Source organism: Anabrus simplex, chromosome X (genome assembly GCF_040414725.1).
Source record: "Anabrus simplex isolate iqAnaSimp1 chromosome X, ASM4041472v1, whole genome shotgun sequence".
Classification (NCBI taxonomy): domain Eukaryota; kingdom Metazoa; phylum Arthropoda; class Insecta; order Orthoptera; family Tettigoniidae; genus Anabrus; species Anabrus simplex.
The window spans coordinates 173,841,809-173,913,897 of NC_090279.1; the positions used below are offsets into that span (position 1 = coordinate 173,841,809).

A 72,089-nucleotide genomic window follows, 5' to 3' on the forward strand; every position below is an offset into this window, starting at 1 on the left:
TTATTCTACATTATTCTACTTGTTATTCTACTTATTCTTTATTCTACATTCTTCTACTTGATTCTTCTACTTGACTCTTCTACTTGATTCTTCGGATTCTTCGTTTGATTCTGCATTCGTATTCTACATTAATTACTTCATTTACCACGACGTGGTACTTAGGAATTTCTGGATGAGGGGTGTATAGCCACTCTCATCAGGAAGTACGTACAGCTCGGCTACGAGACCGGTTTGAACCAGTCTAAGTCAATAGGTAGTATTAATCTAGATAGAAATGAAACTTCAGAGATCATTTTCAGTAAAGTTGGAAGGATTCTTATTTGAGTATCCTCTCCATATAACCCAAGGTGGTTCTTCTAACTATGACTTAGGGCTTATCTCCAATATATGGGATAGAGCATAATAGGGAGTGTTAGTTTTGAAGTCATCTTCCAATTAGTGGGAGGTGCAATTTGCAAGGCAGGAATGGTACTTAGCTGCAGATGAAGAGATCTCAAAGACGACCGATGATGTTCCCGCTACAAGGATGGAAGCTTTCCAAGGACCAGCAGAACAAGACTACATGGTGAGCAAGCGAGTTAAAGATATTGCAAGTTTTCGCGAAGTAGAGTCATTCAATTTTTTGTTAAATTCATTTTCTATTTTAAATTCAGTTCTCGTTAAACCGTCGTCATTTATATTAAATATAATAAATAGTATTTTTCTAGTTCACTTTAATCAATCTGCCTTAATTAACCTTTTGATTTCTAATTCTCCTGCTTAATGATTAGTGCACTATCACCCCACCCCTGTGATAAGAGTCCGTCCAAGCTTGATTATAAATTTTTATCTTTAAGTCCTCAACTTAAAGATTGGCGCCCTTAGCTTGAATGGTTGCATTTCTCGTTCGATGATTGTTCTCCGAGAGGGGAAGTCACAATTGTATAATAGAATAGTACTTTTATTTCTTATATGTATTATCTTTTAATTTACATGGTTAAGTGTAAGATAGGGGCATCGAGCCCCAAATGTTGCCACTGTTAAAATAAATAAATAAATAAAACATAAATAAATAAATAAATAAATAAATGAATGAATGAATGAATAAATAAATAAATAAATAAATAAATAAATAAATAAATAAATAAATAAATAAATAAATAAATGAATGAATGAATGAATGAATGAATGAATGAATGAATGAATGAATGAATGAATAAATAAATAAATAAATAAATAAATAAATAAATAAATAAATAAATAAATAAATAGTAGGTCAACCCTCAGGAAGAGAAGTGAAGCCGTCGAGATATATGTATTGGATCTGAACCCGCAATGTAAAAGGAAATGTGGCATCCTTAGACAAACTTAAAGAATATCCTCCTAATTAAGGCCCTGGAAGGAAGATATAGAGAAGTCGTCGACAGGATCAGATAGGGTAATGCTGATTATGTCCCATGTCCGGCAAGGAACACAAGGATTTGAAACCTGCTCTCAAAGAACGTTGTATGTCAATATTTGGACATGTTGAGATTTTCGTGGAATAAGATTGTATTCGGTGAAATCTAAGGAATACCTTGGCACCAAAAGGCTACTCTATATTCAAACAAATGAGAGAGAAATATCAATGGTGAAGACATTTCTTAGCGGACAAAGTAGGGGTCCCCATACTATGAAAAACAAAATTAAACGATTTCCTCACTTGCGCCAAAAATTCAAGGGCTAAAGAGCGAGGAAAGATTTCAAATTTTGAGCCTTGGATAGCTATATCACTTATGTCCAAAATGCAGTTCCGGAAAACTATCACAAAATCACCTTTTCTTTACTCGTTTTCTTTTTAATAAAATCTTAGTCAAATTAACTTATTTATATAATTCTTTCTGTAATGTGTATACCTCGGATTTGTAGGTGGTAATCGGTTAGAATGAAAAGTAATTTGGTTTGTAGGAAGTGTCATGCAACCCGTTGTACCATAATGTAGGAAGAGTAGCATAAATTCAAGGCGTTCTATAAACTGTACCCCTAATATCTATGCAAATCTCATAGCATAAACGTAGTACAGTGTAGGGTATACATGTTACTAGCTTCAGTAAGTTTGCATTCTAACCTATCAGCACCTAAAAATCCGGACTCTAGTAATGTGTTCCTTGGTTCAATAACCTCAGGCGTTTCTTTATTTTTGACAAATGTCCACACCGAATGTAGTTATAATGGCTTTAGTGAAAAAGTCAAACTGCTAATCTAATCGACCAGATAACGATGATTAAAAAAGGGATTGTGATTTTTAGGAATAAATAAAGAATATATTCTAAAACTTTATTATATTTTATTTACCTAAACTTCATAACTCATAACCCGAGGATGTATATTTTAGTTTGAAAATTGTTTTCCCTGCAAGAACGTTGTACATCAACAAACATGGCAGACGTCAGTAACTTGAGTGTGTCACCTCCATCGATGTTAACACTGAATATGAATAGCAAGAGAAAGATTAATGAATTGAACTGGAAGGACAACATTCCCAAACGATTGAAGGATAAGGGAAAATCAATATCAGGGCGTGTGGTGGAACAAAATCAGCGTCCAACACAGGTAAGGGAAGAACATTTTACATCACGTAACTGGTTGTTTAAGGACTATATTTGCGTTACTTTCTTTTCATAACAGTGTGTTTGATAATACATTTACTATTTAACAAACTAGTTGTTTAGTACTGAAATGTTCGTTTCCTTTTAAGCCTCGGTGTGCAATCCCAAATGTAGTTTTTAAAAGGATTATTATGTATGTATTTTGAGGACATTCGAGTTACAACATATTTCTTTCTTGGTAATGTATTTTCTACAAATCAATGTATATTTCGTGTTGTCATGTATTTAAAACACCAGAGTACTACAGAACTCATGGTGCGATATACTTAGTACAGTCATTAAGTTCGGAGACTTGACCCCTGGAGGATAGGCAACCGCACGACTCTGTTTGTTGCACACGATGCCACATTACACGGCGTACACCTACATAGAACCACATCCACCCGCAAAATAGTCGCCGTTGGCCGTTGTGCATGTTTGCCAACGTTGGGATAGCTGCCGGAAGCACCGCTGAAAGGAAACACTACGTTTCGTCTCGAGTTATTATCTGGTTGAGAAACGTCGGATCATCGTGAGCACTACTGTTGAGGTCAGCACAAATCGTCATGTGATCATCACGTTGGTCTTGCGACAGGATTCGTGGCACACTGTACTAGGCAACACGAGACATGTTGAGGTCATTCGTCAGAATTTTTTGGCAAGTACCATGGCTGAACTCTATTGCTGCTGAGAGATCCTCTACCGATTGGGAGTGGTTAGCATGCACCAACGTTGCAAGTTCTTGGATCTTGCGTTCCGTTCGAACTGTTTGCGGCCGACCAGTACGCACATCTTCTTCCAAACTGCCCCGTCCTTGCACAAAACGTCGGTGACGCCTAAACACAACATTGAGACTCAATGTATCCTCAGTGTAAACCTGCTGCATCATTTCAAAAGTTTCGGCAGCAGTTTTGCCTAATGCTTTGCAGAACTTGATGTTTGCCCGTTGCTCAAACTGTGACATGTCGATGTCCGACCAGCGCATTCAAATCACCGTTCCAACAATGACCGTACGTCTGCTTCCAGTACATGCACTCAACTGTCTCTTGCAGGGACGAGAGACTAACTAACATGGTACCTTACCACGGCGCCATCAATGCGCTATAGTGCACTACAGCGCCAAGATGCGGACAGTCTCAGGAATTAATGACTATACTACGTACAACCTTCTTCAGGGATTTTACAGCTTTCTCACTGTAATCCACCTGTGATACCATTTACAGGTAAATATATTATTTAACTTAGGAGGAGGAAGTGATAGTTTCATTTACAGAAAGAATGAAACTCACACATCCATTACATATATGCCAAATGTGATCCAAAACTCTCTTTGAGGGCAGGCTTCAATTAATGAAATAATGTACAAGATGGCCATGAACTCTACAGGGTGAAGCGAAATTCGCGCACTCGGGCGTCGCAGCGCGACTCCTCACATGCCAGCAATAAAAGAATATCTGTCACAAAATTTCGTCCTGCGAGTATATCCGGCAGATAAAGGACGTTGAAGAGTGGCAATCTGGCAACACTGTAACAACATATACGGCAACTACCTCTGTCAGAATATATTAGTCGTGCTCTACAGTTGGTGCAGTGGATAGAGTTTTGGGTTAGCATGCAGGAGGTCGAGGGGTCCAATCCTGGTATGAGGACTATGTTTTTTTTATTTCAGAAATATAGTCTAGGTGGTATGGTATCTGGCATCTTAACCGTCAACAGCGATTACAGCGCGTCCTCTAGAAACTATTTGCACTTACATACTACGATCCTAGAAATGGATGAAAATTCTTTTTCATTGGTCAGCTTTGAGAGACGCCCTTTCCACATCGCGGGCGTAAATTTATTCGCACCACTTCATCTACTAGACGTGTTCAGCGTTATTAAATTTTGTAAATGTAGGATACATGTGACCTAAGAAACGGTGTCTTACTGTATTACAGTATGTAATGTCCAATGGAAATTAGCAAATTAAAAAGTGCGCCTCAACCCAGGATCGAACCCTCGACCCCATGCATGCTAAACCAAAACTCTATCCATTGCACCAACCGTACAGCACAACTAGTCCGTCCTGACAGAGGTAGTTACCATACACGTGTTTTCAGTGTTGCCAGATTGCCACTCTTCAACGTTCTTCTTCAGCCGGATATACTCGCAGGACGAATTTTTGTGAGAAACATTTTTTTTATGGCTGGCATGTGAGGAGTCGCGCTGCGACGCCCGATTGCGCGAATTTCGCTTCATCCTGTATAGACAAACTTTCAGAAGTTGTTCAGGGAGGTTACCCGAGTGTTTAGATATAAAGAATCCATGATTTTCGGTGACTCGTTACCAAGTGGGTGAGTGGGTGTTGATTTATTACACAAACAATGTGTCTTGCACCGTGACTGATTGAGTGAGACATTATACAACCGGTGACAATAAAGTTCGGTGAATGAAGTCAGAATTGTCAATCCGGCAACACTGACGACACGCAATGCTGCACCTGCGTGGCAGCAGGTTTTAACCACCTGCTCCCAACGATGTTCATTTTATCACAACGTAAGTAAAGGTCAAGAGTGTTAGCACGACCAGGGATAAAAAAAATAAATTAAAGTAAATACTTACAATTATCCCAACAAAGGCCGTCGCTGATTGAGGAAGCACTGGACACAAGAGGCCTAGCGAATCAACTAAAAATTAGCTTAAATAATTGACTGAAATAATAATTCCTTGATTCATTTAAGAAAACTTTAATAATACCAAAACATTTATAATTTACCGACCTCAAAATTAATTTTTTTTAACTGTTTTAAAGATACGATAAATACTGAATTCTATTTAGATCAATTAAAAGAATAACGCAGTAGAAGGTAAAATCCTTATATCAATAATTGCTGAATGAAAACAGAAGACCTCTTTAGAATAATAAATGAACGAGGTTCAATTGAAAATTAAATAATTAAATCCACCATTATAGAATGGATAATGAAAACCTATCTAATAGACTATCTCGGTTTTCGGAGGTTGCGTGAAAACAGTAAGGATCAACCAAACACACTATATCACGAAACGAAGAAATAATTCAGGAACATGCAAAAAATCACAGAAGTAGGATAAAATAATTCAATATTCCCCAGAGACGATAACTAAAATCGAAGGAGTAAGTCAAATACAGCAGAAAAGATCCAATGCACGCAACTATTTCCAATACAGATGAACGTCAATACTACAATAATCCGCAGATTCTCAAATGTCAGTTTCAACACAGCAACGCCCCCCATTGCGTTTGCATTCTATTACACAGGACAACCGCCATGATTAAAATGAGAACACGATGTACCGAGTAAGTCAATAGATCAGCTTTCATTTAAAGCACAAGTTTACTTTTAACAGCCCGAAATGGTTTGAAAAATATTTTAAATAATAAATATTTAATTATGTTTGAAAACAGGAAGGAAATAAAACCAGGCTTTTAAGGTTATACAATAAATTCGTACATCATCTTGTCGGAGCTCCTTGAACATAATCATTCCTTTCGTGCACGAAAGCTAATATAACTGAATGCTGAAGCCCAAAAATTAACATATAATTATCTTCTTAAATTAAATTGAAACCTCAAATATTTTCACATTACAAGTTAACGACAATGACCTGTTTTCGACTCTAAATTTTTTTTTTTTTACCCACAAATAATCCGAACATCACCTTTAGAAATTCTCACATATCGTAGACTTAAGTGCTCAGCATCTTAGCACTATAAAATAACAGGATTAGTTCCTCAGTTAAAACAGTCATAACATCCAATGAAGCTACTTACGAGGTCGGTGTTTTCAAAAATTAAATCGTTTCAAAAAAAACAAACCACATCTTTGGCACTTATGCCAGATGGAGAATCCATCAACCGGGATCAAATATCCGCACCATCTTCCCTTCTTGTAAGATAATTCGTATCTTTAAGACACAACCAGCAGAGATTAGCTCAACGCGTCTTCCAGTTTAAAGGGCAAGAAATAGAACAACTGCACACGCTGATTGTTAGAGCACGGTTCATGGCCAAGCAAGCTTATCTTCTTGGCGCCCAGATAGCAGCACAACTACTCACTTCGAATGGTAAGTACTAAATCCACCACTAGATGGCTCACCATCAGCAATTTAATGAAAAGCTCATACAGTTACGATATTCAACACTCGGAGATGCAGACAAATGATGTGAAGGCATGAATGTAATAGAGACAACATAGTACCATGACGAGTAGTTATTCAAACTCCATTACAGTCTCCCCCCCGAAACCATCAACCTGGGGTGGCGTATCACAAGCAGTCATAGTTGAAAACCATCTGTTGTCTCAAGAATATGTGTAATAAAGGTTCCATCTTCGATAATTTAACATAAACACTTCTCAATATGAACAGAGATATACTAGGGTGATATATAACAGTGATCAGACCACTCACAGTTGTTTAGTGTTCAATTAAGTCCATGTTTTCACGCGCAATATCATCAGCACGCCAATTTTCTTTAACATGTTCAGATAATACTATGATTACTAAGGTAATCGGAGTTTGCTTAATCACAATAAATTTTCAGACACATAACCTACACAAGAAAACAGGTCTTACAAGGTTTAAAACATAGCATAATTCTCATTCGAACATAATTCAGGGCTTCAATTATAGGGAATGACAAGACTTCAAGAGTGATAACCATATTACCACATAAATACCCCAAAAGGAAAACACAAGAAGAAGAAGAAGAATAAGAAAAGGACCAAAATAAATAGGAAAACATAAGCCTCTACAAGAAGTAAGTCAGTGCAACGAACATTAGATAATTCTTCAAGTAACTTATCACACTAATCACTTTATCATCAGTTTCCTCCAATCCGATCAGAATACCACAGCAAGAGCCGAAACCAGAATATCAGATCATTCACGATAATTATCACATCAAGGTTAAGTGTAGCAAATAATCAATATATCAATAAAGCTAAAATTTTAACAGACATATCTGTGAAATCAAAACTCCCCAATCAATAGATGCTAACCCTTTTTTTTAATTTTCAAATCATTTCTTGGCTTAAATTAATATTCCTTTCACACAGCTTCAACTTCCATAGGCCTACTACACATATACTCATTCCAAGCAGAAGGTGAAAACAAGAAACAATAATAAATAGAAAGATACTGAAAAACACGTTTAGAACAGAAAGCTAAGCAAGAGTAGAAGATATGAATGTTTAGAGCAATGGTAAAAGGTTAATTACAGTTGGAGACATATGTACAATTCAGATGTAGGGTACGCGTAAGGTGGGTCATCAACAACCGAACTATCAGCAATTACCAGGCAATCAACACACAATATCAACACTTACACCGGGATAGAAAATGACCAGGAGAAACACCGGAGACTAACTAGCCTGAAATCACATAGTCCTACTACAAGCTCCCATATGCAGGTAGAGGATCGGTGACTGCAATACCGACTGTACAAGGAGAATAATCCCATACTTATTCTTCTACATCACAGAACGATAAGTTACGATACCAATGACACTAATCCAGGAAGGCTCCAATTTTTTTTTTTAAATGCGCTAGACAGGCAGGTTAATCGAAATGAAAATTAAGATCGTAGGATTAACAAGATGACTTCAGAAGAACGGTTTATGGCAGAGAATATAAGAAGTTGAACCAAAAACAAGACGACAGTCACCAAGATACCAATTAGCTAATAATCATTTCCAAAAGAGTTGTAGGTGCATAGATTAGTTCAATTTAAATCCCACTCGACACCAAGAAATCACATCAAAGGTCAAGTCCAACCTTCTCTTGATGTCCATCGAAAACTCCCCCAAACTAGATTACCACAACAACAATCCAACACCACTCTAATGATTACCAGTGCCGATGTGTCAGCCACAATGGTAAAGAACATACAAATCCTCGTCAGCACCCCACAAATCACAGAGTGCCCACCCAATATCATTACAACAACCGCAATAACCACCATCATGACTTCAGAGGAACACAGTTACCTCTCAACGAAACCATAATGCGACCCCAACATAATTCCCAAAATCAAACTCATTATTCCAAACTTCACCGATACACAAGGATCAGAAACCATACCATAAGGTCAAAAGATGTACACTCCTTAGGTCATGAATCCTATATTACCCAAACAAAATCTCACAATAACCCATGAAGCCGACGAATGCCAGTTCTCTAACATGACTCTACAACTCTACACCAAATCAGTATAGCAAAATAGGTTTAAATTTCCCTAAAACCCACAGCAGAAAGAAAACAGATGTACAGGCAAGATACTCGACTGCAATTCAAAATAAGGCCACCCGATTACAACTTGCATAGGCTCAGAAATAACGCTACAAGATATAACGGACCACCTACCTTAGTAGTTCACATGCCTAACCAAATTAAAGAACAGCAACAAGGGGTTCATTAAATAAACGCGATGTATACAGAGAACCAAATTACTTCAAAGAAAAACGTGAAGTTCATTTACCCAAAAAAAAAGAAATCCATTTTTCCCCAGAAACCAAGAATTAAGATACAGTAAGAGCACAAGGCTCATGCACACAGCAACCAGTAACTCTTCTCCAGCTCCGGGCGACAGGATTTCACCCAATTAACTTCACTCGGATAAAGGCAGAGTATCCAATACCCTCAACACCTTTCCTCAAGTTTTCATAACAAAACCTTTAAGACCCATAGCTCAGAGAAACACACTTTTCTTATTATCACCGCAAGTAAGAACCCAGACAAGGAAATATCTCGAGATTACAAGATACATCAGAAATTTTACTGTACTACGTTATGGAACGCAAACACTCAACATAGGTAATTAAAATCATAGAATTTTTCTAATAGACACTATATCAATACCAATATCACCAAAAAGAAATTTTTTTTAACACAGAAGGTTCTCTTATAGACATCCATCCTGCACCCTGCTGAATCATACTACCAAGGCCACATTACCAAAACTGGGAACCACCTCAATTCTCAATTTTCAATCTCCCACCACAACAGGTCCCAATTAAATTCACACCGATCATACTTAACGATGATAATAACATTATTTTAAACTTCCATCTATTGATCACTGAGTATTAACTTCACAGATATTCCCTACTTAAACATGATGAAACATCAAATACAGTCTTTCTTACATTTGTCCACTTCAACAAGATTCATACTTACCAAGGATGAAAATTATCAAGATACACACGCCCCAATACATAACTTCCCAACCTCCATATGGACAGCACAATTTCCGCACTTCCATTACCCATTTTAATCAAACAATAACCCGATCCATAGTTACCAACCACAAAAAGATTTTGAACTCAACCAACCCCCCACAATATATCAAGTCGCTTTCACTTGGGATAAATGAACTCTCCGAATCCTTTTTGCCACAGGATCACTAACAAGCATAGATACAGGGCTCAAAAACTGCAATATCGTACAAGGTCCCTGAAATCTAGGAGCTAATTTTGAAGTAAATTTATTTATAGCCTTGCTGACAGGATAACATTTTACGAAGACTTGGTCTCCAACACTTAGCTTGGTGGGTTTTCTTCCTTTGTCATAGTTCTTTCGTACCTTTTCATACGACACAGCCAACCTCGTTTTGGCCTCATCCCACACCTTTCGCACATCGCGAGGAGTAGAGACTTCAGGAAGCAGTTCCTCAATTCGAAGGAGATTAGATAGAGGAGAAAATGGAACAAAACTCAACATTAATTCCATAGGAGTTTTGCCATGAGACTCATGAACAGCAGTATTAAATGCATATGACAACCAATGAAGACAGGTGTCCCACTTGGTATGATTCGAGTGGTGGTAAGCTATGAGAGCAGATTTTAAATTTCTATTCATTCTCTCGGAATATGAGGGATTGGGATAATATGGAGTAGTGGTCACATGGGAGATGCACAAATCAAACAAGTACTTCCTGAATAAATGACTAGTAAAGCCAGCAGCATTGTCAGATACAAGAAACTTAGGAGTTCCAAAGGAGGCAAAAATAGAATTTAAACAAGAAATAGTGGACTGCGAATTGGTTGATCTAGTCGGGAAGATCCAGCAAAACCTGGTAAACCCATCAATGCACACCAATGCATGAGTATTTCCTCGACTGGAACGTGGAAAGGGTCCAACATGATCGATAAACAATCGCTCCATAGCTCTGGAAGCTTGAGTCGATGACAACAACCCCACACGTTTGTTTAGATTAGGTTTACTAATGGCGGAACTTTTACAAGACTTGACCATGGATGTGATATCCCGATCCATGTTTTTCCAAATAAAGAACTCCCTTATTTTTGATCTAGTTTTGAAGTTTCCCAAGTGTCCACCAACAGGACTATCATGGTAATACTGAAATATGACAGGAATTAAAACCTTGGGGACAACGATCTTTATCCTTTTATCATAACGAGATTGACAACAGAGTACCCCTTTCAGCAAGGAATAAGGTTTGATAATTTAACCAGAATTAATCTTTTCCAGAATTTCCTTTAACTGAGGATCATCGTTTTGATGCAGAGCAATATCTTGATACAACACTGGAAGATTAGTCAAGATAGAATTCACATTTACCGAACCAATTTGAGGTACACTCTTCGCTTCCAAGTTTTCAAAACCATCCTCCTCATCAAACATACGACTAAGCCCATCGGCGATTACATTTTCCGTTCCACGAATGTGCCGAACATTAAATTTAAAAGCAGAAATTCTCAGCGCCCACCTAGTTAGTCTTCCAGTTCTTTTGGGTCTTTTCAGAACCCAGGAAAGAGCTTCATTGTCTGTCTCTAAATCAAAATTAACCTGCTCCACATAAACACGGAATTTCTCCAACGAAAATAGTACCGCTAAACACTCTAATTCATAGACAGAATATTTCCTTTCCAGCGGGGAGAGAGCTCTAGATGCGTAAGCGATAGGACGTCTACCCATTTCCGACTCTTGCAATAAGACGCCTGCAATAGCCTTCCCTGAGGCATCAGTCTGGATAATGAATCTTTTATTAAAATCAGGAATAGCAAGTATAGGGGCATTACTGAGAGCTCTCTTCAAGGTTTCAAAGGCTCTTTGTTGAGGGTCTTCCCACACAAATTTGACATTCTTTCTACGTAAGGAATTCAAAGGGGCAGCAATTTCAGCATAATTCGGAACGAATTTTCTAAAGAAATTAGTCATGCCAATGAATCTGGCAATCCCTTTTACATCTTTAGGTGGTTTAAAATCGTGAATAGCTTGAGTACGGGCATGATCAATTGAAATACCCTGTGACGATACTATATGTCCCAAGAAGGAGATTTGAGATTTGGAAAAATTGGTCTTGGAAAGCTTGACAGTTAAACCTGCTTTCTTCAATCTTTCAACTACCTCCTGTACATGCTTGAGATGATCTTCGAAATTTGCAGAATATACAACAAGATCGTCAAGATAATGAATAACGTACTTAAATTTCACATCCCCAAACACAGAATCCAGTAATCGAGTTAACACAGCCGCTCCCGTCGACAGCCCAAAAGGTATAACCGTGTATTCATACAGATTCCAGTCAGTGGCAAAAGCAGTGAGAGGAATAGATTCCTCATCAAGAGGTATTTGGTTGTATGCCTGATTCAAATCAAAGGTCGAAAAATAATTAGCACCATGGAACCAAGAGAAGCAAGTATGCAAATCCGGTAGGGGCACAGACTGCATGACGATCTTACGGTTTAACTCTCTATAATCCGTCACTGGCCTGAAACCTCCAGATGACTTGGGCACCAGAAACATCGGAGACGAGTACGGAGAGATAGAAGGTCGAATAACACCATCCTGAAGCATCTTATCGATGATTTTCTTTAATTCAACCATCTTAGGTGGTGATAACCTATAGGGCGGAGATCTAACAGGAATCTTGTCTGTAATATCAATGTGGTATTTAAGCACATTAGTCAATCCCAATTTATCAGTGAAAACTTCAGGATACCTAGCACAAAGATCACGAATTTTACGAGCTTGATCGAGAGGCAGGTGATCAAGATCTAATTTATTACCTTCGCCTTCCTCAACATCCTCATCCAATGCACAAGCAGAATACCTTTGTAACACTACATCTTCATAAAATTTGAAAATTCTATTAGGACAAAATTTGAAACTAAAGTTCCTATCTTGTAAATTCAAAATCATTCCAACCTTGCCCATAAAATCCGTCCCTAAAATTACTTGATAAGATAAATCAGAAGCCACGAGACAAACTGTCTTCCAAGTAAACTCGGCAATTCTAATTTTGACAGATATACAACCTAGAATTCTTAATCTGCCTCCATTAGCAGTCACACAATTAAGTTTAGAAGTCCTAATTTCAGGTAATTTGCAACAAACCTTCATCCTCGAATACCAAGTCTCACTCATAAGTGACACAGCACTACCGGAATCTATCAATCCCAATGCAGGTTCGTTATTCACTTCAATACAAATGGTCGAGGTTTTAGAAACAACATTACTAGAAATACCTAACATTCCCGGAAAAGAACACTCATTATTCACATGACCTTCAACCAACCAGCTCTCATCATCTGCATTGGGCATACCACACGGTCATTGAAAATTCCTATTGTTTACCTTAGGGCACTGCCTTTTCATATGTGACTTAGATCCGCAAACATAACAACTACCATTTTGTCTACGACACAATGTATCTTTACTTCTCTCGGAAGGGCAATTATTCCTCAGGTGATCTCTAGATCCACAAGCGTAACATTTTTTGAAGGAAGAAGAAGGCACAGGATGAGCGGAGACATTGTTAGACCGAAAAGAAACACAGGGAGGGGGATACCTAGTGTGCCGGGACTCATCTCCATGTTTTACATCCTCGGCAAATGTACAAGCTTGCTCAAGTTCTGCAAAACTACTCGGGCACTTAGTCAAGGATAAAAAGGACCGATATTGAGGAGTAATGCCTTTGATTATACGACCTACCATCTCTTCTTCCGGTACCATGATTTTAAAAACCTCGCAATAAAATTTCAAATCCAAGACATAGGCCAATAGATTTTCATGCAAGAATTGCGTTCTATAACAATGTTTTGGAACCAGACTTTGTAACGCTAGGGACGGAATAAACCTTGTCAAGATTAACTCGTGAAATTCATTTACACTTAAATTACTGCTAATAGCCTTAGAAATTTCTCTTTTTAGTACACCTTGACAGTTGGGAAATAACACTCTAAAAATTCCCAGAGCATCCATGCAATACACATTAGCCGACTCAGATAATTCTACTAGAAACCGCAGGAATCTGATGGTTTCGTCAATGGAATCTACAGAAAAGGTCATTACATTTTTGAAAAGATCCTTAATAGAATTAGGAGCCGAACATGACCTAATCAACAAATTCTCAACCGCAGAACTAAGTCCGCAGCAATGCGATGAGGATGGATTATTGACGGTCTGAGGAGTAATTAACTCATTAGTGGCACCAAGGTTGTTACCTTCATTCGTTTCAATCTCATGACTTAATGATAACTGACCAACCTTCTTCATATTAATCATAAAATCGAGTTCAACCGAAACATTAATTACTGAAGTTAACAACGAAGTGCATTGAGACATCAATTCACCTTCAGGTCCAAGAGAAATCAAATCTTGCACCCTGTTAATAAAGTGATTGGTACGAGCTTTTAATCTTTTCAATTGGTAATCTGATGGATTACACTCTTTTAACTGTTTTATAAACACTAAGCTGTAATGGAGTTTGAATAACTACTCGTCATGGTACTATGTTGTCTCTATTACATTCATGCCTTCACATCATTTGTCTGCATCTCCGAGTGTTGAATATCGTAACTGTATGAGCTTTTCATTAAATTGCTGATGGTGAGCCATCTAGTGGTGGATTTAGTACTTACCATTCGAAGTGAGTAGTTGTGCTGCTATCTGGGCGCCAAGAAGATAAGCTTGCTTGGCCATGAACCGTGCTCTAACAATCAGCGTGTGCAGTTGTTCTATTTCTTGCCCTTTAAACTGGAAGACGCGTTGAGCTAATCTCTGCTGGTTGTGTCATAAACATACGAATTATCTTACAAGAAGGGAAGATGGTGCGGATATTTGATCCCGGTTGATGGATTCTCCATCTGGCATAAGTGCCAAAGATGTGGTTTGTTTTTTTTGAAACGATTTAATTTTTGAAAACACCGACCTCGTAAGTAGCTTCATTGGATGTTATGACTGTTTTAACTGAGGAACTAATCCTGTTATTTTATAGTGCTAAGATGCTGAGCACTTAAGTCTACGATATGTGAGAATTTCTAAAGGTGATGTTCGGATTATTTGTGGGTAAAAAAAAAATTTAGAGTCGAAAACAGGTCATTGTCGTTAACTTGTAATGTGAAAATATTTGAGGTTTCAATTTAATTTAAGAAGATAATTATATGTTAATTTTTGGGCTTCAGCATTCAGTTATATTAGCTTTCGTGCACGAAAGGAATGATTATGTTCAAGGAGCTCCGACAAGATGATGTACGAATTTATTGTATAACCTTAAAAGCCTGGTTTTATTTCCTTCCTGTTTTCAAACATAATTAAATATTTATTATTTAAAATATTTTTCAAACCATTTCGGGCTGTTAAAAGTAAACTTGTGCTTTAAATGAAAGCTGATCTATTGACTTACTCGGTACATCGTGTTCTCATTTTAATCATGGCGGTTGTCCTGTGTAATAGAATGCAAACGCAATGGGGGGCGTTGCTGTGTTGAAACTGACATTTGAGAATCTGCGGATTATTGTAGTATTGACGTTCATCTGTATTGGAAATAGTTGCGTGCATTGGATCTTTTCTGCTGTATTTGACTTACTCCTTCGATTTTAGTTATCGTCTCTGGGGAATATTGAATTATTTTATCCTACTTCTGTGATTTTTTGCATGTTCCTGAATTATTTCTTCTTTTCGTGATATAGTGTGTTTGGTTGATCCTTACTGTTTTCACGCAACCTCCGAAAACCGAGATAGTCTATTAGATAGGTTTTCATTATCCATTCTATAATGGTGGATTTAATTATTTAATTTTCAATTGAACCTCGTTCATTTATTATTCTAAAGAGGTCTTCTGTTTTCATTCAGCAATTATTGATATAAGGATTTTACCTTCTACTGCGTTATTCTTTTAATTGATCTAAATAGAATTCAGTATTTATCGTATCTTTAAAACAGTTAAAAACATTAATTTTGAGGTCGGTAAATTATAAATGTTTTGGTATTATTAAAGTTTTCTTAAATGAATCAAGGAATTATTATTTCAGTCAATTATTTAAGCTAATTTTTAGTTGATTCGCTAGGCCTCTTGTGTCCAGTGCTTCCTCAATCAGCGACGGCCTTTGTTGGGATAATTGTAAGTATTTACTTTAATTTATTTTTTTTATCCCTGGTCGTGCTAACACTCTTGACCTTTACTTACGTTGTGAGAGTGTGTTTGGTAGCAGAGCGTGGTTCAAACACACTCTCACAACGTAAGTAAAGGTCAAGAGTGTTAGCACGACCAGGGATAAAAAAAATAAATTAAAGTAAATACTTACAATTATCCCAACAAAGGCCGTCGCTGATTGAGGAAGCACTGGACACAAGAGGCCTAGCGAATCAACTAAAAATTAGCTTAAATAATTGACTGAAATAATAATTCCTTGATTCATTTAAGAAAACTTTAATAATACCAAAACATTTATAATTTACCGACCTCAAAATTAATTTTTTTAACTGTTTTAAAGATACGATAAATACTGAATTCTATTTAGATCAATTAAAAGAATAACGCAGTAGAAGGTAAAATCCTTATATCAATAATTGCTGAATGAAAACAGAAGACCTCTTTAGAATAATAAATGAACGAGGTTCAATTGAAAATTAAATAATTAAATCCACCATTATAGAATGGATAATGAAAACCTATCTAATAGACTATCTCGGTTTTCGGAGGTTGCGTGAAAACAGTAAGGATCAACCAAACACACTATATCACGAAACGAAGAAATAATTCAGGAACATGCAAAAAATCACAGAAGTAGGATAAAATAATTCAATATTCCCCAGAGACGATAACTAAAATCGAAGGAGTAAGTCAAATACAGCAGAAAAGATCCAATGCACGCAACTATTTCCAATACAGATGAACGTCAATACTACAATAATCCGCAGATTCTCAAATGTCAGTTTCAACACAGCAACGCCCCCCATTGCGTTTGCATTCTATTACACAGGACAACCGCCATGATTAAAATGAGAACACGATGTACCGAGTAAGTCAATAGATCAGCTTTCATTTAAAGCACAAGTTTACTTTTAACAGCCCGAAATGGTTTGAAAAATATTTTAAATAATAAATATTTAATTATGTTTGAAAACAGGAAGGAAATAAAACCAGGCTTTTAAGGTTATACAATAAATTCGTACATCATCTTGTCGGAGCTCCTTGAACATAATCATTCCTTTCGTGCACGAAAGCTAATATAACTGAATGCTGAAGCCCAAAAATTAACATATAATTATCTTCTTAAATTAAATTGAAACCTCAAATATTTTCACATTACAAGTTAACGACAATGACCTGTTTTCGACTCTAATTTTTTTTTTTTTTTACCCACAAATAATCCGAACATCACCTTTAGAAATTCTCACATATCGTAGACTTAAGTGCTCAGCATCTTAGCACTATAAAATAACAGGATTAGTTCCTCAGTTAAAACAGTCATAACATCCAATGAAGCTACTTACGAGGTCGGTGTTTTCAAAAATTAAATCGTTTCAAAAAAAAACAAACCACATCTTTGGCACTTATGCCAGATGGAGAATCCATCAACCGGGATCAAATATCCGCACCATCTTCCCTTCTTGTAAGATAATTCGTATCTTTAAGACACAACCAGCAGAGATTAGCTCAACGCGTCTTCCAGTTTAAAGGGCAAGAAATAGAACAACTGCACACGCTGATTGTTAGAGCACGGTTCATGGCCAAGCAAGCTTATCTTCTTGGCGCCCAGATAGCAGCACAACTACTCACTTCGAATGGTAAGTACTAAATCCACCACTAGATGGCTCACCATCAGCAATTTAATGAAAAGCTCATACAGTTACGATATTCAACACTCGGAGATGCAGACAAATGATGTGAAGGCATGAATGTAATAGAGACAACATAGTACCATGACGAGTAGTTATTCAAACTCCATTACACATTTGAGCATCGTGTGTTTGCCGTGTAACACCTGTTTGACACAGTGCGTGATTGAAGGATAACGGAAAATCAACATCAGGGCGTGTGGTGCAAAAAATCAACGTCCAACACAGATAAGCGAAGAACTTTTTACATCACGTGCGTTGATTCTGAACTACGAACAGGAACATGAACGGCCAACAGATCAAAGTGCAGTTTTGTTTTAAGCTTGGCAAGACACCGAAAGAAACGCATGCAATGCTGGTACGTGTTTATGAAGATCAAGCACTCTCCTTGAAGTGTGTGTACGAGTGGTTCACCCGTTTTCCAGGAGGCCGAGAAAGTGTTTCTGCCAACCCCGTAGCGGAAGACCGGTGACCGCCGTCAGTGACGACAACATTGAGAAGGTGAGGACATTAATCACGAACAATCGGCGATTAACTGTGTGCATGATAGCGGATGAACTGCAGATTAACCGTGAATCTGTGCGACAAATCGTTACCCAGAAGTTAGGGAGGAATTAATTTTCGTATGGCTATTTCTAGCCGAGTGCAGCCCTTGTCATGCAGACCCTCCGATGAGGGTGGGCGGCATCGGCCATGTGTAGGTAACTGCGTGTTATTGTGGTGGAGGATAGTGTTATGTGTGGTGTGTGAGTTGCAGGGATGTTGTGAACAGCACAAACACCCAGCCCCAGGACCACTGGAATTAACCAAGTAAGGTTAAAATCCCCGACCTGGCCGGGAATCGAACCGGGGACCCTCTGAACCGAAGGCCAGTACGCTGACCATTCAACCAACGAGTCGGGCGTTAGGGAGGAGGAAAACGCGTTTTCATCTTGTGCCACATCACTTGGCTGACGTTCAGAAGCAGGCACGTTTAGAAGCTTCACGGGATTTTGTCAAAATGGCGGATGCGGCACCAAATTTCTTCAACTGTATCCCCACTGAGGATGATGATGAAATCTGGTGTCACAGGTACGACCCTGAAACGAAACGGCAAAGCATGGAATGGCGTTCTCTGGCCAGATCTCAATCCTCCAGACTTCTTCCTATTCCCACGACTCAAACTCGCTTTGAAAGGAAAGAGATTTGACGATATTCCTGAAATCCAACGAAACGTGATGAGGCTTTTGAACACCATCCCAAAGGAAGCCTTCTTTCAAAGTTTCAAGGACATGTATCGCCGATCTCAGCAATGCATAGTTATGGGAGGACTATTTCGAAGGACAGTAAGGTCACTGTCGTGCATTGTTCATCTATGTTTATAGTACGGGACTATTCACTGTACTTTATTGTCACAGGTTGTACATGTGTTATTGAGCTACTCATTATCCTTATCATACCTATTTAATTGCTGTTCTACATGAAATGGGACTAGACAACCGCTTTATTAACATCCTACAACATGTTCTTCAGGGAGGATCTACGAAAGTCCAATTTAATGTTTTTTTACTAAAGCAATTAACTTAAAAACAGGATGTCCGTTATCGATGTTATTATTTGTGCTATCTCTTGAATCACTATTGAGTAATTTAGCATGTTTACGTGACAGAGATATGATGGAAATCCTTGTCTTTGCTGATGATGTCACCATCATTGCGGACAGCAGAACAAACGCACAATATCTTCAAAAAACTATCAGTGACTACTGCAATATATCTAAACGTTAATAAATCGTGTTTCTTAAAACTAGGAGGAAGCCATATACGTGATAAACCTTTGTTAAACTGGGAAACGGCTCAGAAAGAGGTAAAAATCCTTTATGAACAATAACGTGACCTCGAAAAGCATCTATATGTTTATGCAGCGTAGCCAATATGTAGCTCCCAGGATTCAGCAATCTATTCTGATATGCAACTGGAATCGCATATGGAGGAATATTCCGCATCGGGTTCTTCCTCTTGAACTTCAATGAAAGTGGCATATAGTTGTTCATGACATTGTGCGGACAAATAGTAAACTGTATAATATTCGTATGGCAGAAAGTTCACTATGTACCGTGTGTCGCAGAGGAAAAGACACTCTTCTCCACCGCCTGCATGATTGTACCCGTGTAACGCAAGCTTGGCGATATGTGACGTACATCATCAAACGGGCTGCTCGATCCCGACGTTTTGGAGTACCACCGGAATGGATTGTCCGTCCCACCTTTGGGACAACTTCAGCTCCTTTGACATCTGTGCTCGTGTTAGTTATTGCAGTGTACGTGCATACAGTGTTAAAAACCCATGGAACTTGGCTCGACACCAGAGTTTGTGTCCCGATATTCAAGATGGTATTGATCAAGTTTTATCGTCACCAAAAGCTAAATATGTGGGGGAATAGAGTCCGTTATTGTACTCAATAATGGAAGACTTCTATACTGAATACAACATGAATAATTAAGAAACATAATTGTTTTTAATGTATTTTCTCATTCTGTTCCAGCTCGGTAAAGCCAAAAAGTGTGTCTTGCTATTTTCATTTATTTTTATTTTTACTATTTGTATTTATTTTCATCCTAACGCTTACATAGTAATGCTTCCTAACAAATTTCAATAGTGCCAAGTTATCAAGGCGAAAAGAGAGCAGTCTCGTTAACAGCAATATTTACTTGCTTAACTTGGGCAGAGGAGGGTATGAACCTCAATATGTGCCTGTTAGTTTTCTAATAATATTATTCACAGCGCACACCTTTTGTTTGGTATTCTGACAGTGTTGTTTGAAAGATAATCTCCTATGCAGTTTCACACCAAGTTACTTTGGAGTATAACAGTATTCGAGGACTACTCCTCTCCATTCCACGCGCAGTTTTCTACTGGCTTCTTTGTTACGTAGATGAAAGGTACAAACTTGAGTTCTGCTGGTGTTGGGTCTCAAATGGTTGTTCTCATAGTATGTCGCAAGTTCTTCGAGAGATTTTGCTAGCTTTTCTTCATCCTCTTCAAATGTCTTTCCCTGTGCTGCCACTGCTGTGTCGGCAAGAATTGGTTGGTCATCAGTAGAGACGAGAATTATAGGTACTAAAAACAGTTAAAATAGGCAGGCATATAGGCTTTTAAATTGCCAAAATAGGCATGTAAATAGGCACTAACGACCGACCTCGATAGCTGCAGTCGCTTAAATGCGGCCAGTATCCAGTATTCGGGAGATAGTAGGTTCAACCCCAATGTCGGCAGCCCTGAAAATGGTTTTTCGTGGTTTCCCATTTTCACACCAGGCAAATGCTGGACTGTATCTTAATTAAGGCCACGGCCGCTTCCTTCCCACTCCTAGCCCTTACCTGTTCCATCGTCGCCATAACACTTATCTGTGCCGGGGCGACGTAAAGCAACTAGCAAAAAAAGGCACTAACGTATAAAATAGGCAACAAGATAGGCATGAAAAAATACTTATAATTTAATAAAATGTCTGTATATTTTTACTAAGATATAAAAATGAAAGGATTGTAAATTTTAGGAATAAATAAAAATATTTCTTTTAAAAAAATGAAAAAAATTATCCTCAACTCATGGCTTACGTTTAGTGCGGTGACTATTTCTGGCAGAATTGCCTACATACCATTATATATTTGGTGTGAACTGTGGCAACACCTCCTGATAGCGACATTATAACGTTCTTCCATTGCATCTTGCGTAAGCATGCGCCAGGTGCATGTCGGCGAAGTTTGCATAAGTAAACCCATCCGTACCTGATCACTCTCTATGTAAAGGAATAAAAATGGGAGTGTATGTAGTCACCAGCGAGTACCAACAGTCAATGGATACGTTCTGATAGCAAACTCGTCACACATACCGTGTTAAACAGCTACAGAGATCGTTGGGTTTTCATAGGGACGATGTGCAATTACGTGATGTGTCGTTGGAGATCATAATTTATTTGCATTAAAACACTCATTAAACGTCCTTGAAGAACCTCTGAATATCTGTAGTTAGTTCTTTTAATATTTGCAAATATTTTACAATTAATATGTACACACATGTAACCAAAATCTACCCCTTATCTGAAATGCATCAAATTGTGATTTACGTTGAATTGACAGTTGTTTGGTGTTCAGAATCTTATTCTCTCTTCAAGCTTGACATCAGTCTTCAAATCCACTCTCACTGAAAAAAGAAATAAAAAATTCTGTAAATTTCCCTATGGAAAGAAACAAATTATAAATATATCTTATATACCTCTCAGTCATGGTTATCCATCAACGGTTGCTAGGTAACATTGCCTGGCCACCCATCCGTACCTTACATCACAGCCTACATGGTTGCTAGGTTACACTTCCGTTAAAAGTTCTGTTAAAAGGCACTATTTCGTTACCCACATTTTCGGATGATCCCCTGCTTTATTACATATTTATTTTAATTATGCCTTTTAATTTTGTATTCAAATTATTTTATGTACTAATAATGCGGCGTGTTTATGGTACTCCAAATTTTGTTTTTAGAATTCTTGGAGTATAAGAAGGTTCATTTTTAAATGTCTTCTTTAACATGCAAATAAACCTAGATCTCTAGCATTAATTCATTCTTAAATAAAGTTTTCTCAAAGATTCGAAGCCAAAACCTCAAGTATGTTACTAAATTTTAATTTTTTTACAATTGCCTAACGTCGCAGCGACACAGATAGATCTTATGGCGACGATGGAATAGGAAAGGGGTAGGAGTGGAAGGGAAGCAGCCTTGGCTTTAATTAAGGTACAGCTCATTGGCTGGTGTGAAAATGGTAAATCACGGAAAACCATCTTCTTTGCTGCTGACAGTGGGATTCGATCCCACTATCTCCCAGATGCAAACTCACAGCTCCGCGTCCCTAACCAACTCGCCCGGCTTAAGGAGACCCGGAATGCCCTATCCCTACAATGCTATATTACCAATGTTTGATGTACATTTTGTCAAAAACCATCCATGACAAACGTATGAAACTTTTGTGTATTCAGGATATGTACAATGACTAGTTACTGAAACTTATATAATTAAAAAATGTGCCTCAGGTTTAATAAATATATATATTTTTTGTAATGTGTCAAAACATACAAAGTTTACAGGACATAATTTTCATTAACGTGATTAGACAATTGGAATAAAACAATTGGAGACCTTTGTACATGTGGAACACTTGAATAAACAAACTGTGAACGTTTCAAACTCCTACATGTAGTAGAAGATGATGAAAGGTACATTAAGTAATAAAAAAGTAAACTTCGGGAAAAAATCCTTCAAAGTTAGAGTGTCAAAATATGCCTGTTCTAAAACTTGGGTCATCCTCTCATCCCCCCGCCCCCCCCCCCTCTTGAAAATAGTCCGGGAGTTTCCTTACGTCCTTGTTTAATCTCTGGAACATTCGTCAGCATTTCGGAGTCATTCCTTGTCGCGTCGTAGTGTGGTGTCAATAGTTCGGCATCCGATACCCAATCCTAGCTTTTACAAAACTTTACATCTTGTTACATTTCCTTCAATGAATGTTGCCACTGCATCAAACACTCCGAAGTGAAATATATAGATACTCACAAACAATGTCTTTGGAATTCGACTCCAGATGACATTGTTTAAACTCTCGTTTCTATTTTGTCTATGTCTGTGCTGATGTTTTTTCAGCAGATTAGGATCTGCTAAGTCCTAGGCAAGAGGTGGACTGTGTGGATCCTTGTAATTTTTCCCAGTTATCAAACCACCAGCTTCATTACAGAAGTGCTACATTTAAAGTATACACAGTGGAGTATTTGAACTCCGTCGTCCATGGTGGCTAACAGCTGACTATTTTTCATGCATAAGTTATTTTTAATATTTTAAAAAATACTGCCACTTACCATACAAAAGTTATTCTTGTACAATTTTAAAGATAGAATTCCAAAGTTAATTTTAGATTTAAAGTACCAACATTGTTTTCATGTCCGCCAGCAGACACAAAGAGGCTGTGCGGACCAACCCTCCCGTCTCACACACTCTCAGTGGTGCTGTCGACCTGTCCAGCTCCACCGGGGTGGTCGCACGAACCGCGACGCTCCCACGCTTCGAAATCAATGTCGCGTTCAGTTTTAGCAACCGACCCTCAGCCAGGCGTGGTCCGGGAACGGAATCCATGGACAGCAATATGCGTTGGAAATGTCGATGTTCATGTATCCTGCAGTTCACATGTCGACGCGCAATTTGCTGCGTTCTTCATCGACCCACGAGCCGAGTGATCCACCGTTCAGGGTTGTTTCTTTTCCATTTTTCGATCGTTCTCTCCACGGTGAGTGGAGGAGAAGCAATCATTTTCATGGGTTTCTCATCACAGAGCTAAGAAGTGTTGCGAGCATGGGCGTTGCGTTCATTTAAAACCTACCCGCCGAAGCCGCGACGGGTCCCCTCGTGTTATCCCCGCTCCACTGAGCGAGGGAGGTAGGTACCCAATGCCGAACGTCTGCATCGAAGGGGTCGCGGCCACGCGGACCGCGACACTCCCGCTGTCGGCGACGGACGGGGCCGCCGCTTACAGAACACGGACAGGATTCGCTTGAGCTCGCAACAGCGGGTTCGGCAGGAGTCTCGCTCCTCGAGGGAGCCTCGCCGGAGGAGAGGACCGCGCGGGGCAGGTCCCCTTAAAAGGAATTAACGCAATTCAGTAATCATCATCATCATCATCATCATCATAATCAGCATCTTCATCATGTACTCCTTTTTCTACTTCCTCCTCGTCTCCAGACCTTAACCCCATTGGAAACTTATGAGGAATCCTTTGAAGGAGTATCTGAAGGAGGGAAGCAGTATAATAATATCAAAGAACTGAAAAAATCTATTATTTTGACATAGGCGAAGATTAATGAAGAGAAACTTGTATTAAGGGACCGTGTATAAGTGGTCTTTTAGAAGGATGCTCGGTTAAACATTTTTTACTGTTTTACTTTTTTTACTTAAAAAATAAAAAATAACCCTGTTTCGTTTCCATTAACTTTTTTTTTTTACTATTTCATTTCCAAAATTCGTCACGCATTTTAAATGCCCTTTCGAATTTAAAATGAAATTGATCTGAGTTCTGCTACATTTAAATTTTTCACCTAATTTCCTTTCCGAAACCCATTTTCACTATCACGGATCATGTTTACGTGATTTTCAAGAGGTAATACGCTGCGTCATCTCTACCACAACAACACGTATTAAGAAATGAACTTTATGCGGCACACCTCCTTGCTCCTGCTTTTAAAAGTGTGTGGAACAGATTTTAAACATTAATAAGAGAAAAATTATTAGTGTAACTCCCCCATAATTGGGGAGGATATGTTGTTGACAACGCCATAATCACACGATTATTTACCTTTCAATTCGTCTTATCACTTTAACCGGGATAATGTAGGATTAAGGCTTCCCGGATAAGTAAAATCGTGGTTAACCCGCAAAAATTAATAATAGAACAGGCGTACTAAAAGTACAGTTAAAATGATAATATATTATAAAACTGTGTGATTTTCATTAACTTACCTTATACGTCGCATTAAAAGTAGCACTTAGCAAATTTAATAAATGGAAAAAAAACACCACTTTTCGATGAAACTAATAAGTCAAAGAAAAAATATTCAGACTACCTAATTTTACCGTTTATGAAAATAATCAGTCCTGGTTTTCTGTTTTTGTGCCGAGAAACACGTTTTCTTTATTTCGTTTCTCAGGTTTCTCAAAACAAGTTTTTCGGTGAAGAGAGCATCACCCTGGCCCTCGATGTACCCCAGCAATGACTCGACATTTGCCAAGGCAGTCCCATGCGTAACTGTTTGTTCTTTTTATATTACTGTAAACCCTAACACTCGTGCAGTATGCATGGCTAAATGGTTAGCGTGCTGGCCTTTGGTCACAGGGTTGGGGGTTCGATTCCCGGCAGGGTCGGGAATTTTAACCATCATCGGTTAATTACCCTAACACGGAGGCTGGGTGTATATGTCGTCTTCATCATCTTTTCATCCTCATCACGAGGCGCAGGTCACCTACGGGAGTTAAATGATAACAATTATAAGACCTGCACCTGGCGAGCCGAACATGTCTCGGACACTCCTGGCACTAAAAGTCTTACGCCATTTCATTCATTTTCCTAACACTCGAGAATTTTTTGTGTTTTTGATATTGCGGTTAAGTAGCAACGCGGCAATAATTCATCTCATATTCTTTCACCAAACAGAAAACAAATAACCCTCTCGTCTGAAAGAGCAATTAAGACGAAATTTCCTTCCATGAGTGATGGGAAGGAGGAGAATTTCACTGTGCAGTCACCATTGAGTATCAAGAGTCAATGGATCCGTTCTGATCGCAAACTGGCCACACATTTCCTGTAAAAGAGCTGCAAAGGTCTTCAATATCCGGACATCATTGTAGCCATGGAAAGCAATGTTCGTCTATTTCTTTCCTTCGTTAGGTATGCCCTGCTCGGTCGATTACTTGCGTAGATACGGAATGCGAACCTTAACAAGGTGACACGGATATCCGCTTGCAAAGGATAAAAATAAAGTTTAGGCACAGTGAGTAAAATTTCAACAACAACAAAATTGGCGCACAACGTGTTAACTTTCGTGGTAGAGTGTGCCTCTTATTTCTTCAAAACCTTGTTAAGAACGTTCCTATCTTAAGGGGAGGTGGACGACATTACAGGGAAAAGTGATATAAAAATAGATCAGATTTGAACTAGAACATGTTACTCCATTTTTTCAATACAAATCAAAAACTCTCAGAACGGGTAAATTTGTACTATTTCTTAACTGTTACCATCTTAAAAGTTTTTAATATTACTATGAAAGAGGGTTATTCTATACTTTAAAATATATTACAATATAACTTTCAGTATTCATCCCAAATTTCAGGAACTTTACTAAGGAACTATCAAATATACAGAACTGAAATTAAACATTCTATTTATGTGTAATTTCATCTGTAAAGTAGACTTTAAAAATAGTTTTTTTTTCCTTAGTGACCCACAGGGCTTACTTTTTGAAAAAAAATATTTTGTCTTTTTCATGGTCAGAAATTTAATGTGTCTGAAAATAGAAATTATGAATAATTTTTGTTCTAATCGAAGTCTATTATCACACACCAAGTCTATTAGGCATGATTCTGAAATTTTACTTCCGGAAGTGCAGCCATTATCTAGAAAAGTATACCTGAAATTTGGGATGGATAGAAAAAATAAAATTAAAAGAATGCTAACAGTTAAGAAGAAGTACAACTTTACCTGTTCTGAGAGTTTTGAAGTTATATTGCTGAAATGGAGTAAGATATTCTAGTTCAAACCTTATCTATGTTTATGACTTTTTCTCTATAATATCATCCAACTCCCCTTAAATATTTCTCATGTTTTAAATTTCACTGACATGTGGTCTTCCGGAACACATTAGACAAAGGAAATACCTGGTTTGTGGTCGAAGGGAGGGGTGGTCTTCAAAAAAGGGTACAAAATACATTCCCCTTATGGGATTTGAACTTGGTTCCTTTAATAATCGGTATTAAAGAGGAGTGGTTTTACAGGAACATAGTTAACCGTTATTGGAGCAGGAGCAACACGGGTTCAGGAAGAACCGAAGCACTACAGACCTGATATTTGCCGTCAGAATGCTAAGAGAGAAGCACTGGGAATATAGTGGTGGTTTTTATGGATATCGAGAAGGCCTACGACAGTGTGCCTAGAGAGATAATCTGGGAATGCGTAGAAGGTATAGGTGTACCTAACTTCCTGACTGATAAAGAAAAGATACTCTATCAAAAGTGTGTCCAAGTAGGGAATGGAAGATCAGATTGGTTTGAAACCAAAAGAGGAATCTAGCAGGGGAGTGCCTTGCCACCACTCCTATTCATCATTGTCATGGATCGGATCATAAAATCTATCAAAGAACATTTAAAATAACCTAACGCTCTAACATTTGCAAATGTTGTTCTGATCTGGGAAGAAAATGAAGCAGAAATACGGGAGAAACTAAATCCTTGTAATGGTAAGTTTACAGAATGTGGACTAAACATCAGTAAAACAAAAAAATGTTGAAATTACTATCAACAAGAAAGGCACAGATTCAATCATTTTCCTGGAGGGAACTCTGTTACAGTCTGTTTCTAACTTCAGATACCTTGGAAGTATGATTTCAAAATATAACACTGAAAACAAAGGAATGCTTAATAGGAGTCAGGAAGCTTTTCAATTTTATTTTCAAGTGAGAAATCTACTCTGGGATGATAAAATACCCCAGTTCTCACATATGGACTCGAAACATGTACCCTCCATGACAAGCCTAACAGTAAAATCCAGTCAACAGAAATAAAATTCATTAGAACAATGGACCAAAAACGAAGAAGGAAAACAGGTAGGAGGCTGGCATAAAAATTCCATGTTACCGAGCTTTTAGTAAGACCCAGGCTACAATTGTTTGAACATGTTTTGAGCATGGACACAACAAGAACAGCAAGGAATTACTTTGACAGGGAAGTTAAAGGGGAAAAGCAAGTTGGGAGGCTAAGGAATCGATGGATAGACACAGTGAATTCGGAGGTCAGGAAGAGTAATGCCAAATGGGAGGACATAGAGGAACAGAAACTATACTTTGACAGGAAGAAGTGGTGGGCGGTTATACACCACATTCGAGAAACTGGAGCTGGAAAATGATTATGATGATGACGATGATGATGGTGGTGGTTGTGGTCTTTCAGACAGCTTTCACTGTATTTCAGTTCAACAGAACCTTGTGGAAGGTGTGACTGAACGTGTGGTCAGACAGCTGTGAAAAATACTAATTTACAAGCATAAACATAATTTTGCAACAATATTAAATTGGCAGGGAATGTACAGTACATATATTGTCGCAATGTTCTATGTCTTATAATAAATGTCGCGCATTCCAGCTTAGAAACCGAGTATGTGCTAGGATTGTTTATTTCGCCAATTCGCCACAAAAACATCATGGTCTCATCAATATACAGCCCACCTTACATTCAGAGTTGGGAATTAAATGAGTAAAAGCTATCGAATTATTTCCTTAGTAATAGCCTACGAATAATAATCAGAGCCTTGATTTCTGAAATGTATAGCTAATAGAAGCTAAAATTTTGCTTCGTCCTAAAGCATGAATCAATTAGTCTGGTTCAAATCTCAGCAGCAGCTGCGGGGCCAATTCAGGTCAGAATATGAGTGAAGTCTATATATGATTAGGAAGACAAAAGGCTGCTCAAATATTTCTCAAATTACCTGTGATTTGTACAGTCCTTGGGCGTCACGACAGTTGCTGTTTAAGCACTCGCACTGCTTGGTGCTCCCATACTGGGATAGTTACTGCTTCCCCAGGTTCCACCACTACCTGGCTGGTTCCCACCGTAGTTCGGCTGTGATCCCGATGGTCTTCCAAAACCCTGCTGTCGTTCTCCGAAGCTATACGGACCTCCATACCCCTGCTGTCTTCTTTCGGAGCTGTACGGACCTCCAAACCCCTGCTGTCCTCCTCCGAAACCCTGTTGTCCTCCGTAATTGGGCAAATCTCCAGAACCCTGTTGTACTCCTCCAGAATTAGGTGGACCTCTTCCAAAACCCTGTTGAGCACCTCCAAAAATCGGTGGGCCTCTTCCAAAACCCCGTTGTCTTTCTCCGAAATTCGGTGGACCTCTTCCAAACCCTTGCTGCCTTCCACCGAAATTGGGTGAACCTCTTCCAAAACCCTGTTCTCCATCACTTCCCCCAAAATTAGGTGGCCCTGATCCTCCAAAGTCATTTGATCCTCCAGAGTTAGGGAGTCCATCTCCCTCGCTTCCGTCGTTCACTCCAGATTCATCAGCACCAAACTGAGGAGACCGTTTCACCACCTGCGGAGTAAAAAAACAGAAAAATTAATCTATTTTCAGTTTAGGCTTTAAAGGCATCCTGGAAATAATAGAATGTTCATAGGCTTGTATGCCGTGGTCCACTGGAGTTTCCAAAATTGCATCGAAGATTCCTTCTTCTCCGATGTCTGAGAAGGGCAGGAGTATACTGGAACTGTAGTAATACGTACCTTGCGTGGTCCACAGCTTTGTGTAGATGAGCAAAGCGCTGATTGACTCGCTGTGCTTTGAGCGCCTACTGTTTGGTTCACATTCCTTTATTTCTGTCTTCTTGAAGATTAATAATATCCTTGCTCTACTTATCCGTTCCGTCACTTCACTTTTGTTACATTTTCTGTGATACTTTTTTCTTTCAGTGGCTTCTCATAATCGAGTGTGGTAATGTACAGTGGGTTTATGTACACCTGTGTTCCCATGCAGAAATCGTGGATTTCAAAGGAAAATACTCGTGACAAATTACTTCTCTTTCTATCCGGCCGAACGCAAGATTCAGTAGACAGTCGAGAGTTTCAACCCCTCACTAATCCATCATCATCATCATCATCATCATCATCATCATCATCATCATCATCATCATCATCATCATCATGATATGCTGTTTCCAGCTGTTGGCCACATCTGCTTGGAACATAAGCCTTTCCATTTCCTCTTGTCTTCCCGCCACTTCTCCCTCTTTACTCTTGCCCTGACTACTCCTTTTCTCTGCTCACCCTCTCCCACTCCTTTTATCCACCTGTCTTTTGATCGTTTTCCTGTTATCTCCATTTCATGCATCCTGGGTATCCTTTCCTCTGCCATTCTCTTCATGTGTACATACCATCTAAGTCTAGATGCCTCTATCCTGTTCTGTAGATGCTCTTCTTTCACTCTATTTCTCACCTTCTCATTTTTGATCTTACCCATTCTTGTCACTCCTATCCTGCTTTTCAACAATGTTATTCCACTTGCCTGTAACCTAGTCAGAGCTCCTTGCCTCGTTACCCAAGTTTCAGCTGCATACGTCAGAATATGAACATACTACATCCTGTGCATCACCCTTTTGCTCCTCTGAGGGACACCTTTGCTCCAACCCAGGCTAACGTTTATGTCTCCCACAAGTCCAAACCCCGTTTACGTCATGGGAGATGGGCAACGTCATAAAGTAGAGAAGAGCCTTTGGAGGTGAAATACAGTGGGGACTACGTGTACCCCGATACCGCTACAATAGCTGTGAAGGCCCTACAGGAATCCTGAAAAAGAGGGCGGCTAAGACCTAGCGAGTTGATTATGGATGGTAACTCGCTTTTAAGGATACAAGGAACTCCCCCCACTAAATAATAACTTAAAACTGAGTAAACTACTGTTGCGCCACCTAATTTTTTACGTTTCTCTCATATATGTCAGTATTCAGAATTGAAGATCATGGTCACGAGGTATTCAAAATTTCACCACAAACTGCGTTATACATTTCAAGTTTTCCCTGACTCCGATGTGTACAAATTTCAGCGAGTAAAAACCAACAAATCATTGTAAATCTCGATAGCGTTTTATCTACATAGGAATGCTTAAGTCAATTTTACTGGTTAATATAACCATAAATAACAGTGCTCACTTCATAAGGAACGGTGGGGATTCATTTCCCTATCAGAAAGTAGTAAAATGTAAAAGGAAGATTATAATTGCCGGAGAGGCACAAAGCCTTCTAGAGTTCTCTAGGCTTAAGATTAGTTATCAGAATTTTAGGTAGTAATAGGTTCGAATGCAAATTATTTTGGTTTGCAAGAAGTGTCATGCAACCCGTTCTTCTATAATGTAGCGAGAGTAACATAAATCCTAGCAGATCTATAAGTCGTACCCTAATGTCTATGCAAATCTCATAGCATAACTGTTGTACAGGGTAGTGTAAACTTGTTAATCGCTTAAGTAAGTTTACATTCTAACCTACCAGTGTCTAAAATTCCGGACTCTGCTTATGCTAGCAATGATCAAAGGATAAGGGACAAAATTAATAAAGTTATCTTCAGGGATGAAGAAGAAAGAAAAAGAAAGCAGCCACCAAACGTCATAAGACGTACGGACTAACGAGGAATCGATACTACAAAAAAGTCATATCAAGTAAAACGAAATTACAACACTGCAAGACAGTTACTTTTTTGGAAGCTTTATACGGCTCAGAAATCATATCCCTTGCAGGTCATTTTAAAAGGACATAAATTGAAAAGCAAAAAGTAAAATGATCTGGAAAATGTATGTTACCACGAGGGAAAATGCGTACTGAAATTTTATGGCCATATCTATAGAAAGGACAGCGACAGACTCGCGAAAAGATTATTTAAAGTAAAAAAACTCAAAGAAAGTCAAGATAAACTGTCTAGTAGAAACTAAAGCTGACCTCCAAGAAAGAAACATCACGAACGACATCATAAGAGAGCATGGAGCCTTTAGTACAATAATAGACAAGCACAAATTAATGGAGAAACATAAAAGGGAAAACTGGTAGGAAGTGGTCCACAGAACGCAAGATGCAACACAGTGCATTCATGAAGAGATTTTAAGAGGATAAGAAGGCGAAAACCCTCAGGACAACGAACAAGTTCAAACGCTCTCTTTGAATCGACATAACAAACAATGAAGGAAAAGAAGAATGAACAAATTTACGTACATGCGAAGAATACAGTAGACAGCAAGCCTAAAATAAGGTTGTCGTGCTTCGGACATTTGAACAGAACGAATAATGACAGACTGACAAACAAATATTTAATAAAAGCTTACAATTAAAACCAGCATGGTTTTCAGAGACATTAACTGAACTACAAAATACACACATTGACATTAAGGATGCACATGACAAGAAGCTGTTTAGGGAAATAATTCAAAAATGATCTTCAGGGATGAACAAAAAATAAAGCAGTGACATAACTTTGAATAGCTTCCGGAACGGAGATCAGAACGGATGAGGCAGATGTGGGTGGAAAGGGAGAAGGACCATAGCAATAATTGACGCACTGATATAACTTGCTCTGCAAAAGTGCTCTTGGATTAAATAAATATATAAATACATACTCCATGAAACACCATCCAAAAGAGGACTCCAAATTTCGTATGAAAAGACAAAGTATATGGAAAGGACTAGATCAAGTTTCAACAACGAACCATTAATCACCAAATATAGAAGTATCGCTCGAGTAGACAAATTTAAATATCTAGGTGTAATTATTGAAACAACACGGTTAAATCATCAACCTAACAAAGAAAGAATTGAAAAACTTCAAAAACTTACTTGGAACAGGTACATTAAAAGAACTATATTAAAAAAGGCAAGATTACGATATTATTACATATTTGTTGAAACAAAAGCACTTTGTTCATCTGAAACTATTGTAATTGATGGTAGATCTCGAATAAAGTTCATTGAAAAACAAGAAAGAATATTCCTCAAGAAAATCTTAGGCCCAAATTGCGAAAATGGAATTTGGATGAAAAATAAATCACATGAAATCTATCAAGTTACAGAAAAAGCCACAGATACAATCAGGAAACGGCGATTACAATTTCATGGCCACTTATATATAGTGGATAATAACAGGCTCGCGAAGAAAATTTTAAACTTAGCCTTATCAATGAAAATTCAAACAATTGGCTAAAAAAAATTAGTGAAAACCTAAATGAAGAAATCATTCAAGTTATAATAAAATTCAGAATATTGATACACAAACACAATTTTTTTGTAAAGGCCACCCTACGAAATACAGGATGGACTGAACAACGAAAAAAGGAACACAGCGATGGGATGGGGAATTACTGGGAAGAGAAGAAGAAAACTAAACAAAGTGCTAAAAGCATGAAACACATCCATAGTTGGGCATAACGAATCAATTACATAAATAAATAAATAAATAAATAAATAAATAAATAAATAAATAAATAAATAAATAAATAAATAAATAAATAAATAAATAACACTGGGGATGAAAAATAAAATTATACTTTTTGTCTTTCAGGATACTATAACAAAAGTCAAAATATTGAAATACTTGCATGTGATGATCCAAGTCCAGCAACTGCCATCTGAAACAGAAAATATAAGTGTCTGATATTAACTAAAACCTATATTCAAAAGTCTTTTAATACCATTGCATATTCTACAATAAACATCAAAACTATGTTAAATTATTTTAGAAGTGAAGCTTCAATATCCTTTGACAAGACCAAGATACAAGCAGCTATCCCTTGGAATCTGGAAAGGAAATCCGCGAGGCTATCGAAATCAAGAAACATCCGAACAACATAAATTTAGAAGAAGGATACAAAATCAGTAATTCCTGGATGCCTGTCATTCATAGTTTAAGACATACAGACCACAACATAAACACACGGGCCGCAACCCCATTACATAACAGCGCGGGCAAGCCCCCACTACCTGGCTGTGACATATACTTTCCAGAAGTCTCGCGAGACAGCCAGGGCTTACGTCAGCCAAAAAGGCTAGGATATAAAAGGCCAAGATCAATGCAAATCTAGTAGTGTAATTTCTGCCTGGGAGACTGATTACCTCGGATCGAGAAGGAGTACTTCAGTCGCCTTGACAAAGAATACTGCAATGTATTCGAAACGTCGGCAAACTGTACGTGATATGCGTACAAGTACAACACGGTTCAACCCGGAAATTAAATTAAATAATATGTTAAATTATTATTAATATTATTATTAACGTAAAGGGTATTAAAAGTTTAACTTAGAAATGTTACAAATGACTTTGTGATACGACTAAAAAATTAAGAAAATTAATTATAAAAAGCAAAAGATGTTTAGAAATAAATGTTTAAAATCCTTTCAGAAAATAATGGTTTAGACACAAACTTACGAAGTACATAATATAGGATATTTATTTGGAGGTTGCTCGAAGGAACACAATACACAATACAATGAATATTGTTTGAAAGAGGAACAGTTTTCAAAGAACTCGAAAAATTGATAGACGATTCGTGAAATTAAAGTCGACAAAAGCATTAGAAATTACAATAAACAACTTGAGAAATTAATTTCTAAAAATATAAATACGACTCAAAAAGGAAGACTCTAAACTACAAGATTAAGGCTACTTAATATTATATTGACATGTTTTATTTCAATATTTGTATATCTACTAGCTAGGGCCTTCCGAAGTGGTTTTATAGAATAATATTGTAACAGGACAAAAGGGACAATATGACCTAAAGAGACAAAATTCTCCAAAGTATTGCCGAACAATTCTCCAGAATAAAATAAAATGCTCTTGAAATATAAGAAAACAAAAGCTGCAAAAATTGCACATAATGCAAATTAAAAGTTTTATATTCCTAACGGCGGTGCCATGAAAAGAGATAGGAACACTGCACCTGACCACTCAATAAAAACATCACATGACATCAACATCCAGACCCTAAATATTATCATGATCATCATTCCTAGCCTTTCTCCAATCATCTGGAGTTCTTTTACTTTCCTCTAGTATCTCCGCAATCAATCAATCAATCAATCAATCAATCAATCAATCAATCAATCAATCAATCAATCAATCAATCAATCAATCAATCAATCAATCAATCAATCAATCAATCAATCAATCAATCAACATTTGGAGAAGATACTCGTTTATAGGTAGAGTTATTAGGGATTAATAATAATAATAATAATAATAATAATAATAATAAATAATGTTCTTGGCTTTAAGTTCATTAACTACTTTTACGATTATAGGAGACGCTGAGCGTCAGAATTTAGTCCCATTTCACGTGCCAATAAATCTACCGACACGAGGCCGACGAGGATCCAACCTGCCAAGTTGGGGTCAGAAGGCCAGCGCCTGAACTGTCTGAGTTACTCAGTCCGGCGATAAAATTTACCAAGAGATATGTTTGATATATTTCCCTCCATAGTTAACTCGCAAACATCTTTCTCCGTGAGTCTGGTTACTATGGAGTGACAGTTGACAATACACCATTTTTATTGCTCTGCAGATGATCCTGGTTTCGGGTTAGAAACGCGTAAGCAAATTATAAGTATAACACGGTTATATAGATGTTGATTCCCATAGGGAAACTGAAATATTTGTCCCGGATGAGTAAATTTGTGTCCGCCTCTGTGGTGTAGTGGTTAGCGTGATTAGCTACCACCCCCGGAGGCCCGGGTTCGATTCCCGGCTCTGCCACGAAATTTGAAAAGTGGTACGAGGACTGGAACGGGGTCCACTCAGCCTCGGGAGGTCAACTGAGTAGAGGTGGGTTCGATTCCCACCTCAGCCATCCTGGAAGTGGTTTTCCGTGGTTTCCCACTTCTCCTCCAGGCGAATGCCGGGATGGTACCTAACTTAAGGCCACGGCCGCTTCCTTCCCTCTTCCGTGCCTATCCCTTCCAATCTTCCCATCCCTCCACAAGGCCCCTGTTCAGCATAGCAGGTGAGGCCGCCTGGGCGAGGTACTGGTCATACTCCCCAGTTGTATCCCCGACCAAGAGTCTGAAGCTCCAGGACACTGCCCTTGAGGCGGTAGAGGTGGGATCCCTCGCTAAGTCCGAGGGAAAAACCGAACCTGGAGGGAAAACAGATGATGACGATGAGTAAATTTGTAATACTAATAACGGAACATTTATAATAGTATTAATCGACCTAAATTCCCCCAAATTATATGTTTCATGTTCTTTTTATATATTAAACTATCTTTAGTACCCAAAGTTGCACATGAAGAAAAAACTACCTATTGGATTTCGTTCGAAGCACTTCATAAAACCTCTCAGCAGTAGTAGGAACAAATTGTGAGATTTTCAACGAAATCGGTCCGGTAGTTTTTTAGTCCATTCATCTCAAATATATCAACCTCCACTTTTATATATATATGAATACAGATTACATTGAATTATCGGGGAAGTTGGCCGTGCAGATAGGGGCGCTCAGCTGTGGGCTTACATCCGGGAGGTAGTGGGTTTGAACCCCACTTTTGGCAACCCTGAAGATGGTTATCCATGGTTTTCCATTTTCACAAAAAGCAAATGCTGGGACTGTACCTTAATTAAGGCCACAGCCGCTTCCTTTCCACTCCTAGACATATCCTATCCCATCGTCACCATAAGACCTATTTGCCGGTGCGACGTAAAGGCTGGCCATTACTGTATTCGTTCCGCTCCTGCTTTACACATCTGACGTTGCATTCCGCCATGACAGATAATTATGCCTATAATTACCGTACGACCTCAAATTAACAATACTATGTGTACACAGGATGGCATTATCGACATTACACAACTGAAATGCACACGCTACTACCTTTTTAATAACAGAACATTGCCCTTGAATAAAAGTGGAAAAATTATATGAACTTTTAATCAGCATCAGACAGATAGGGAACACGTAACAATGCCTGATCTCCTACCCGGAGGGAAGGGGGAATGGAATGACATGCAAACCTTATCCGGCATGATGCAAAACTTGTCCGTCAAAAATTGTAGGTGTGTTGAAGTATCGAATTAAAAAAAAAAAGGTATTTATGACGGAAGTATAAGGGAGGATTGCACAAATTGTTAGATACGCCATTCTAATAGGATTCTGTTGATTATTCTTTATGATATGCTTATATGAATATTATTTTTCCAAGATTTTTAGTTGGTTCGTATGTCTGTTTCTCGAGGTTCCTCTCAATTTGTTAACGAGTTTCCGTACGTTCTCTCTATGTGGACGTACACCTGGAAATTGTGTTACAAATCGGCTAACTTCCCTGCAAGACTCTGTTTCCACATAATTATCGTGGAAGCATTATGAGAATTACACCCCGAAGTAACACTTTACAACACCCTGTGGGTGGGAGATACGGGCTAAGAATACACCCACGGTATGAACTGCCTGTCGCAAGAGGCGACTAAAAGAGACGACCAAGGGATGATGAAATTAGAACCATGAGATTACTTCTGATTAGTAACATTACGTAAGGAACACTTCGGATCGACGTTACTTGGGATTTGTACCACGTTGCGATGAAACACGTGGGTCTACGTTACACAGGAGCAGTACCATTATGCGAGAATCAGTACGGGTCTGGGCGTTGTATGCTATAATGATCATCGTGTGTATTCCACTGGTTGGTTCCACTGCGTTCAGAATGGGTCTGCGTGTCCAATAAAAATGAAGGGGTGTGTCTGGCCTTAGTACAGAGCCTTCTTGAACCTTTCTCTCGGGTATAAAAGCTGCACCACTTTATCAGGAACACCATCGATCTACGTTGCCTGTGATTAGTGCCATTAAATGAGAAACACCACGGGTTTGGCTGGCGCCCGCGATTACTACTACCGTGTGAGTAAAATCATGGTTCAGCGTTACTTGAGAGTAGTAGTACTATTATGTCAGAAACACCATGGGTTTTTGTTGGCGGTGCGCCTCATACACCGTGGATCAACATTGCCCCTGATTAGTACCACTTTGTGAGCAACACCATGAGTATACATGGTCTATGGTTAGTTCCACTAAGTGAGGAACACCTCGGGTCTGCTTTACTTGTGAGTAGTACCCTTTAATGTGCTAAACACCATAGGTTTGTGTTAGCTGTGAGTGATGCGATTGTGTGTGACATACCATGGGTCTACATTACCTGTCATTTGTACCACTCAAGGAGGAACACTATGGCTCTGCCTAATCAGTGATTAGTACCATTATGAGGGACCAGTGACTTGGATCTTGGAACCCTATAGTTAATTTGTATCATCCCAGTAATGAAGGCATTGTGAATTGGATCCACTAATTGTTTTGTTTCATGGTCAATTTTCATCACCATTCGTTTTATATTCTAGTCAGTCGATACATATTTAAGTTTTAATTTCCGTTTTGTTCACCTTGGACAATTAAGGGCCAATGGCATTGCTCTTAGGCCCCTTTAATAATAATAATAATAATAATAATAATAATAATAATAATAATAATAATAATTGTAAGGGAAGGTACACCTCAACCCCGTGCAATTTAATGAACCGCCTTGAAGAACGCGATCTATCACGTAAAAATTGAAACAACTAGTGCAAGAAGATGGAAAGTTGATCAATAGATGTCACTACTAAAGTAATAGAGCAATGTGTTATTTTAAGGATTCCTAAACTGACTGGATTTTTTTTTTTTTTTGGTGTATCACAGTTTACAACAACTATTTCTAGAAGTTTGGACTTTTCTCCATTAAAGAACTGATGCCAGGCACTCAGGCGCAAAGTGGAACAACTAGAAATGAAAAGAAATTTTGTGTTTATAAGTTTTCTGAACTGAACTGACTTTCTTTGCTTTTTAATACTTCAAGGTTTGCAACAATTCTTACTCATCCCGCCAACTTTGGATTCTGGCCAATCAAAAATTGTGTTTATTTATTTTTCTTCCAAACATAGGCTTCTTGTAACTGTTCGACTGTCCAATAAAAATTAGGGGGTGTGTCTGGCCTTAGTAGAGATCCTTCTCGAACCTTCCTCTCGGGTATAAAAGCTGAAGCCTTTTGGAGTTAACTTGTCTTACTGATCGTCGTGCTATTGAGAGTGTGTGCTAAGAGAGGAGGCGGGAGCCTCATCCACCGGCAGGCATAATATCAGATAAGGTAATGGACACCATTTTTATATCTCAGTAGTTATCTCCGCAAGCTGACTCGAGGGGAAGGTTCCAATCTTTAACTATGTAACAGTCCACCTCCTAAAATGTAAACTTCTCTTTCTTCTCATGTAAAAGTTCGAGTAAATGAAGTGTATTAATTAATTCGGGAATAGAGAGTGCGACATCCTATCAACTTGTATTTGAGGTGACTATGTTTTTGTAACCGTTTTCTATCTGTAGACTTGTAACTCAAATTTCCTCCGTCTAGTCAGCTCAGTAGTGTGGGATTAGCCTCTGCATCGTCGGGCCACTAGCCCAAGTAGGGTTTTAATCTTTGATTTCAAGGAGCGCTTGTTTCCGCCTCCATACATTTTGATTTTCGGGCCAGTAACTTTAACCTGTAATTTTTCACGAAGGCCCGTTAGAATGGGTACTCGATACCACTGTATTATTTCTTAAAATACAACTGCTGCAGTCTTGTTAAATGTAGGTTGTGCCTATAGAGGCCAGACAGCGTAAATTTTATTGAGCAAGACGCTCTAATCCAGGGTCAGCCAACTGCGTGTACATGTGATGTCAGGTAACACGTCACACACTCTGCTCGGGCAGCGAAACGAAGTACTTAGTACTGTAACTCAGAAGTGACGGCTAGAGGGGCGAGGGGAAACACAACGTCATTCGTAGTGGGAGGCCCAAGTGCTGCAGGCACAGTGCGGTATGTATAGTACATATTTCTCTCTAACTATTTTATTGTAACGTAACTTAGTTATGAAGTAGCATAAGAGTTATAAAGCAACTTTATTTCTACATATACAAACAAAACATTTAGCTGTAGCATTCCTATCATTTTCAACAAATAAATATAGATCTTCCCATAAAGATAAAACGATCGGAGGGGTAGGTAGCTTGTCGCACCGTGATGTGCCCCGTTCATCCATACGTACTGTACCACTACCACCACCACTACGTGTGGCACTGCACGTGTTTATTACAAAGCGAGGCTGTCTCTTCGTCTCACTCTACGACAGCGTCTCCCCACCTTCTGCGCTCATACGTCACACGTTCTCTCCGACGTCACACGGGCCCTCTTACACCACACGCCAGCCAGTTGGCTGACCCTGCTCTAATCCGAATTTTAAAAATTAATGGTTGCCTTGAGTAGGCTGTAAGGGGTTAGGAGCGTAGTCTCCTTGGTAGAATTGTAGAGTATTAAGGCCCTTTTCTTCAAATGTAAAATATATTTGTGTAAATATCGAGTAGTGCCTTTGGAAGGCCGTAAACTGTAACCTTTGGAGCAAAGTGTTCTTGAAAATTGTGTTTTAAATATTCTGTAAAAGAAATTAGGAGATTCCCCTTCTTGTCTATCTGTCTAAAAGCAACAGTAGTGTTGTTGGGAGCTTTGTAAATTATGAGCTTGAAGCTCAAAGTATAACTTACCAATTCTTGGGTTTTTTTCTTCTACCTTGTACCAAACGAGCTCTGTACCTGAAACCTTGTTGTTTGCTAAAATTTAATATCTGAAAAAAACATAAACTTTATTTTACAGTTTTAAATTAATCTTTGACTATCGTAGATAGACCCATTCAATCCAGCACCTTCTTTCGCCTCTCGGTGATCCATGAAAACTCGGTAATGATAATAATAATAATAATAATAATAATAATAATAATAATAATAATAATAATAATAATAATAATAATAACAATAATAATAATAATAATAATCTAAACACTTCACAACTCGAGAACAGTTGGAGCGACAGATCAACACTTAATACACGTTCTAAGCACGGACCTGAACTGCGAAGTGCGGCCATTCCCGCGCTTTCGCTGCTCTGTGTAACTGGAAGTCATGAGTCAACGGCAGGCGCGCCTAGCGGCCAACCAAGGAGAGAAACTAACTGTATATATTTACTTTTTAGGGGCTTAACATGCTCAACTCTCGTATGAACAATTATAAAGCAGAATAATACCGAATACTATGAGGCTACTACATCCTAACGTCTATACTTAAACAAAAAGGAATAGGCTATGTTAATGATAGAGTGTCTTCAAGCAACCATGTTGATATAAAAGTACACAAATACAAACACACCAACAAATTGAATCGGTTATTTTTAAAAACCCTTAAGTCAATAATTGTAAATTTTTGGGAAAATAAGGAAAACTGAATAACTAACGACGTAGACAACTTGTATATGTTTTTATTACTTCTGAAATTTAAATCTAGTTTGGGCATGCCATGGAGGAATGCAATTTGCTTGTATAAATATCAGAATTCTTGCTAGTTTTGTTCAAATGTTCGTCAGGTACGGGATTTCAAAACTATTGAAGAATTTTTTTTCAAACGTGGCACATTCTCCTTACAATAATGTGCAGAACTGCAGTATTAATCTGGAAAATGATTCACCTGTCAATTAGTAAAAAATTTCTAAAAACTTAAAAAACATGTATATTTATGAAAGTACACACCGTACAAGTGATTTCGAAATGAAAATCCTTTTTAACTAATCTCCTTGTGAGTGATATCCCAGGGGTTATCCAGAATCTTTGCATTTCCCCTTCATTCCATATGTATCATTTCATTTTTTAAAGTCCTCCATTTTCCATGTATTAATTAGAAGATTACATTTGCACGCTATTCTTTGTGCCATCACAATTGCACTGGTAGTACTGTTACGAAGCCTGAGGTTGTAGCGAGGTAGAGTGACGCATCAAGTCGGTCGTGTCGTTGTCTACACGGGAAGTGGACCTATAGGGGAGGCCTATGATTCACCGCCATCTTGCACCATGCTGACGTCACGCACAGACGAGTTAAGTTCCGGCCTGCTACATATTACAGTTCCATAGTGATGACGTCAGCCGTTTAGTGCATTGGTATGGTGGTACAAGTCTTGTCTTCGTGGTGGTTTGGTAGCACGTTATTGTTATTTCAACGTTATTAGAGGTTTTCGTTCGCGTTTCCAAGTGATAACTGTATGCAAACGCATCAGTAAAATATGTATTTTCAGCAGTAGTATATAGTATGATTATTGTTTGGTCGGAGGAGCTATACCAGATGAATGGAGAGTTGCTATAGTAGCCCCTGTGTATAAAGGAAAGGGTGATAGACATAAAACTGAAAATTACACGCCAGTAAGTTTGACATGCATTGTATGCAAGCTTTGGGAAGGCAAACATTACAATTACTCCATACATCACAATGTTAAAGTCCTCCAAGAGTAGAACAGAAACCTGACATCTAGCGGCCAAACCGTGAACATTGTCGGGCCTTCCTTTCAGCGGCAAATAAGTAGCTATGTCCCGGCCTTGTATATGTCGTAGGCAAAGGTCTAGTGTGCTGCATTTCCCGGCCTTATATATCTCGTAGGCAACGGTTATGTTCGGCCCGTTGCCTACGTTATAAAACAAGGCCTGGAAATAGAGACCGTGAAACGCTATCGAAGTGGTCACACTGAAGTTCAATGCCGGACCGCCAGGATCGCTTTCCTGCCCCCTGTCTACCAGGTTTGCGCCTTTAAACGTGTTTATTAACTGAGTTTGTTGTGAATGTTTATGTATTCGTCCGATGTTAAGCATTCGCAGTTCCAGTCATGGTTTATTCACGAGAAATTAAAGGTAGTGGAATTTCGTTTCACAAGTTTCCAGTGAATGTTCAATGTTCGAAACCTTATACAGAGGAAGTATTACGCACGAGATACGACTTCAAGCTGATGAAATTAGGCCTCTGTTCCTAAGTTTTGATCCGAGATTCGTCATAAGAATTGGGCGATCCCAAAATTTGTTACTGGCCTTTTTTTTTTTTTTTTTTTTTTTGTAAACAATGTGACCGGCGATCAGAAATCTTAAATTAGGAAACCAAGCAGAAAAATAGTTTTCCCAACAAATGTGGAGAAAATGAATGTATCAAGAGCTAAAAATATTGTATTTTCCCCTGAAAGAATCTCTGGTTTGAAAAGAATGGAGGTGGTTTGTCCCGAGAGCATTAAATACAGTTTAAAATATGCTATTTATTTTATGGAGCATTTTATGAAATTGTTCGATGCGCATGACGTCTGCAATCACCTCACATGGGACATATTCCAGGAATGAAAAGAAACGAGCAACTTGTAGTACTACTGAAGATGAACGCCTCAGTTGGTTAATTAATTTCCTGTCATACATTAAGAAAATTCAAATGCTTTCAGGGAAAGTAAAGAAAAATCATGAGGAAAATGTATCAGGCATAGATCATGACTGCCCAATCAACCGTAGCCTGCGTAAAATACCTCATAAGTATCCATTTGCATTATGCATTGACGAGGAACCTAACATCGAGCTCTTGTTCAACTACCTAAGAAGCCAAGCGGAATAAAATGATATTATGGTTCGTGTGGAAAAAGAACAAACAGACTGTGAAGGCTGTTTAGAACATATCTCTTTTCCAGCTACTCGAAGTCCAACATTGTGTCTTATTCGTTTTCAAGATCGAGAAACCCTCAGATACCGAAAATCATCGTATGTGGTACTTGTGCAGTGAACGATGGAATTTGTCACCTCCGCTACGCAGTACTTGCACCGAAGAGAGTTAATAAATGTGTATGCTTTTTGTCGAAAGACATGTACAACAGTGAAATTAAGTGTAAAGGACAAACCACCTCTTTTCCTACTATGAAAATTTCTGAGACCTCTATTAGACAACATTGCTTCGAGCCACTCAAGTAGAAGAGAGAAAATTTTGAAACTTGATAAGAAGCCCCTCGAAAGGTAGTTTTGAAACTTCAATGACATATCCAAAACAATGCAGCACCGCTCTGTATATAAAGTACTGTCATCACTCGTAAAAACATTCAGTTCTTTTTATTTAGGATGTAATTTACTTATTGACATATACGGCCATGCGAATACAAGGGAGCAAGAAAGCGATCCTAGCGGCTGAATGGTGAACTAGGATGCCACCCGTTTCCATGAGTGCATTTCAAGGCCTTGTATTATAACGTAGGCAACGGTTCGGCCTCGGCCGTGCATTCCCCACGGCCGACTTGATGCGTCGCTCTAGCTAGCTAGGAGCGCAGCGAGTGATCCAGTCAGCCGTGCATTCCCGCACATCGTGTCCATTCTTTCCGCTAGAGGCGCTTGCAGTCGAGACAGCTCCACAAGCACGGACTCTATACTCAACTGTGGAGCATGGATAGATCTATCTATTTTTCAAAATGTATTACACTATACTGGATCATTTGGTAACGTCTAATAAAAAAAAAACTTCTAATCTTTTAATGAACAATAATACTGTCATTTCAGAAATGCACTTACTGTTACGAGGTACTCCAGAAATGTTTATTTATTTTTAGGATTTTTAAAACTTCTCGTAAGTGATTTGAACACCGGGTTGTACTTAAGTAAAGCCCTTGCTGTATACTCGCCATTCGTCAGCCATTCTCTTTAGCGACCACAGCCTCAGTCAAGATCGCCAGAGAACCTAGCACCGTGGAGGCACCCTGTTAGCCGCCAAACCTCAGTCGTCTCCCGTCATATGCTTACTCTCGGTACTGCCTAGTACCGCCCTCTGCCGCTTGGAGCGCTTCTCCGTACGCCCTGCCTGTGTGAGCCCCGGCTCCCCAGCCGCCAACCGTCCTGCGAGTCGCCCGGCAAAGGCCGCCATATTGAAATTTTCAGCGCGGTCCGACTCTCTGGATACTGTCTCGAGGCCACCATTCCGCGGTCTCGCATATCCTCACCAGTCACTCCAGCGAACCTGACCAAGCCAGCTGCGACCAAGAGCCTGTTCTTGTGCGGGCAAACGAGCAATTTGTCAAAGCCCTTAGTGTGGTCACTGGTTCGAGACTTGTCTCGTTGTGACACGACAAAACTAAACCTGTCTCGACCGTGCCCACTAAGTGAGCGCTAGTACGCTGGTCCTCCTCGTGAGTTTGACCACTCCAGTGTTTTAAACAACACCCCTGACTACCCCTAACCTTGTCGGGACCACCCTGGTGGACTGAGTAGCCAGGACACCGACATCCCAAGCATATCCCATTCACACCATCATGGCCCAGAAATCAACTTACCATAAACCTCTCCTTATCCGCACAGATAATCCCCACTCACCATATCACCCCATAGTCATCCCCTGCCCGATGTTAGACCACCTACCCCCTGAAGAACAAGTCAACTTCCGTCTTGGCCACCGCAAACTCATCTCCAAAGCCATCCTCAAAATCACCAATCACATACAGTACCTACTCGAACTCGACAATGGCTTCACCATCATCTTCTTCAGCAGTCAAGAGGGGTACGAGGCACTATGCGAAAAACTACTATACCATGATATTGACTACAAAGTACTCACTGATCCCACATTCCCCGAAGACAAAGAAACCCAAACTAAACCCCTCATCAGAAACAAATGCATCCAAACCAACCCTCCCCCACGCACTTACACCAAATACTCTCAAACACGCCTACACTCACCAGACGCCATTCACCAACCTGCACAAACAGACATCTCACTCCCCCCTGACACTGACACTTCACCCACTTCACCTCTTTCCTCCCCACCATCTCCCGAGCCCGAAACTGAGACCGCCTTAATCTCACACTCGGGCACGTACACTCAAAACAAGTACACTCAAACTAGGAGGAGGCGTGCCAAGCCTGCTCCTAGGCCAAAAATGACACCAACACACGACACCCACAAAACATCTACTCACCCTCACCATCCCTCACTCATCATACAGTGCTTTAATTGCCTCAAGCTAAACCATCCTGCAGCCTCGTGCTCTGATGCCACCCGCTGCAATCGGTGCGGTGGTCCCCACCGCCACACCGTCTGCACGGTGCCTAGGGACCAGGCGAGGTGCGCGAACTGCGAAGGCAGTCACGCTGCCTCATATCCTGGCTGCCCCTACCTAAAGAAGGCAATTAAGGCACACTACAAGAATGCACAACACTTACATGCACACTCCACTACACCACACCATCCCAGTACCTCGTCCCCCAAACCACCACTTCCTACAATCCCCAGTCATAACCTTACCAACCAGACCGTCCAGGATACCTCTAACCTACTGAGCCTACTACTCCTCAAACTCATAGCCCCGAACCTGCATCCCCCCATGACCATGCCAAGTAATCAGCTAATCATCAGCTAAACCCTGCTCCCCCCAACCAAGTACAACCTCCTGACAACTAACATCTCTCTCGGCTCTCCTTAAAGCACTGGAATCTAAGCGTACCTACCACCGACAGTTAAGCAACATCGGGAGTGGTCACCCAATGGCTGGCTGACCACCACACTCCATGCTGCCTAACCTCGAGGAACTTAGTACGACCACGGCTACGGACGCAACACAACACCAGGCGCTTATGCGCCAGGCCACACTCTGGCCAATTACGACAGAGGAATAGTAACCCAACCCACTGAATAACACAGTTATCTGCAGGGAACCACCATATTGACAGGGCATTCAAGACCTTTTAGAGGTCGACAAGCCATAAATTTCGCGGTCACTGGGGCTCTGTCCCAGTACCGACGAAAGACGGGTTCGTCGTCGTCGTCGTCGTCGTCGTCGTATGTCATACTAATTCTGGCAGTTACCTGTAAAATATTTTTGAAGTGTATCTGCTCGTTGAGTAGTGGACATAAGAAAATGATAAACATAATTACTCCAAATCGGATTAAGAAGGGCAAACGCACATATATCATACATGGCGTTCTTAGATCTTTAAAAAGCATTATAATGTTGATTGGACAAAGCTATTTGAGACTTTGAAGGAGATCGGGATCAACTATCGAGAAGGAAGAATTATCTACAATCTGTTAAAACGAACAGTCTGCAGTGATAAGAATCGGGGCCTTCGAAAAAGAAGCAGCAATCCAGAAAGGAATGAGGCAAGGCTGCAGTTTGTCCCCATTGCTCTTCAATGTTTATGTAGAACAGGCAGTAAAGACAATCAAAGAGGAATTTGGAAAGGGAATCACAATCCAAGGAGAGATATTAAAACCCTGAGATTTGCTGATGCTATTGTAATTTTATCTGAGACTGCAGAGGATGTGGAGAAATTGCTGAATGGCATAGCCAGAACCTTGGAAAGAGAATACAAGATGAAAATAAAATAAATCATAAATCCAAAATTGAAGGAATGGAGTCCAGTTGAACGAAGCCAGTGGTATTAGATTAGGAAATGAAGTCTTAAAGGAGGCAGATAAATATCGTTACTTGGGTAGTAAAACAACTAACGATGGCGGAAGTAAGGAGGACACAAAATGGAGACTAGCATAAGCAAAGAAGGCATTTCTTAAGGAAAAAAATTTGCTCACTTTTAACATTGATATAGGAATTAGAAAGATGTTTCTGAAGACTTTCGTCTGGATCGTGAAACTTGGACGAGAACTAGCTCAGAAAGAAAGAGAATAGAAAGTTTTGAAATGTGGTGTTACGGAAGAATGCTGAAAGTGAGATGGGTAGATCAAATCACGAATGAAGAGATACTAAATCGAATTGGTGAGAGGAAATCGATTTGGCTGAACTTGATGAGAAGAAGAGATTAAATGATAGGACACATCTTAAGACACTCAGAATTTGTTCAGTTAGTTTTTGAGGGAAGTGTAGGGGGGGGGGTAAGAACGGTAGGGGTAGAGCAAGGTATGAATATGACAAACAGATTACAGCAAATGTAAGACGCAGCACTTACGTAGAAATGAAAAGGTTAGCACACGATAGGGTGGTATGGAGCGCTGCATCAAGACAGTATGTGGACTGATGACTCAAACAACAACAGCAGCAACAATTCCTCAGAATTGGTTGGGAGTTGCGATAAGAGAAGCATTTTTTTTTTTTAACTGTTGTGAACCTGATTGGTAATAAGGCCTTCGAATGGCGGCTTACACAGCGGGAAACATGTTCTAGTTTCAGACTCGCCGATAGACTTCGTGTTAGCCCTCCACTGTTTAACACAGGTGTATACTATATGGAAATTGTAAAGTAGAAAGTTAAGTTAGTGAGTTTCTTTTAGGTGAGATAGGCCATAAAAGTAATTATATGAGGCGTTGATTTGTGTATTTAGCTTGTGGTGAGAGTATAGTTTCTATTTAAACATAAGATTAAGATCATTTTTAGTGCATATTGATAAAAATATCCACAGTTCTAGCCGTTCAGGCAAACAACTCAGTGTTGAAATATCCTAGGGATATGAGCTACGAATTTTAGATTATAAAATATAATAAATTATGAGATTATATTCTTTATTTATTCCTAAAAATTGCAATCATTGTCGTAATCATCGTTATCCGGTCGAATACACCACGGCCGACTGGATACCTCGCTGCACACCTTATACCGGCCTTGACAATCGCTTGTGAAGCCCAGCATAAAGCTGTAATTGGAAAGTTTCACCGTAACGCCGCTGGAGCGCTGGCCTACTACCCACTGACAGGAAGCTGTATACCGCAAATTGCTGCATTTCCAGTTTTATTTTTTGGTTTTGCTGTCGTAAATGTTGGCAATGTGTTCGCAATGAGGTGCTTGTTGGCTTGATATTGAGGTCTGATAGTTATGCGCTAGTGAGTTTATTTTTTTTATTGTGTAGTGTGGTGATTTTTTTTAAAAAATTGTGTTTACAAATCTTGGAATTTGAGACATTCTTGTGTACCTTTTCGTACTTCGAGCAGACATTTTATGGAAACAAGAACAAAGTGATTTCACGCTGTAACTTCGTCCTGAACAAGGATTTTAATTTATGTGCTAATTCGTTTTTTAATGGTGTGATGATTTGCTTTTCTTTAATTGTGTTAGAAAATATTCGAATATATATTGCTGTGTGCATTTTTGTATTCCGAACAAAACAAAAAAAAAGAGCAAAGGGACACAATCATTACACGAATTCTCTGTAGACCAGGACAAAACTACGGAGTGGCTAAAAGCAGGTAGCACTCTCATCTTAGTTTTCCGTTTCTATTTCAGGTATTTACCGTCGTTCTTTCTTTATCTTTTCTTACTCTGTTTACCCCTCCAGCGTTGGCTTTTCTTTCGGACTCAGTGAGGGATCCTACCTCTACCACCTCAAGGGTAGTATCCTGGAGCGTCAGACTGCGGGTCGGGGGATACAACTGGGAAGGATGACTAGTACCTCGCCCAGGCGGCCGCAACTTCTATGCTGAACAGGGGCCTTGTGTCGGGGATGGGAGATTGGAAGGCATATCCAAGGAAGAGGGAAGGAAACAGCCGTGGCCTTAAGTTAGTTACCATCCCGGCATTTGCTTGGAGGAGAAGTGGGAAACTATGGAAAACCACTTCGAGGATGTCTGAGGTGGGAATCGATACCACCCTCTACACAGTTGACCTCCCAAGGCTGAGTGGACCCCGTTCCAGCCTTCGTAGCACTTTTGAAATTTTGTGGCAGGGCCAGGAATCGAACCCGGGCCTCCGTGAGTGGTCGCTAATCACGCTAATCAGGTGTTTTTACCTATGAATTTTCTTTCATAGAATAATCCTTTAGGCGGTGTCGTATTTGCCATATGACAGCAACACAACATATTTTTGTTCAAGATAATCTGAACTTTGACATTTAAACATTGGCAAGTAAGAATCACTACTGCTATGACGGTAAGGCCAGCGTATGAAGTGTTGTTACCTGAGCAATGGGGCCGATGACCTAGATGTTATGCCCCTTTAGACAACAAGCATCATCATCATCATCATCGACCAGAGAACAGTTTACATTTTATTCACTCAAAATACTTTTATCTCACTGAATTTTTATTTAAAATTCTTCTTCTTCTCCTTTCGCTATTTGTTTTACGTCGCACCGACACAGATAGGTCTTATGACGCCGGTGGAATAGGAAAGGGCTAGCAGTGGGAAGGAATCGGCCTTGGCCTTAATTGAGGTACAGCCTGATGTGAAAATGGGAAACCACGGAAAACCATCTCCAGAGCTGCCGACAGTGGGGTTCGAACCCACTAACTCCAGGATGCAAGCTCACAGCTCACAGCTCCACGCCGCGCGGCCAACTTGTTCCACCCTACTGCATTTCTAGTAAAATTTATTTTCTGAATTTAGCACGGCCAACTTGCCCGGTATATAATATTCTAGAGAAAGGTATGAATGAAATTTAATCTGAAACTATATATATTGAAATTAACATTTAAACATGTTTGAGTCAAAATATTTATGTTATGCATACAACGAATATGGAAAAAAGTAAGACTCTTATGTTTTGTCCAGCCCCCTTCCTAAGAGCAGCGCTTGAAGAATTTTAAAACTCTAATTGAACAATGACTCTTAATCTCAATATTAACATCAGAAGACAAAATTATTGTGGTAAGTTCTGCTATGTATCTAAATGCCATGATAATAAAAACAATTACTATTATTCCTCACAATTAAGGAACGTCAGTTGGACTACTCCATCCTCCGCAGTTTCATTCCACGACGTTGTTTTGGCACATATCAATGAAAGTAGCCTTTAGGATTAATCATTTTAACGATATTAGTAAATGTAACATACTATTTTATTCCCTAAAATAAGATACATTGGCAATCAGAGTCAATATCAGAACATCAGCTGGACTAAGTCATCTCCCCGCAGTTTCATTTCACGACATCATTTTGGCAAATATCAACGAAAGTAACCTTTAAGATTAATCATTTTAACAGTATTAACCCATGTAATATTCTGCATAACTCTAAATTACGATAAATCGGCAACCAAAGTCAATATATTTTCCATAAAGAAGTATACATTTCTACCGCAAATAGGTCGGCCGCCAGCGCCACGTGTCGAGTTGTGTAACTACTCCGATTACAGTGCGTGGACCCGATTGTCAAGGCCGGTAAGGAGCTAGCTAGAGCGACGCATCAAGTCGGCCGTGAATACACTACCAGTTTGCATTTTTCTACCACTACGAGCGCTAGTGTGAGTCAATGTGTTGTTTCTATTAAGCACCACTACGAGCGCTAATGTGAGTCAATGTGTTGTTTCACTTAAGCACCACTACGAGCGCTAATGTGAGTCAATGTGTTGTTTCATTTAAGCACCACTACGAGCGCTAATGTGAGTCAATGTGTTGTTTCACTTAAGCACCACTACGAGTGTTAATGTGAGTCAATGTGTTGTTTCACTTAAGCACCACTACGAGCGGTAATGTGAGTCAATGTGTTGTTTCACTTAAGCACCACTACGAGCGGTAATGTGAGTCAATGTGTTGTTTCACTTAAGCACCACTACGAGCGGTAATGTGAGTCAATGTGTTGTTTCACTTAAGCACCACTACGAGCGGTAATGTGAGTCAATGTGTTGTTTCACTTAAGCACCACTACGAGCGCTAATGTGAGTCAATGCAGAGTTTCACTTAAACCCTTATAACTATATTCGGTGTGGACATTTTTAAAAAAATGAGAGAAACGTTTGAGGGTATTGAACCAAGAAACACATTACAGAAATAATTATGTAAATGAGTTAATTTCGCTAGGACTTGAATAAAACAGAAAACGAGTAAAGAAACAAGCTATTTTCGGATGTTTTTCCGGAACTGCATTTAGGACGGAAGTGATTTCTGAACTTTAAAAAAACGTTTGATAGAGCTATTCAAGACTCACAATTTGAAACATTTTCGGGACTTTTAAGTCCTTCAATTCTTGGCACAATTCACGAAATCGCTTAATTTACATTTTCCATAGTATGGGAACCCCGAAATTTTCTGCTAAAAATAATGGTAGTTGACGATGCACGTGGTGAAACGCGGTGAGAATTAAAAGGAACCAAGATTAATAATAAATCAGTGCCATGTCATGGATGATGACGGCGAATTTCTTGTCTGCCGAATTAGTGACGAACACACGCGCCTATTTATATTTCGCAGGTTCCCTTTTATGATCGCTTACTGTCCACTGCTGTTCATTGCACCCAATTACTACTGTAGTTTCAAGTAACATCGTAAACAGTGTAGCGAACTGACACGTACTTTATGCCACAGGCGGAACAATCAGCCAATCATTGGAGCTTACGAGGTTCTCAAATATCTACACGAGGTGTGTGAAGGTCACCAGCTGAGTGACAGTTCTGCGTGCATGAGAAATAGCTGTTACGAGCGCGAGCCCAGGACGATATCAGACAGCGCAAGCTTGGAGGGTTGTACATTAACACTTCCATAACTACGTTACTCTGTACATGTATACATTCTTTCATATAAGGACGTACATAATTAAATGTTTTCAGCACGGCGTTTGTATAAAATGTGCCGTACCAGAATAATCTGTGTATTAAAAGATATTATTGGAAACACATTTGGCAAATCCGTCCGTCCGTTCTACTGGACTGATTTGCTTCACCGTTGTTTCATTCTCTCCGGAATTACCTGCCGGTGAATCATGAGACACTGGCATGTCTCTAAGTTCAGCCAAATTTGAGTAATCATAAAATAAAATAAATTGCAGGCGAAGGCTTACCCCTACCCGCAAAACATTCTGTACTTAGCAGGTTGCTAAGCGACTAACACTTTTATCAATCTTCTGACATATGTGATGTTCATCCTTAGTATTATCTTTGCATGCAGCCATCTTTGATTACTACCTGTCAAGCCAGAGAATATACACTTCCTCTGATCACGGAAGAATACAATTTCCTGCTAAATACGCTTTGATTCTCTAACCTTTCCCAGCTTCCAAATATATCCAAGAGATGGCAGAGCCTTCCTAATAACTTATATACGAAAATAGTCTACGTACAAACAGACCCAATCGTGACATACGCCTTAGACAATATCTGGCAACAACCAAGCTACACTAGAAAAAGTGAAGGCCGTATATCTTAAAACGTTTTCTACCTGGCAAAGAACGCTCCTTCGAGACCAGCCTAGGAGCTCACAAGACAACCGTTCTAAGTAGATGAATTGAGATTAAAAATACCATTGCGTTCAAAACGCACAGTACCAAGCTTTGCATCAAGAACTGCAGAATAAAAACAGCGAATATGGATAGGGTTTTACCAAACAGACGACTTGATGACATCGGAATGGATGAATTCTGACTACGAACTGGGGGATACAATAACACGCTTCTTGTTGAATGTTCACAAAACCATTGAAAATGGCAGACAAAATAATATTCCTACGACAGGCATATCAATACGAGTTATCTGACCTATATATAACGAATGCTGCGGAGAAACACGGGTTTTCCAGTAAATAATTACTTTAAAATTTGTCATTAGGAATAAAGTACAAAATAATAGGCATTTACTTTTTAGGAGCTTAACGTCCTTAACTCTCCTATGGACAATTATGAAGCATATTAATATCGAATACTATACCACTATACCAAATATATTCAACAGATGGCAGATCATTCCTAATAACTTATATGCGAAAAAAGTCTACGTACAAACAGACCCAATCGTGACATACGCCTTAGACATTATCTGGGAACACCTGTCGAAAGGATAACCAAGCCACACTAGAAAGAGTGATGGTCATTTATCTTAAAAACGTGTTCTGCCTGTCAAAGAACGCTCCTTCGAGATGAATCACTTATTTAGCTGGACATCTAAACGTTAACGAAACAAAATAAGCTATGATAACAATAACATATATTCAAGCAAGAACGTTTATATATAAGGGGCGTTCAATATATAAAGCAACACATTTTATTTTTTGGCCACTTTGAGTTTTAAAAAAATATTTGGGACATATTTAAATATTCCCGCTTCGTCTCGTAGAGTTTCACTCATTTGCAGGAGATGGCAGCGCTATAAGTAGCTTATAAAATGGCATCTGTCCCGGAGGTGCTTACCTAAGGGAGAGCAGTTTTTGAGTTTCTTTATGCGGAAAACCAGGGCATCACAGATATTCATAGTCTCTTGCAAAATGTCTACGGAGCACGGTGAGTCGTTGGGCGAGGCGCGTTTCATCATCACTCTGAAGGGGTTATTCTGTTCGTTGTCCTCCCTCGTGGTGAAACGATCAGTTCTGAAGAGCATTGTGTTAGTCTCAGGAAATTGAAGAAAATACTTCAGCGTGTTAGTAGCTACAAGAATGCAAACGAACTTCTCCTTCTCCACGACAACGCAAGACCTCACACAAGTCTGCGCACCCCACAGGAGCTCACAAAACTTGAGTGGACTGTTCTTTCTCATTCACCCTACAGCCTGGATCTCGCTCCTTCTGACTGCCATCTGTTTGGCCCAATGAAGGATGCACTCCGCGGGAAGCACTACGTGGATGATGGAGAAGTTATCGATGCAGCACGACGTTGGCTCCGACTTCGTCAAATCGAGTGGTACCATGCAGGCATACAGGCACTCACATTACGGTGGCGTAAGGCCGTACCATTGAAGGAATATTATATTGAAAAATATGGCATAGTAACAAAAGGATTGGGGAATAACATGGTGTATTTGAATCCTCAATAAAACCAACCTTCTTTTAGAAAAAAAAGTGTGTTGCATTGTACCAGGGCCTCTCAAACGCCCAAAATATCACCCGTGCAAATCGAAGCGCAGAGGGTCTGTGCACCGTGCATCGGTCCTACTCAGCTCGGTTCAGACCAGCGTTTTGTCACGGGGCGACTCGGCTAAGCCCAGCTAAGCTCAACTCAACTCGGCTCGGATGGTGAGCGAGACAGGCGTAGGGAAAGAAAAAGACAGAAATCTAGGACTGGGTGTCTGCACTCTGATCAAGCTAGCGAAATCGTCTTTTGCACCTTGCACCGCGTAATGCACCGGTGCATGCATCCTGAGAGGCCCTGCATTACACATTAAACTCCCTTCACAAAAATACACAAATACAAACACAAAGTAACACATTATTGAATCAATCCCTATGCCACAGCCTATGCAGTAGAGATGGCTGAAAAATAACGTAGCAGTTACTTTGTCACAGTAACATACCGGTCACTGTTATACATGTAACGAGTACAAAAAGTAACAGGTTACCGACTAACGACAACAGAATAACATACTAGTGAAAACAGAAACTGGGAAGTGGGAACTGTCACTAGGAGCAGCTTACAGACTCAGAATGTGACCTTCAGAGTTCAGATAGTACGCATGTCTTCCAAGTGAGAGCGCCTTCGTAGGAGAGCGCTTCAAGCCTAATACACTATAGTGTATAATATACTCTATAGTGTATTTGTTTAAGTTGCTGCTGTCATCTGGTAACTAAAGTGTAAACTCTTATGGCATATTCAACTGCTCAGGGTTAATCGTTGACTCAGGCATCGCGCAGGGCTACCTACATTATAATATTATTATAAGTTTCACCCGTATAATTTTTATTGTACCATAAATAAATTAGTAAGCTAACTTTCCATATTGATATTACAGGTAACATAACATTACTTCATTTTACTTTATCGATCCTCTTGTAACGGTTTGTGTCGAGATTTGGCAGACGTTTTCTTGTCTTCCATCCTTGATCGGTGCATTGCCAAATTCACTTCTCTAGATTTCAGAAAAGACGCTATGTTGTCTTCTTATTTCATCCGCTGTCTGCCTCTAGTTAATAAGAATGCGTGTTTTTCTGCACCGACTTTCAACAGTGTAGTGATGCGTGCGCGCATGTGCCAGTGAATTAATAGGGCTTCGCAACACAGCTGTAAGAAGACAAGCTTGAAGCCGTGACCAGGCTGTGACCAACAAAAGATGAGTAACGTTGGACGTTATTTTTAACTTTTACTTTTCACAGTTACTTTACTGTAGCAGTGACAGATGTGGAAGTTACACAAATATAACCGTTTGTCACACCTCTACTGTACAGCTGAATTTTTTAACCAATACTTGTAGATCAAAACTGGTAAATGGAGCCTGTCGCCGGAAGGCGTGCACAGGCCTGAGTCAGCAACGAGGGTAAGTACAAGCCGACTGGCGGGAACCGACTTGCCCCTCGTCCACAGGTATTTCTAGCATGGCCACTACTCTTTGATATCCGTGATCTACAGAAGAAAGACAATATTCGCCACCTACGTGTATTAATAATGCTCGGATTTTTATGCAGCAACATGTTAGATTGCAAACTAATTTGGTTAGTGGGAATTGTCAGCCACCCGCAGTTCCATAATGTAGCAAGAATAACATAAATTACAGGGGTTCTGATTGGCCGTACCCCTAATGTTTCTCAAACTCCATAGCACAATCGTTGTGAAGGTGGACTACGCATGCTACTCACTTCAGAAAGTTTGCACTCTAACTATGCGTACACCTTTCATATTGCAATCTTAAAATCAAAACAGGAAAGTGTTGACAGCTAGAGGGGAGTATCCTTGATGCAAATCGCTTACAAGCCATTCCCAAAAATTTTGATGAGCAGAGTAGAAACAAAACTTGACAAGCAATTATGTGAACATCAGTGTGAATCTTAAAAAGGTAGATCTAGCTGAGAACAAATATTTAATTTAAAGTTAATAATTCCTCATAGAATACTGAACTTCAGTGACATTTGTGGATTTTAAAATTGCCCCTAATTCAGTTTATATGAAAATCTTAGATAAATCAATACGGGAATTGTGAGTGAAATCTAAATTAGCGAACGGAAAACACTTACAGACACACTTTTCAAAGTAAAATTTTTGGGCGATTTATCAAATTCCATCAAGATAAATACATATCTAAGGCAAGGTGATGGCTTACCGCCAATCCTGTTGAACCGTATCCTAGAGAAAATCGTAAGAATTGGAAGTGAAAAATTAAAGGAACATAAAACGCGGACAATTTTGATATACTTCCAGAGAGACTGACAAATGCAACAACTCTTGGAAAAAATAGCCAATGAAACAGTTTTGAAAATCGCTGTAGACAAAAACAAATTTATTACAAATTTTTTGACGATAGATATTGGTCGAATAGAGAAAGTAAAGAAATCGAATACCTGGGAGAAATAATTTTTAAAAAATGGTTTAGGAAATTTTGCTGTAGAAGAAAGTTCACACAATATGGAAAGAGTGTATGACATCATTAAGAAATTTACAGCAAGAAATGCTTATGTAAGTATCTTAGAATACAGTGGTAAAACCTGAATGTGTTTACGCAAGTGAAGTTTGAACAATAGTATAGATAAACTGGAAGTACTACAAAGAAGAATCATGAGAAAAATTTAGGTCCGATGAAAACAACACAACAGTGGAAATTAAGTAGTAATAAAGCAAATTTACCAGAACATAGGAAATATAACAGAAACAATAACAAAATTGAGATTGGTTACTTTTGGTAATATCTACAGTATAGAATGGATGAGAGGAGATTGACAAAAGAGACAATCAAGTACCTTTGGGAGAAAAAATCAAGAACAAGATCATTTCAAGGCAAGAGGAAACTATGCAAAACAGAAATTTTAAAAGTACGTTTTTAAGAATGTAGGATTCCAAAGAAGAATTAAATGGAAACCCGCTCAGAATTGGTCTGTTGAGAGAATAACAAAGCATATTGCAATGATGAAGGAATACTGGAAAGAGCGTAAGAGGAAACAAAGAGGAATGATGAATTGAAAATCACACGTTGCCCCCAGCAGGCCTCATCATAAAGAAGAAGAAAGACAATATTTGCCACCTACGTTTGTTAATAAAGCCCGGATTTTTATGCAGCAACATGTTAGATTGCAAACTAATTTGTTTAGTAGGAAGTGTCAGCCACCCGTACCCCTAATGTTTATGCAAACTGCATAGCACAATCGTTGTGAAGGTGGACTACGCATGCTACTCACTTCAGAAAGATTGCATTCTAACCTATTAATGCATCAAAATTCGGGCTCTAATTATTAATAACACAGTACAACAGTGAATTGCTCTCAGACAAAAATATATATCATTTACCATGTTTTCAGGCACGATTTTCACGAGATTTACATTTTTCTGTATCGCTTATCATTGTTGAGATATTTGTCCGCAACCTATAGCGGGATTGTTAATTTCTTCGGAAGCGGAAGGCGCTATTGTCTCCCTGTCTGGGCAACATTCTTATTATGCCTCTTGGTTTTATTTCTCTACAGAAATTGTAACCCCCCCCCCAGTTGCCTATTCCGTTAATATGAAAGAAACATATGATAGTATGGAAATAATTCTCAAGGCTTTGCTCTGTACAGAACACGGGTGGCAGATTTGTGCAGGTCTAAAAGTGATAGGTATGTTAAGAAGTATGCGGCTGGGTTTCACGAAATTTTGTTGTCTTCTTTGTGTGTGTGGGACAATCAAGATAAGCATAATCATGATTAAATTAGAAAGTGTACATCAAGAAGTAGTGTAGTATTAGGACAAAAAGCGTTAAAAATTTGCCACTTATTAATGTCACCAAAATAATTAAAACTGGATTTGATGAAGGAATTTGTTAAGGCGATAGACAAATCAGGAAGGACATGTCAATATTTAAGGGGAAAATTTCAAAGGTTGAGTGAGGCAAAACTAAAGGAAGGTATATTTATTGGGCCACAAACATGCGATCTCCTAAATGATTCTCTATTCGCGTGGACCCTCATTCCTGAGGAGAAAAAGCCTAGCTTGCTTTTAAATCGGTTTGTGTGAATTTTCTGGGAAACTAGAGATCAGATAATTACAGACATATGGTGGAAGATTTGTTGATGGCTTACAAGACACTGGGATGCAACATGTCCCTTAAGATTCACTTCTTCCATTTACACTTGAATTTCCTTCCACAGTGATGAGCATGGCGAAAGGTTCCATCAGGACTTATTAGAAATGGAAAGGCTATACAAAGATAAATCAGTGTCCAACATGCTTGCCGATTACTGTTGGCAACTTATCACAGATATTTCGTCTTCGAGGAAGAAGTTTTGAGAAGGTAAGAATTTTTACTACATAGGCTAATGTCTTCAAATTGCAACATAAATACAATTTTAAAATATGTAATATACTTCTTTTGTTGTGTATTTGGATTATGGATGATTTGGGCTGAAGTTACACCAAATATCTGTATATCAAAATCTCCCAAATCGTGTCAATAGTACAAGAAAAATGTTGCTTTTCTTGAAAAATCCACGGAAATATATTTTTATTTAATTAATTTAATTAAAACTCAGCACCCAGATTTGGATTGACATTGATGGACAGATTGTCGCTAGGCGGCAGCGACATACTCTGTATTATGATGGTCTGGTAAGAAATGCTGTATATAGGAGGATGGGAACACACCGCCATGTTTTATGAAGTACCTTTCTTTCTAGGAGATTCATATAACTAGGCAAATCATTACCTATTATTTGGAAATAGCAATTCAACATGCCGCATTCGAGATGTACTTTCATGTAAAGGCTTACAAGATCTTTGGGAGAAAGACCTCATTGACGAGGAATCTGTTCATTTTCGCACCAGATTGAAAAACAAAGAATGTCATGTATCCACTCGCGCTGCTATGAACATCATGCATCATACAAATAAATCGCCTTTTACTTAAGCAAATAGAAATAGTTTGACATAAGAATCTAAAGAGAGAACTTTTTTACGGTAATTATTTTTTGTTTTGTAAGTTAAATGGATCATCTTCACTATTTTTGGTTGTTTTGTTATTTATATTTGCCTTACTACAATTACTTGTGATTTCACTTACAAAAGAATTTGCATACCGGGCTAGTTGGCCGTGCGGTTAGAGGTGCGCTGCTGTTAGCTTGCATCCGGGAGATAGTGGGTTCGAATCCCACTGTTCGCACCCATGAAGATGGTTTTCCGTGGTTTCCCATTTTCACGCCAAACAAATGTACCTTAATTAAGGCTACGGCCGCTTCCTTCCAACTCCCAGGCCTTTCCTATCCCATCGTCGCCATAAAACCTGTCTGTGTCGGTGCGACGTAAAGCCACTAGCATAAAAAATTGCATGAAGTGGAATATTTAAAAACAACTTTCATTTATTGAGGCGTAGCAGTGCACATCGGATATCAACTAGTATTAATAGAAAATAATAGAAAACCGCAAATGACAACAGTGAACTATATAGCCTATGTATTATGTTGTGGGAAGTTCATCATGCCCTCTCAAATAACCGTTAGGTGATAGAGAAAACGAGCTCTAGATTCAAAATCAGCATATGCGAATTAACTAAAACCGCATATTTTCATTTCTGAGAGCGAAAAACATCTTAAACTTCTACTCTGTAATCGGTTCCTGAGAAGTTATTTCCTATTGTATGTGGAGGACTCACATTTTTTAACATATCAGTGAATAGAAATTTAATTCACTCACCAGAAGGACAGCTACTACGAGTGTGGATCTCAGACAGATGCTCATAATGATGCAAAGGAAGATAGGAAAGGATCCTGGTCACATTGTTGCTTTTATATACACAACCAGAGAGCATGAAGTCGCATGCACTGTGTTATATCACAACATTAAGCACATCCTGTATGTAATGGAGTAGCCTGTTGTTCCTTCCGGGACTTCACCAAAGGGAAGTATCATTCGCTGACTGACCTTATCAGCGATAGCTTTTGAGAAGCTTCATTGTCCTGACCAAGAATTAAATCATGGTGCTAATTCTGAATACACGACACTCCATAGCTGTCAAAACTATTGTATATATCTTCCCCTATAGTCGTGCGTGTTTGGGATGTGCACTACAAGAAAAATAATCGTGCAGTCTCAGTTCATAATAATAATAATCATAATAATAATCATAATCATAATAATAATAATAATAATAATAATAATAATAATAATAATAATAATAATAATAATAATAATAATTAGAGCCCGGATTTTGATGCATTAACAGGTTAGAATGCAAACTTTCCGAAGTGAATAGCATGCATAGTCCACCTTCACAACGATCGTGCTATAGGGTTTGCATAAACATTAGGGGTACGGCCAATCAGAACCCCCTGTAAATTATGTTATTCTTGCTACATTATGGAAGAGCTGGTGGCTGACACTCCCTACTAACCAAATTATTTTGCAATCTAACCTGTTACTGCATAAAAATCCGATCTTTAATAATAATAATAATAATAATAATAATAATAATAATAATAATAATAATAATAATAATAATAATAATAATAATAATAATACCTAAACCCCGTGGCACTAGAGCTCTGATGAACCTTGTCCTACTAAGCGAATATTGTTCAGCTGGAATGCCTGCAGATTACAAGATAACGCGTGGCCAGCGTGACGAAACGTCTCGGCCGCTATATTCTTATCTTTCTAAACCGGGGTCGTTGTCTCGCCGTCAGATAGCTCATCAGTAGTTCGAAGGTAGGCTTGCAAATAACCTAGGAAATAATCTTTTGTTCAAAATTCGTAAACGATGATGAACTAAATGCAGTTACCTCTATACAGAGTTCTCAGTCACCATTCGTATGCATACAGAGCTGGTGCCCAGGTGGCAGATTCCCTATCAGTTCTTTACCTTGTATTTTCGTAAATAATTTCAAAGAACCTTAAAATTTATCGAATATTCCCTTGATAAATTATTCCAATCCCTTACTGCTCGCCCGTCTGGCTCCATGGCTCCATTCATCACAGGGACCCCAGGTTTGATTCCCATCAGGGTCGGGAATTTTTACCATAATTGGTTGATTTCCGCTGGTACGGGGGCTGGGTGATGTGTCGTATTTATCATACGGAGGGCGTATTATATTGTTTGACACCTTATTATTTTCTACCCAAATGAAGTACATTACACATCAGTTGTTACGTCCATCTTCCCAACATTATTCCCTTGTAACTGAATGCACTTTTGCCATCGATGTGTCAGTCTCTCCAGACCTTCCTGAAACCATTCTTTCGGAGTGCTACGTACCCATCCCTTGACAGCTGTGTCCAGTTCTGCAAAATCCGCAAAACGGAAACCACGTAGAGGTTTCTTCCTGTTCCCGAATAGGTGATGGCACTGTTCGACATTTCTCTGGTGGTGGACTGTCTTTATGCTTCAATTGCATCGACTGTTGTTTCGTTTGTAGCTCATAGTAATGGAGCCTTGTCTCATCAACACTCACAAGCCTAGCCATGAAGTCGGCTGGATCTTAATCATGGCGTTACAGAAGTTCTCTACACACGTCCACACGCCTCTGCTTTTCGTCTGCAGACACGAGTCTAGACACCCACGTGGATGACACCTTCCCCAACTATAAGTGGCCGTGCCCGATCCGCTGCAGGGTGTTTCGGCTAATTCCCTTGGCTGTCTCCATTTCCGTAAATGTGATGCATTTGTCTCCATGGATGGCCTGTTCGACCCAGGCGATGTTGGCTGATGTTGACACTGTCACATTCCTTCCAGAACTGGTTCCCTTGTTCACCGATGTGCGCCCTGTTTTCCAACCTTCCACCCAGTTGTAAACTGTTTTCTGTAACGGCGCATGTTTATTTATTTATTTATTTATTTATTTATTTATTTTATTTATTTATTTATTTATTTATTTATTTATTAATGTCTTTCTGTACATGGCGGGGCTCAGGCTATGAAGCCGGCTATTATGCCAAACCATATAATTGTACACCTGTGTAAACAGAACATTATAACTACTTAAAATTAAAAATAAGTTGAATATAACTTAAAATTAACGTGAAATGTAATTTAACTGAAAATGTAAAGTATCATAATTTGTTTTTAAACATTTTAAAATGAATTTATAGTATTTACTATTATTAAAACTATACCTCGAAAGTTGTCAATGTTACTAATCTTACATTTACATTTTATTCATTTGACTTAATCTAACATTTGAGGGTACTTCTTGGAGTAAATTATTCTGATTGTAGATAAAAGTTCCAGCACATTCTTTTGAATACCGTTCTCCACAGACTGCCACCAAGCGCCGATGAATTTCTGCAGTGGCCACGCCTTCTTTCCGTTGGAACCAAGTCTTATAGAGCTGTCCCTGTCGGTTGCTTTCCATGTTGTCTGCTCCTACGCTGACAGTGTTGTTATGAAATGGCCATGACGCGTGCATTCGTTGGTCCTTGTGCGTGTGTTGCTAACAAACGGCGTAACAAGACACTAGTTACACGTCACGACCTTCAAAAGTGAAATGCGAACCATACCCGGACGTACAAAAAGTAAAGTGTAAAACAATACGGTACGCCCCTCGTAATTTCATCATCATCATCATCACGACACGTATGTCGCCTACGGGCGGCAATTTAAAATATCTGCTCCTGGAAAGCTGAACTTGTCCTCGGACACACCCGGCACTAAAAGCCATACGCCATTTCGTTTCACTCCTCGTCCTATAAACGAATATTTGTCCCAATTTGTCCTCTTGAATTCCGACTTTATCTCCATATTATGATCTTTCCTACTTTTGAAAACTCGCTCTCGAGCTTCTTCGTCTACTCATGTAACTCCACTTCATCTCTCCACTGACAGCTCGGAGCAGACCGCTTAGTCGAGCAGCTCGTCTCCTTACTCCAAAGTCTTCCCAGCCCAAAGTTTGCAAAATTTCCGAAACGCTACTACTTTTTTGGAAATGACCAAGACCAAATAGTGCTGATTTCCTTTAGATCTTTTCCAGTTCTCGTATCAAGTAGTAGTTGCCTCTCTGGCCTCCGGATACCAAGATAGTGGGTTCAAACCCGGCAGAGGTAGTCGGATTTTTGAATGGCGGAAAAAAAGTCTATTGGACACTCCATGTCGTACGATGTCGACAAGTAAAAGATCTCTGGTTACACATTTGGTGTTTACCCGACAATATTTATCTAAATCTCAGCCATAGACGCCCAAGAGAACTTCGGTTTACTCGGTCTGCCACCTAGTGGGCCTAGAGTAAAACAGAACGTGGAAATTGACGAGCAGACTGCCAGATGGCGTCAAATTGAAATGTCTGCACACGGTAGCTGAGGCCATACGGTTATTATTATTATTATTATTATTATTATTATTATTATTATTATTATTATTATTATTATTATTATTACTATTATTGTTATATGCCTTCGCTGGCAGGATGTAGTGCTTACAGTGCATTATGTCTTCTGGTATGGGTTAGAATAAATTTGTTACTCTCATTGACCTGTCTCAGTCTTATCCTTGGCTTTGACAACATGAAAGTGACTGAGGTATGAGTGATTCTAGTAATAGCGTTCCTTATGCAGCCAGGCCCTGTTATGAATGGTGTGAAAATATCGCTCATAGGGTCGGTTGGTGCATGCATTTCAGTGGGCTTGGCAGACTGATATGTAATAGCAACTTCTGGCTCAGTGAGGAAGCAACGGGAAACTACCTCACTCCTCATTTCCCTAGTATGCCTTTTCAGTGACACTTAGGCTATCTATGACAGCTGTTGGGGGAGCTGTAGAGGATGAAGCCAGCCTTTGGGCTGACTACCCAACATTCATATTATTATTATTATTATTATTATTATTATTATTATTATTATTATTATTATTATTATTATTATTATTATTATTATTATTATTATTATTAAGTAGTCATAGTGAGGGCCCCATACACTGAAACCATACTTTAACTGAGGTCTTATTAAATCCTTACAACTCTTAAATACCTCATGAATATACGAAGTGATATGTAACATTTATTTATAACTTCATTAGTGTGATTTTATTATATTGACAACTAGGAATTGGCGGTGTATATCAATTTCATTTCAGAATCTCTTGATAGGAGGCAACAAGTGGACATTGTTTACAAGGACTTCTCCAAAGCCTTTGATTTAGTTCAACATTATGCTCTACTCACCAAATTGTCAGCATATGGGGTAGGAGGAAGTGCTTTGGAGTGGATTACAAGCTATCTCACTAATAGGGTTTGCCTAGTAAAAGCTGATGGTATTATGTCAAAGCCGTACCACCCTACTTTAGGAGTCCCCCAGGGATCTTTGCTGGGCCCTATTTTCTTTGTCATATTCATAAATGATATAACATCAGTTATACAACACAGTAATTGCCTTCTCTATGCTGACGATCTAAAGATCTTTAAGGTGATCAATAGTGAGTTGGACTGTAAGTTGCCACAGTCTGACTTTAACCTCCTATTTAACTGGTATAAAAATTGGCTGCATGGTTTGAATACTTCAATATGCAACGCAATTAAAATTTCACGTAAGTCGGAACCTGTAAATTACCCTTACCATTTATGCAATTTCCAAATAATTCGTGTGAACGAAATAAATTATCCTGGAGTGACACTTTCAAACTGCTACGGTCTTTCCTTCTAGAATATTTAGACAAGATTTCTAGGAAAGGGCTTAAATTACTTGGCTTTCTGAAAAGAAACTTTCTCCTAGAACTCTAATAACTTTGTTTTGCACTCTTATCAGGCCATCGTTAGAATACTGTTGTGAGGTGTGGCTGCCTTCTCAGTAGTATTTAATACAAAACTTGGAAAGAGTCCAAATAAGGTTCATGAAATGGATCAGCTACAAGGGTGTGGGTATTTCTCTCTCTTCGTCCGATTGCGAGTCTTTTTGTGAGACTATGAGCATGAGGACATTGCACTCACGCTGCAGATGTGCCAATGCCTTCTTTCTTTATAAGTGTCTGACGAATAGAGTGGATTGCTCAACATCGCTGGAGCTGATTCCATTATATGTTCCTCGTCGCAATACTAGGCAAAGGTATATTTTCCATCTGCCTTAAGTGAGAACTGTGGCTCGGGCTAACTCATGGCTTTTGAGGGCACTAACATCACTGAATGAGGTGAGCGAATCAGTCGACCTATTTCACTCACCCCTGTCTAAAATCAGACGTGCCCTAATGACCTCATAAAAGTAAGGCCCTGTCTGTAAGATATGTAAATATGTAAATGTTACTAGATGTAGTTTAATAAGGTCAATTATTTAAGGAGATTTATTTATTTATTTATTTATTTATTTATTTATTTATTTATTTATTTATTTATTTATTTATTTATTTATTTATTTATTTATTTATTTATTTATTTATTTATTTATTTATTTATTTATTTATTTATTTATTTATTTATTTAAGGTGTTGCAAATAAGCATATATGAAGGTCTCTAGTTTAGTTTGAACTTGGGTATTATTTTAGGAAATTAGTGTTATTTATTTAAGGTGTATTTGTAGTATATTATGTTTTATTGAATCATCTGTAACTGGGAAACAACCTGTTGATGATAAATAAATCCATTCTGTTATATTTTATTCAATTCTATTCTATTCTTAGCCCTTTCCTATCCAATTGTCGCCATAAGACCTATCTGCGTAGGCGCGACGTAAATAGCAACATAATAATACATAGTTGAATGACATTATTAGCTTCTGAGTAAGACGACAATGCAGGCATTAAAGTGATATTTTTGAAATGGTTCGAATTGCTCGTAAAAATTATCGGGCCGGGCTGAGTGGCTCCGACCGTGGAGGCGCTGGCCTTCTGACCCCAGCTTGGCAGGTTCGATCCTGTCTCAGTCCGCTGGTGTTTGAGGGTGCTCAAAAACGTCATCCTCGTGTCGGTAGATCTACTGGCACGTTAAAGAACTCCTGTGAAACTAAATTGCGGCACCTCAGCATCTCGGAAACCGTAAAATTAGTTAGTTGGACATAAAGTCAATAACATTATTATCAAAAATTATTGGAGGACTTGTTGTAATGATCGTGAAATAAACAGTCTCGTCACGTGGACGTATGTTTGACCAAGATACATTTGTTCGAAGGAATGGCCATCGAGTTCTCCAGATTTTTCTTCTTCTTGTGCAAGTGCGTGACTGCTTTCTTTACATCATGATGTGGAAGGAGTCAAGAAGAGAATTTAAGAAGCGTTCACCATATTAACGGAATGCTGTGAAGGATGTGATGGGATTAGATTACCAAGTGGCCATCTGCAGAAGCGTATGGTTTACACATGGAACCACTATAATGTGGATTTCTCTTCAATGTGGTATGAAAGCGATTTCGCTTGTGACCTTTGTGTAAAAACCCTGTATAAGGGATTATTACAGTTGATATACATTATCTAACCTTCAACAATGCATGCTTCCTCTGTACATTGTCCGACCTGCATATACGTGAATCAGGCGGGAATAAACATATTATGGAACCTACGGATCATTTACTCATGGGTTGCGTAAGTGTTAGATAGATGTGTACATTACAGCATGATGTAAGAGGAATTTTTGCGTGTTAAGTTAAATTTGTTTCAGACTGCGAGTCACTAGTTCTAATCAGGAGATCTTACAGTGGACATCGTCGCCATCATTATCACAGGTATTCATTAGTATAGCAATGTATTCTGAACAGATCAAGGTGGGTGATTATGGATTCTTACATGCGTGAACCTCAATGCTGGCATATCAAAACTGCCAAAACCAGTACCATAGACTTCTCAGGGAACCCCCGTTAAAATAATTTCAAAAAAAATTGCAAAGGTATGAATTATTGTATATTTTTTATGTTATTGAATTGCCGAGCTTGTTCACGCCTATGGAGCCAAGGTCTTCATTCGGGTGGAGAGTGGGTTCGAACCCTACCGTCGGCTGTCCTCAGAATGATTTTCCGTGGTTTCCTATTTTCGCTTCCAGGAAAACACTCTGACAGTTCCTAGTCGTAGTTCACAACCGACTATTTCCACCACTTCACCCAGTTTATTACACCATCAGTCATTTCATCTTCTTTAGCTCAACTGAGGCTAACGTAGGAGGGGCATCCGGGCGTAAAATATGTAATTTAATTTTACTTCCTCCCTGACACCGTTTCAAGAAACGGGATTAAGATGTGGAATGCATATTTTATTATTAATTTGTAATTTATAGTAAATTAAAAGGTATATGTAAATTTCTCCGTAACAAGGACGAGGGAGCGAACACAGATTCTTTAATTGTTCCCCTCCTAGTAGCCTCTTACAGGCAGGGCGTACAGTACAATCTCGAGCTCCAGCCATTCGGCGCTTGCCTTACCTCCCGTGACCGGCAATAAATTATCTAAAATCCCACCCCCTGCACCATCTCCTCCCCTAAGACTTGCACTTAAAAGATTTTAGCCAATGAAGTGCCTGATTTAAAATGATTACTAGCAAAGTAAAGCAAAGCAAAGCAAAGCAAAGTCACCTCCGTACAGGCCATGAAGGCCCTTGGAGGAGTGGAAGGTAAAGGCTTCCACTATTGTTAACCTCGGTACGTGATAGGGTACAGTGGTTAGCTTTACGCCCGGCCGCCTTTGCCCCCAGGAATTAACCTGGTACTCATTTTTGGTGTAGGCTGAGTAAACCTCAGGACCATATGCACCTCCGGAAGTGTAAATCACGTTTCTTAAATTTTACGACTTCCTGATGAGGATTCGAACCCACGTCCTTCCGGGCGAACCGAGCACGCCTTTACCGCCTCGGCCAAGCAGCCCATTAAAATGATTACTGCGATAGATTAAAATAATCACATAATTATTTACCTTCATTATATGTAATAGAATCCATCATCATCATCATCATCATCATCATCTGTTTACCCTCCAGGTTCGGTTTCTCCCTCGGACTTAGCGAGGGATCCCACCTCTACCGGCTCAAGGGCAGTGTCCTGGAGCTTCAGACTCTTGGTCGGGGAATACAACTGGGGAGTATGACCAATATCTCGTCCAGGCGGCCTCACCTGCTATGCTGAACAGGGGCCTTGTCGAGGGATGGGAAGATTGGAAGGGATAGGCAAGGAAGAGGGAAGGAAGCGGCCGTGGCCTTAAGTTAGGTACCGTCCCGGCATTCGCCTGGAGGAGAAGTGGGGAAACCACGGAAAACCACTTCCAGGATGGCTGAGGTAGGAATCGAACCCACCTCTACTCAGTTGACCTCCCGAGGCTGAGTGGACCCCGTTCCAGCCCTCGTACCACTTTTCAAATTTCGTGACAGAGCCGGGAATCGCACCCGGGCCTCCGGGGGTGGCAGCTAATCACGCTAACCACTACATCACAGAGGCGGACAATAGAATCCAAAGTTATCAAAAGCTTTCGTGCCTCATTCACCTAGATTCACAAACACACCGGCATGAAAAGGTAAGCTAAATATAAGCTGATGGTTTAATGCCCTGTAAATACCGGGCGAGTTGGCCGTGCGCGTAGAGGCGCGCGGCTGTGAGCTTGCATCCGGGAGGTAGTAGATTCGAATCCCACTATCGGCAGCCCTGAAAATGGTTTTCCGTGGTTTCCCATTTTCACACCAGGCTAATGCTGGGGCTGTACCTTAATTAAGGCCACGGCCGCTTCCTTCCAACTCCTAGGCCTTTCCTATCCCATCGTCGCCATAAGACCTATCTGTGTCGGTGCGACGTAAAGCCCATAGCAAAAAAAATACCCTGTAAATAGGATTTTCTTTTCTTTTAATCTTCAACAATCCTGCAACAATTATATTTATTATTATTATTATTATTATTATTATTATTATTATTATTATTATTATTATTATTATTATTATTATTATTATTATTATTATTATTGTCCACGAAGTGTAGATACAATTCAGTGATGGTGAATGGGGAAAGCGCATTGCCCCACATACACCAAGTTCCCTCCGACCCCTCTTAAAATTGCAATATTAAATAATTACAATAATTACAGGCTACAATTTTATAGTTGCCATATTTACGTAGACGTATTATTTACATAATATTCACAAGACCTGTTCAACATTCAAGTAATTCAACTCACAAATACAGGCACACGGCTCATTCATACCCACATGCAGTCTCACTCAATCCGGATCATATAAACTTCTATTTTTCCTCCCACGCGTACTGAACATCCACATAATAGAAAAAATTGTTTATTATATTGAACCCTTTGGTCCATATTGAGGGATACCTACCTTTCTTACCTATCAGCAAAGTTCATGAGATCTGCCTCTTGGGTCGTATCGGGTTCTTCGTCACTTGCTGAGGTAAAAGTAGGGTTCAGTAATTCTAATCTATCTACTGGAATGAAAGGTCTATTTAAAAGGTTCCTATTTATTCAGGAAAATTCTGAAGCAATCTGATATGTCAACGATGTCATAGAAGTCAATTGTGTCCACTGGACACCACAATCATTTTTACATAAACGTCAGAACACTGGTGTGAGACTTTAACGTAACTGCCTGATGGGCATTCTTACTAGAAATCATTGTCTCAATTATTAATCATTTAAGAAAGGAAAGTCTGGAAATCCTTAAATTCGGCTTCCATGTGAGACCACATGTACCATCATAGTGATTCGTTATGGTCCAGCCCTCGTAACACGAACTCTGGCCTCTGGGTATAATTAAGGCAGTCCAATTGGTGTGTGCCACACAGTGGTTCTACGGCATGGACCCTTAATTGAATCGATGTGACCTGCGTCTATGTCATGGACCCACATCTAATCTTCTAAGTTACTTTAAAGTCATTGTGGATGATGACCGCAAGGAAATGATGCTAGAATGGCATATGGCCCTAATCTAAGTCACTGAGGTTGATGACCCCCTGACCATCCAAGTTTCCAGGCTGAAGGCTAAACACAATTAAGTTACATCGGTTGATGACCAAAGTTTCCACTTTACTATCCCCAGCACATTCACTGCTCAATCAATCAAAGTTCAATAATTACAACAATAGAAATGCTCACAAACTTTGTGGCAGTAAAATCCATTTCCTTCGGATATATCCCCTTAATCGTTACTTTATTTTTTTAATATTTCCCAGAAAACAAACTAAAATTTCCAGAATGCATCTCCAAGTTATTCGCTTGATTAAAGTTATTTCAAAATGCGGTTTCACTGAATTTAATAATTAAATAAATTTAAATGATTTGACGAAATGTTAACGAACAACAAATTTTATCTCCGCGGACTCTGGTTTCTTCACAAATTTCTACGCAGCTGTGATGTGAATTCAATCTTGTGATGTTTGTCTGGCTGGAAAAGAATTGTTACATAATTCATGTCCAGTTAAATATCTTGTCTCATAATTTCACACTTTAAAATCTAATCTAGTCCTAACCGTTATTAACACTTGGATATCCTATGAATCTACGTACAAACCAAACAACTCGCCATGTAATTACGATGTCATATCTCGTCATACCATTTATGAATTTTGCACACCCCTCACAGACAAACCAATCATCACGACCATCGCTCTATATTTTGGACAACCCTGAATTTGGTTACTCTGTTCCTTATACTCAAAGTTCGTGATTTCAAATGTTCAATACGTCCCCAATTAAACAAATTTTACAGTATTTCACAATACTCAGATCATTACCGGCTATGAATTTCAACTAAATCCAGCATTTTAACGTTTTCCCCGGCCGAAAATACAGTACAATCTCAATTCCACGCCTGTCTCGTTATCACAGCTGAGGCCTCTCGTCCCCAAGTTCGCTTGGCAGTAACATGAAACACCTGGTTTATTCACAGTTGACTGGCTTCTCAAAATGCTCTCTTTAAACTCTGCCGACAAAATTAAACAAATACGATATTCTAACCAACAAAATGCACAGATTAAGCTTCAAGATGCCCACACTAATTATACGCGTCGCCGATTAATACCGCTATGGATTTCTATGAATTTCTTTCCATTCCCAACATTATAAAATATACCTCGGGCTATCGTGTCCCGGCTTCAATGACAGGACTCTAACCTGATTCGCACATCTCATCTCAACTCATATAAAACATTCCTCGGGCTTCCATGTCCCGGCTTCAATGACAGGTCCAATCTGATTCACAAATCTCATATCAACAAAACTAACCTCTGTTTCCCAGTTCCACAATTATCATCGACAAAGAACTGGAATAAATTCCTCACTAGAAATCTCGACGTCTAATATCGCACAATGCATTAATCATGAATAACTTCGCATAAAGGATATCGTATTTAATAACTTGATTTTTACGAGAAAATGACTGAAACATTCTACTAGATCTTTTTATTGTCAGTCAGACACAGTTTAAAATGGGCCTAGAAAAACGTTTCTCTCCGTGACCAAATTCATCACCCTAGATTCTCACCCGACAGCGCGCTTCCACTCGATTGAAAATGAGTGACCATGGATTTCTACATTATTAACTCAAATTGCAGACAGGAAAAATTTACGTCGAC

At 39.1% G+C, this 72,089-nt stretch overlaps 1 protein-coding gene and 1 non-coding gene across 2 annotated transcripts; both read right to left on the reverse strand.

Moving 5' to 3' along the window:
- Positions 1-21,696: 21,696 nt before the first annotated feature.
- Positions 21,697-60,369, reverse strand: LOC136886753 (41 kDa spicule matrix protein). The gene is made up of 4 exons (XM_068230943.1): positions 60,325-60,369; positions 33,620-33,649; positions 28,977-29,584; positions 21,697-21,895 (listed from the first exon to the last, which is right to left on the reverse strand). Exons 1-3 carry the CDS (start codon positions 60,367-60,369, stop codon positions 29,018-29,020), a joined length of 642 nt encoding a protein of 213 aa, XP_068087044.1. The 3' UTR covers positions 21,697-21,895; positions 28,977-29,017.
- LOC136886894 (5.8S ribosomal RNA) lies at positions 23,829-23,983 on the reverse strand. Its single transcript, XR_010861863.1, has one exon. It is a non-coding gene; the product is annotated as a 5.8S ribosomal RNA (ribosomal RNA).
- Positions 60,370-72,089: the final 11,720 nt, after the last annotated feature.

Bases quoted from the DNA above. Each gene is read 5' to 3' on its own strand.
- LOC136886753 (XM_068230943.1), bottom strand. From the start codon at position 60,369: ATGAGCATCTGTCTGAGATCCACACTCGTAGTAGCTGTCCTTCTG. The intron at 33,650-60,324 runs GTGAGTGAATTA...TTTCTGTTTCAG, and splicing joins TCGTAGTAGCTGTCCTTCTG to ATGGCAGTTGCTGGACTTGG. The intron at 29,585-33,619 runs GCAAGTATTTCA...TTTACTCCGCAG, and splicing joins CTGGACTTGGATCATCACAT to GTGGTGAAACGGTCTCCTCA.